Raw genomic sequence first — 72,089 nt, 5'->3', positions numbered from 1 at the left:
AGAACACTACCTGACTGCTTTTGGTCACTTCTATATCATCTATCCAGGCAGAGGCGTCTACCGTAAAACCACAAACATGTGTGAGGATAAGGACAGCATAGAATATCCTCTGCACCCCAACTGTAGGGGCGGTCTTTACTATTTTGGTGTTGCTGATTTCTATTACTTTGTGAAGCCTCATGACAAGTGGGGGATCCAATATGTAAAAAGCACTGACTTCTCAATTAATGAGAATTCACACACCTTCTCCTTCCATCCCAGTGTCATCCCCTTTCTTCCAGGAGGTCTAGGCCTTAGTAAGGGGTCAGTGTACGGTGAATGGGCATGCATCAAGACCATCAGCAATGTTTCCCAGACCCCTATGGAGTGGAAGAAGAGCATCCGCAAGAAGATCGGATATGAGAAGGAGAAGATGTCTAGCATAACACACAACTGGAAGGTGTCCACTACTGGCTCACTAGAAACTGGTGGTTTGACTAAATTAATTGTCAAGAGTCAGTTTTCCCTGACGGCTGAATATGGTGGATCCAGTGTCAACACTGAGAAAGAAACATGGAGTGAAGCCACTGAAATTGAGGAGACCATCTCTGCAACTCTGAAACCTGATCAGAAAATCTACGTCTGGTCCTACCAGCTTGGCCTGGGTAAAGAGCCTGTGCTGTACTGCCGGGATATGAGAATTTTGGCTACATCAGACCCTCCAACTGATGTTCCATTACCCCCTGCTAAGAACTAGTTAAATGGGCAACGGCTCTGAGCATTTACAGATAAAGGAAATTGTCAACCATTGGTGAATGCTTAAGTGCAACCTGCATAGTAAGGGTCTTGTGAATAACCGGTTTTGTTAACTCGTAATTTAATAAAGCAATGTTTGGATCAACATTTGTTGCTTTACTGTAGTCATACAGGACAGCTCAACCCTACTAAAACCAGGGACATTGGCACAAGGGTAACTTTCCTCTTGGGTACTGGTGGCTGGGACAAAGCACTAGTGTGTCGCTCTGGGCAAGCCAGGGGTCACAGGTCACAACACCACCACACCCCACACTCCAGGTAGGCACATCAATGCTAACCAGAAATCCTTGTTGCCTTCCTCCAGGAGTCTGATGATGCACACCAGGGGGTGGGCCAGGCGGTTGGCTCCGCCCACCGAGGAGCTCACAACTCTGGAGGCGGGAGAAACCAGGCAGTCTAGTCAGGGAGGAGGAAGTAGGAGTGGAGGAGAAGCCTAGACAGGGCAAAAGTAAACAGCTAAGTGAAAGTGAAAAAGGAGAAAAGCAAGGGAGGTGACAAGAAGGAAGGAAAGCCTGAAGGGTCCAGCTTTGTGTAGGGCCAGATAAGCAAGGTCAGCGACGGCGGTGACTGTCTGGAGGGGGACCGTTTGGAAGTTCCTGGAAGGACCCCGTTGGCTGTGTGCCCGGTGGTCTGGAGCAGTGTTCCGAAGGACAGTCAGCACCAGGGCAGGGGCCTCTCGGACCCCGGCAAGGCTAGGAGTCGCCAAATTTGCCGAATCCATCAGTGAAGGGGACGTAGATCCCCCCCCCCCCCCCCCCCCCCCCCCCCCAACAACCAAGTCCCGATTGAAGGCAACAGCCCAACCTGAAGCAGAGAGACACCGCCACGGCACCAGTTTCTCAGGGCCAGCGCCTGCGGGCAAAGTGTAGAGCTCCTCCGGCCCAGATTGCAGTCGGGGAGCGGGTAACCGGAGGGAATCCACCGCTACCACCAGTCAAACATAGGTGCAAGGAAGAGGGACATCACCGTCACCTACCGGGAGTGCAGGTGCAGCCGTCTGTGGGACCGTCCTACCAGCCGTTTGGTTTACCGTACAAACTGTGTCCATGTCTCAGGCTGAGTGAGTACCACAGTGCCGCAAGGCACAGCGCTGCCCCCGCGTCCCTGCGCCCACCAGGCCCCGCACTTCCTTCTCCACCACCGGGCCCCGGGATCACCAACCCCTACCCACGGAGGGACAACACAACACCTGGCTGCTCCGCATCGCCATCCCCGGGACCCCCGACTTGAGCAGCGGTGGTGAAATCACCACAACCGTGGGTGGCGTCACGAACTATAACAATCCCCCACACCCAACCACAAACCCCTTTCACTCACGGGCGAGGAGTGTCGCTCGAGAAACCCCGGGATCCGGCCCACAGCTCGAGCCACCACTGAGCAGCTGCCGGACCCGAGCAGAAGAGGTGAGCGTAGTGTGCCGACACCCTCCTCCCCCGCCCGCGACACTAGTGCTGCAGATAGCGCCTGCTTCATACACAAACTGCCAGATGAGTTGTATACCCACATCTACTTCAGTCTGCTTGTTCGGATTCCTCCAATATAAAAGCCTTAGGGAGGCTAAATTATTTAGTAGGGCCTCCTATTGTCATTTCACACTGCACCAAAAATGTACCTGGGATGTCATTCCAGGTGGAGGCAGGGCTTCATAGGAGATTGCTGTGTAGCTACAAGGGGCACAGGGTGTGATGGGACTGTGCTCAGAGGAGCTCACCTGGAGCTACTGACACCATATATTGGTTTATGCAGTATGTTGATAGTTAAAGCGCACCAATCACTGGGATTTTCGTATAGAAGCTAAAGCCAGTGCTTGGTTTCTCTTTGTCTTATGGCCAGTGTGAACATGGTCTCACAAGTACCATGTATACCATCTCATACTCCGGCTCACTTTTTTGTTTTTATGTAGTTTTTTTGTATTCAGTACAAACAGGGAGTGGCCCCCTTCTCAGCGAGCTGGACATTTCATTCTGTGAATCCCCCTGACTGTGTGTGTCCTTTTGGGACCCGGTCGCTCTCAGCCCTTAGCCACATTGAGGCCTATTTTAGACCCATGGTAAGGTTTTAATATTAGAGTGTAGGTACTATCCCAACTGGGTACACCTTGGCGTTGGTGGGATAGCTTTATGCTTTTTTTGATCAAAAACAGTGTTTACTAAGTACCCTATGTTTATATGCACTATGCTTTTATTTAGTTACAGCAGGGTATTTTTTTCACAATTTTTTTCCTTGGTTTCTCTTTGTCTTATGGCCAGTGTGAACATGGTCTCACAAGTACCATGTATACCATCTCATACTCCGGCTCACTTTTTTGTTTTTAGTATGTTGATAGTTAAAGCGCACCAATCACTGGGATTTTCGTATAGAAGCTAAAGCCAGTGCTATACTGACACGATCAGGCTGATTCTCTACATACCATTAGTTGTCAGCTTGGATCTTTAGGCTTTCAAATACAACAAAGTAAAGGTTAAATTGTCAGCTTCTTGGGTGGCAGGTGCAATGGAGCAGATAATATTTGGGTGGGTATTCATATGGATTCCTGCCCCCCACCCCACCTGTTCCTCCCTCTGTTCTCCATGCTAATTTTACTATTCACTAATTTCTTTACGAAGGGCCGTTTCACATTTGCGCTGTTTTGACGGAAACGGGATCCGTCACATATGCCGTACAGTTCATTTATTTACAGTTGAAGCGCAAAACCATGCGGGTTGTCTTTCATGCAGTACCCGCATGTGTCCACATGTCACGCTTCCACTGTAAGTAAATGAACTGTACTGTATGTGTAACGGAGCCTGTTTCCGTCAAAACAGCGCAAATGTGAAACGGCCCTAAGATGGCATCGACCAAGGTTGTACTGGTATGTCCTTGGTCTCCCTCCTCCAGTCTCTGTAGGCTCCAGCAGCGAGGCCGCGTTATTCCCTGCACATCTCTGCTGATCAGAGCATCAGATGTACATACCTAGACAGGCGCAGGTGGATCTGAGACTGAAGATCTACCTGTGCCTGTTAACCCCTTAGATTGTCAGTGTTTGAAAGCGCAATGTATGTTTTTTGTTTTTGTTTTTTTCAGTTCAAATCTGACTGAGAAAATCGCAGCATGCTGCTTCTTTGCAAGTTTCTACTGCAAGTTTCTCCAATGCAAGTCTATGGGAGCGTGTAAAAAATTGGATGTCACGGGACGGCAGTCACACCATCCTAGTGACATGTGATTTTCTAAATACATTTCTCGCATGTTTCCTGACTGCTGAGACCCACAACCAACCAACCCCCCCCATGCCCGAACAAAACACACGTTTGTAATAAAACAGGTAAACTTTATTGGAGAGATAATCAAGTGCAAACATATAAAAACTCTCATCTTTTGCTGGGTTGGGGTCGGTCACAGCTTTTACATTAATTTGTGCAAATATCAAAAACCAACTTATACTGCTGTCAAGACGAGGCGTAATGCCAGGCCGGTCACCCGGCGCAATCAGCCTTCGCTTGACACCACCATTCCAGAACTGACCGCCACGGAGGAGCAAAGTCCCTAGACAGCGCTCCGACCCCCACCCATTAAAAGAAGTGCCTGCTCAATGCCATCTTGAAGGCCTGATAAAAAAATATCGATGCCAATGTCCGACAAATGGACACCATCCGGCAACATGAGGCTGGAGTTGTCCCCTTCCAGCTGCCTATGTCTGACGACTACACCACCCTTAAAGCGGATGAAACTGGACATTCTCGCATTCAAAGTACGGCGTGACCGCTCCACTGCTGCTGCGTCGCGAGCCCCCTGCCATGCAACGCGGGGAATTACTTCTGACCAAATGAGGACCAGCTCGGGAAAGAAACCGTGGAATTTATCCACGTCAGACCTCATAGTGGTCAAGAGCTCTGCAAGCCGGGAGGAACAAAGATCATTGCCCCCGGCGTGTATAAGAAGAATCACCGGGGACACTGCAACTTGAGCGATGCCGACTACCTCCGGGAGAACCTGCGGCCACATCAGGCCTCTGATGCCCCTCCAATGCACGTCGAGGCCACGAAAGCCGAGATGCCTTCCACCCGGGCGATACGCCGCTCTCTGGCCAGCCCAAAAAATATATGAGTGGCCCAACAGCCACACCGCCGGCCGTGCACCGCCTATGGAAAGAAACAGAATTAGTAAAGCAATAAATCAGGTCGAACGTAGCGCGCAAAGCAAGAAGAACGCCATCTACCAATGCGTTGAATCTCGGAATTGGACAAACCAGCTCTCGCGGCCTCGGTAGCCGCACCTATCCGAAAGGAGTGTGTGCCAAAATCAGTAGGCTTCAAGCCAAACGATCGCAGGCATTTACGAAAGAGGGCCAAAAACTGGAACTTTGTGAGTGGTGAACCATCTTCGTGAGATAAGAAGGACACACCAGAGCGACGCACAGCTAGATAGTTGTTTACCAAAACAATGGGGCAGACAGGGCCAGGGATAGCGAATAAGGGGATCCAAGAGCCCCTACCAGATGGGTCCGTTTTTGACTTACGAATGCGGATACGCAAGCCCCCATTGCAAACTGTAACATCATTGTGCCGGAGGCCACCGGGACGGTGCTTCGACAAGGACAAAAGCTCACCAATTCGCAAAGCACCAAAAAAGGCCAATCCAAAGGAAACCGCAAAAAGGGCGGATTCAAAGGGGGATGTGCAAAAATTATGAACGGCCCCAATGAGGCGAGCCAACAGTGCAAAAGAGATGGGCCGTCTGTGCTCATGGCGGGGAGTCAACCGACACCAACTACGAACAGCCCGACTGATAATAAAAGATTTTGTGACGTCCGACCAACCGCGAAGCTTGAAATGGAAGGCGATACCAGTTAAACGATTCCGGGCCACGGACCCAGAAAAACCAGAATCACGCAAATGCATCAAGTACCGAACTGTAGCTGCCAAACAGGCAGATTCTGAACTGTCAATCGGGGGGTGCCCCGCAAAATTCAGCCATTCCGACCATGCCTTACCATAAGCTTGCCACGTCGCAGGAGCCACGGAAGCCCTCACCAAGGGAATCAGTTGCTGAGAAGGAGGTTCCACATACTGACAGGGCAGGGCAAGCTGTCCGGCTGAGCGCGGGGGCAAAGCTCTCGGAATTTCTGTAATTGAAAACGAGAAAGGGCATCAGCAGCGGAATTGCGAAAACCAGGGACATGACGGGCACGAAACCAGATGTTAAGTTCCAAACATCTAAGGACTAATGACCTGAGTAATTTTATGACCGGGGGGGACGAGGAAGACAAATGATTAATTGCATGAACTACACTCATATTGTCGGTCCAAAACAAAATGCGCTTATTCCGTAGAACAGTTCCCCAAATAGCGACAGCCGCTACTATGGGAAATAGCTCAAGCAAGGTTAAGTTGGAAACCCAGCCTAAAGCGTGCCAGGAATCTGGCCATCGTTCAGCACACCACTGGTCATCGAAAATCACTCCAAAACCAAGTGACCCAGAGGCATCCGAGAAAAGGGATAGCTCCTCATTTGTTATTTCCTCCTCCTGAAAACATGTATGACCGTTGTACTGAGAGATAAACTCAGTCCAAACAATCAAATCAGCGCGCAGCGGTGCAGAGATCCGAATCCGGTGGTGGGGGAGCCTGACACCCCTGGTGGCCAGGGCCAGGCGACGAGAAAAAATACGTCCCATAGGCATGACACGGCATGCAAACACCAGAAGGCCCAGCAAAGATTGCATTTGGCGTAAAGTAACGCTACGAATTGAACGAAAACCCATGAGCAATGAAAGTAATGCAGAAACTTTGTCAGATGGGAGGCGAAAAATCATGGCCTCAGAATCGATTTCAATCCCCAAAAAGGATAGAGTTGAAACCGGACCAACTGTTTTTCCTTGTGATAAGGGGACGCCAAATTTTTCCATGAGTCGGCAGAATTTGTCCAACAAAAATTGACATTGTGGGGAATCACCTGGTCCTACAAAAAGAAAATCGTCCAAGTAGTGAGTGATGGAATGGGAGCCCGACTCCCATCTCACCACCCACTCCAAAAATGAACTGAAAAGTTCAAAATAATAGCAGGAAATCGAACAGCCCATGGGCAGGCACGTGTCGTAGTAATAGGAGCCATCAACAAACCAGCCCAGTAAATGGTGACAGTCGGGGTGAACGGGAAGAAGGCGAAAGGCCGACTCAATGTCAGACTTTGCCATCAACGCGCCCCTTCCGGCCTGTCAAACTAGCGAAACCGCTCTATCAAAAGACACGTAAGTCACGGTGGCATCTGCTTCAGATATGCCATCATTTACTGATGATCCTTTGGGGTAGGACAAATGCTGAATCAGGCGAAATTTGCCCGGTTCCTTTTTGGGAACAACACCCAAAGGAGAAACCCGTAAGTTGAAAAATGGAGGTAAAGGAAATGGGCCTCGAATCCTGCCTGCTGACAATTCGCTTTCCAATTTCTGTAGCAACACATGATGAAACTCAGTAGCCGAGCGAACGAGGGGTCCCTACAAAAATTAAAAGGGATGAAAAAACCGAAAGTAAAACCAAAACGTAGCTGGGCCGCCGCCTCTTTATTGGGGTACTGGTCGAGCCACGGCCCCATCGCGAGAACGCTCACTGGCGTCCTTATCCGGCATGCTGGATGTTTTTGCAGGCAATTTTGCGGATGGACGGGTACACTTGGCTGCGGTATGAGGTCCACCGCAGGCTGAGCACTCGTGCTTGAATTTACAGAGGCCAAAGAAACGGCAGTGGCCTTCATTAAATGACCAGCACGTGCCGGGTCTACGAACGGCCACTGAGCCGGAGCCGGCGGTGTTGCTAGGGGCCGCTGAATGAAAGGGCTGATAAGCCTTCTGGGCCAGCATCAGGCGCAGCCATGTGTCCGTGGCTTTGACCCCCCAGCCTAGCTGGGGTTGGAGGGCTAAATGACGACGAAAATCTTCGTCGTAACGCCACCAGGCAGATCCCCCGTGCGATTTGTAAGAATTGTATATGGTGTCCAGATAAATGAACATCTCGGAACAGCGCTCGGGGTGCTTCTGACCCGTTACGCATCCCAAGACACAAAATGCTTGCAGCCAGTTGTTCATAGATCTGGCTACTTTTGGCCTCCTTTCAAAAGGACGATCCGCCAATCGCCGCTCTTTATCAACTGTATGTTGATCGGTGGAAACCAAGGACCATATATCAATATAGTCATTGGCCCATATTTTTTGAACAGTCTCCTCGCTCAAGTGGGATCCCAAAGGGGTAACGCCACAGAAAAAAGCGTCTCTGTGAATATCCGCGCGTGGAGGGGGGGAAGGAGGGAGGGGGGTGGGTCAGGTTGATTTGAAATTTTAGCACTAAATGAAGGGTTAACTAGTATTTTTCCCCCCGCCGCAGGCTGCAAATTTGCCAAAAGTGCTTTAAGAGCTGCTGGCATACCCGCACTATTCCCCCATGCCCCCGAGTAGTGGTACTCACCAGCATCCTGAATAGGGGCGACATAAGGCTCCAGTGGTGGATCAACGAATTCCACGGGCTGCGAACGCGCTGTGGGAGGAACCGACTCCCTCTGCGGGTGATGGTGACGTCGGCGATGATGATGAGGCACGATGGAGGCGTCTGAAGAAACTGATGAGGCGGAAGGAGAGCGCCACCTCGATGAGCGAGAGTGGCGGCTCCTCCGAGAGGACCTGGAACGGCGGGAATGGCTATGTGTTCCATGCGACCTAGCAGGGCGCTCGTATCGCTCGGGGGTGTGCGATGACGCAGATGAATGTGTTGCTGAGCGGCCGCGGCGGCTACGACCGCGGGCCAGAGCCTCAGCATTCATCTGTTCCAAAGCACTCATGGGGGCCTGTGAAGTGTGGACTAGTGGGAACAGATCAGATGGGGGGTGGGCAGACGCAGCTGGCTGCGCACCCGCAGATCCCTGCATAATGGGTGGCAAGACCAGCATCTGGGGGTTAATGTGTGCTGAAGGGCTTATTACTGCCCCAGCACATAAAGCAGGTTGGCTGTGAACAATGTTTGCCTGTGCTGTTTGTGAAGGCTGGGTGGGAGGGGGCAGTGGAGGCACAGCGTCTGCAGTCTCCTCTATGGATGAGGAGCTGCAGCTGTGATGTCCTCCCATAGTTGGTGGCAAGTGGAATAGTGGTGGTTCAGGGCGGCAGGGGTTAACAGCTGCCGACCGCGGGTCCGCGTTACCGGAGGGGCAGAGTCGGCGTGCGGCAGCCGCGGTCGGGAGCTGGGAGGAAGTGGGCGGAGCTTGCCGCGAGGCGCGCGCACGAGTGCGCATGCCCCGTGACGTCATTGTGGAAGGGCTCAGGCACTCCGGCGGGCGTGTACGCCGAGCGGATCGCCTGCCGCCGGAGATTACCGCCCGAGCCTCAGGAGGGAGAGGACGCATCTCGGCTAGGATGAAGGTAAGCCATGCGTCCCCCCTCCCTCCCGATCCTGTCCCTGATCGCTGCGCGATCGGCCATCTCTCACCAGAGGCTGCTGTGTCCGGGGTACCAGCAGCACAGCAGCTTCCAGGTCTCACGGATGAGGAGAGACCGAACCCGGGAACAAGGGGGATTTTATATGGGAAAATGGAAGAGAAAACACTGGGATTGGACACGGACAAGGGGGCGGACGGTTCGGGCATGGGAAGGAAGAATTAACCCCTTCAGACCGGGCTCAGCAGTCAGGGTGCATCCAGCTAATATTACTGATATGCCCCGCAATGTGGACACTTCCCTATTATCAAGATATGCCATTTCTATGACGTCTAACAAACCTATTATTTATCTCTATAATTTGGAACCAAAAGTTATGTTCATTCCTTTTCTTCATTCGTTTTAGAATGTTCCCATCGTGGGCTGCATTTTGAACATGCCCCCCCCCCCCCCCCCCCATCACATGACAAATTACATCATACCTGGAATGAGCCCATACTTTCTAGCATTCTCATTTACTTTTAGTGCACGATCCAGTCTAAGGCTATGTGCGCACTTTGCATTTTGGCTGCGTTTACAACTGCACTGTGTCATTGACAAAATGCATGCGTTCTGATTCCCCAGCAAAATCTATGAGAATCATGCAAAATCTGTGCGCACAATGCTTTTTGAAACGCAGCATTTTGTCAAAAACCCATGCGTTTGAAGAAGCAACATGTCAATTGTTTTTGCCATTTTGGCTGCATTCACCCATTAAAATCAATGAGTAAAAAAAAAAAAAATAAATAAAGCTGCCAAAATGTTAATGTGCTTGCATGTTTTTTTTAACATAACAAAGGCAGGTCTTTCGTCTGTCGGTCGGTCTCTATCTCTATGTCTATCTCTCTTTCTGTCCATGTCGGTCTCTCCCTCCCACCCCCTCTCTCATACTCACCGATCCACAATCGCCAGCGCTGCGCGGCATGGTGTTCACGGTGGCGGCTTCTTTTTTGAAAATGCTGGCCGCTGCTTAATCCATTACGTAACCCCTGCTTCCCCCGCCTATGATTGGGGGGGAGTGTCTGACTGCAACTACGCTGAGTGACAGCTGTCTCACTGTAACCAATCACAGCCACAGGGGGGGACATGTCTATAGAGCAGTATAAAAAAAAAGTGCAGTCCCCCCAATTTTGATACCAGCCAGGGTAAAGCAACACTGCTGAAGGCTGGTATTCTCAGGATGGGGAGCTCCACGTTATGGAGAGCCCCCCCAGCCTAACAATATCAGCCAGCAAACGCCCATAATTGCCGCATCCATTAGATGCGACAGTCCCAGGACTTTACCCGGCTCATCCTGAATTGCCCTGGTGTGGTGGCAAACAGTGTAATAAGGAGTTAATGGCAGAAGCCCATAGCTTCCACTATTAATCCCTCAAACACACCTCCAGGTCCGACGTAATCCACGCAAAGTCCCACGACGCTTTCAGCTCTGCTACATCAGAAGCAGCAGTAGAACACCGCCACTCCTTTCAGCTCCATGCATCAACTGAAGTGAATAACGCGATCAGCTCTGCTGTCACTGGTTACTCACGGCCACCACTCTCGTGGAGAACTGCAGCTGTGGCCGCGAGTAACCTGAGTGTAAGCACAGCTGATCGCCCGGCTCACTGCAGTCACTCAGGGGATTTGCGATTACAGGTGAGTCCTTCACATGTGACCACAAATCAAGACACTGCACACTATGCGTGTGTCGTGGCTTGATTTTTGGTCACACGTGAAGGACTCACCTATAATCGCAAATCCCGGGGTCGTGCAGCCACTCAAATAAAAAAAAGTGGGTATTTACAGGGGGAGTGTGTAAAGTTCGTAACGCCACCTGTGGTGTTGGGTAATATGGAGTACCACTGCTGCAGTTAGGAGTACCCGGGTGCAATGGAATGGGGCAGCCATGAAGGGGAGCTTAGTTTAGGCCCCGTCCCCATTGGTGCTGCCTGGTGATCCGTGACCTTCCTCCTGGCACTAAAGGGGGGGGCTTTACACGCTACGATATCGTTAATGTTTGGTCGCCGGGGTCAAGTTGTTAGTGACGCACATCCGGCGTCATTAACGATATCGCAGCGTGTAATACTTACCAGCGACCTTAAAAATGGTGAAAATCGTTCACCATGGAGAGGTCATCCCAAAGTCAAAAATCGGTAAGGGTTGTTTAGCGTTGTGGTTCATCGCTCATGCGGCAGCACACATCGCTATGTGTGACACCGCATGAGCGAGAAACGTCTCCTTACCTGCCGCCGGCGGCAGGCAGGAAGGAAGGAAGGAAGGATGTTATGTCCTGCTCATCTCCGCCCCTCTGCTTTGATTGGCCGGCCGCTTAGTGACGTTGCGGTGACGTCGCTGTGATGCCGAACGTCCCTCCCCCTTGAAGCAGGGATTGTTCGGCAGTCACAGCGACGCCGCCGACCAGGTAAGTTTGTGTGACGCTGCGTAGCGATAATGTTCGCTACGGCAGCGATCAAAAACAATCGCATGCGCGACGGGGCGGGTACTTACACGGTCGCTATCGCTAGAAATTGATAGCGATATCGCTACCGTGTAAAGCCCCCTTAAGTGTACTTCTGTTGGTCCCAGTAGTATGGAACTAGTCAGGTCCCGCTCCCCACTATGGCTAAAACTGTGGGAGCTTGCCCTCAGGGTTAATGCTTTGAATTTTCTAGACCATTTGAGTGGAAAGTCTTATCCCCCTTGTTGCGCTAGTACCCAGATTTTGGAGCGGGTGGAGAGCGGATCTTGAAGGCTGTTCTTGTCGGGTAAATTGTCAGGTTGCCTAAAGCTACTCCCTGACCTAGGGTCCATGTACCCCGTCAAGCCCTAGTCCCAGCCCGGTGATTGTACAAGGCTGCTGGCGGTCCTCAACAGTTCCGTGCCGCCTGTTACAATCCCCTGTGATTGGGGATCCAGCTCCTCTAGGCCCAGACCACTGTCTGTTCCTAGGAGCCCTGCTCCTGACCTACACTTCCAGTCTACTTCCCTCGACTGACTGACACTCCTGACTTCCCCTAACCCCACCCCCCAAGTGGGCAACCCTATTCCACTCAGGCCATCCACTGGTGTGTCTGGTGCAGAGTATACCTAGGATTTTATTAGCTGTTGTAGACAACACCATGTAGTTGGGGACCCATAACCAAGAAGGAGGTGGATATTGCACGAGAGGGCAGATTGTCCGGGGCGTCACATATGGAGTACGTCCAGTGTCAAGAACAGGGTTGAAGAGAACACAACTAGTTTTTATTGATTACAGATTCGCAAAATGGAGAATTGACAGCAACTATTCTGGCAAAAGAATAAGCAAGATTTGCCCATTCTCATGCACATTACTGATTTATGAACAAAAAACAGTTACTCTTTAATCTCAGAGCCAATGTCCACTGATGTCATTACATTGAGGGGGGTAGGGGTGAGCAGCATCTGTGTAATGTAATGTCCCAGGGGAATGTTACCTCTGTTCCCCCTGTAGTCATCTCCCTGGGTTTAGCCATATTGACCTCATTACAATGAATTCACAACTGTTGATGGAAACATTATTTCTTTATTGATTTACCAATTAACAAATCTTGTGACAGAGGCAGAGCCCCTTAGTGCCGGTCCCACCCAATGGAGGACAATTTTCATGCTCTACAGGATCTCAGGAAGCAGTCACCTGTGCCTAGTTCTCAGCAGGGGGTAAAGGAACATCAGTTGGGGGGTTGGAGGTATCTAATATTTTCATATCCCGGCAGTACAGCACGGGCTCTTTACCCAGGCCAAGCTGGTACGACCAGACGTAGATTTTCTGATGAGGTTGCAGAGTCACGGCAATTGTCTCCTCAATTTCAGTGGCTTCACTCCAGGTTTCCTTCTCAGTATTTACACTGGATCCACCATATTCAGCCGTCAGGGAAAACTGACTCTTGCAAATTAATTTAGTCAAAGCACCGGTTTCTAGTGAGGCAGTAGTGGACACCTTCCAGTTGTGTGTTATGCTAGACATTTTCTCCTTCTCATACCCAATCTTCTTGCGGATGCTCTTCTTCCACTCAATAGGGGTCTCCGAATCATTGCTGATGGTCTTGATGCATGCCCATTCACCATATGCAGACCCCTTACTAAGGCCTAATCCTCCTGGAAGAAAGTTGATGACACTGGGATGGAAGGAGAAGGTCTGCGAATTCTCATTCTGGCTGAAGTCAGTACATCTTAGATATTGGACCCCCCACTCATCATGAGGCTTCACAAAGTAATAGTCAGAGATACCAAAATAGTACAGTCCATTCCTACAGTTGGGGTGCAGAGGATGGTCTATACTGTCGTTATCCTCACACATGTTTGTGGTTTTATGGTAGACGCCTCGGGTCTGATAAATGATATAGAAGTGACCAAAAGCTGACAGGTAGTGGTCTCCTCCTTGGCAGTTCTTGTGTAGGGGGTAGACTATTGATTCTTCATCTGTATTCATGTTTTTCACACGGCGATATTGATTTCCCTTGATTATGTAGAACAGGTCATCTTCATGAGCCAAGTAATGATCTCCTCCACTACATGCAGGATGCAGGCTGAAGACATTCAGATCCTCTCCTTTGTTGAAGTTGGTTGATCTCATGTAGCAACCAAGATCGGAGCGGACAATGTAATAATATTCAGCCACACCACAGAAGTCCACTCCCTTGGCCAAATTCTTGGGGACAATTTTTCCACTCATGATTGTGATCCTGAAAGAAGTAAAAGACAAAGTTAATGCAAATTTTGAAGAATGAATTACATGAAATACTAATTGAAAAAGCCCCAGATACAAATGCACAAAAAGTGCATAATTCTTTGGGGTTGTGTTTGCATGGTGTTAGGAACAACCCTTAAGGCCATGTGCCCACGCTGCGGAAAATGCGTGGATTTCTCGCGGAAAAGCCGCGGATTTTCTGAAAATCTGCAGCAGCGGCACTTCCCAGCCATTTCTATGGCATTTTGGAAATGCTGTGCCCATGCTGCGGATTTTTCCACGGCGGATTTGCCGCGGATTTTGATCCGGAAAAATCTGCAACATGTCAATTATTGTTGCGGATTTTGATCCAGATTTTGGCTTCAGAATTGGGGAAAAAGAAAAAAAAAATCCGCACCAAAATCCGCATCTTTGAAAAGGTGCGGATTTTGCAGGAAAGCCACGGATTTTCATGCAGAAAAATCCGCAGCAACATTCTACCGTGGACACAGCCTAAAGCTTCAATCAAGAGCAGAAATCATGTTTTATATTCCATTTCTATCTTCATAGATGACATTGTTGGACAGGCTTACAGACATTCATAACCAACAAATTGTAAAGGGTTTATTTATATCACTTCTTGAGATAAGACTTGTTTAAAACCCATGATGCCCCCCACAGACTGACCACCGCTGCCCCCTGGAGCCTTTGTGCTCTGAAAGCTTGCAAATCTAGCACTACTGGAACACTTTTTCCAGACTAACAGTACCCAGTTTTGTACTGATCAGCTGTAAATGAAACATTTACAAGCACAGTCCAATGCTCTCGATACAATATCGTTTCTATCGGTCAGATCTGCAGTTACAGAGAAGATCCCATCCAAGGTTTCCAGGGACGGACCAGGCCCAGACTCTTGGAAAGATTGTCATCTTCCTACTGGTCAGGAGCTTTTATAGACTAATATAAAGCTTTGCATCTGGGCATCAATAACCTGAAGGCACCAAATGCAATAGGGGAGAGCAGCTAGGAGAGTCACTTGAGGACCTGGGAGTATTTTTGAATCACAGACTAGACACCATACAATGTCAGGCAGCGGCTTTACAACTTACTGAACAGTCTCAGTGAAACGCCCACACCGGGGCTTGCACGGTCACCGGGCCGGTGGTATTCGGGGTCAGGCCCGACCCGGCTTCCGTGACCCCCGGCGGGTTTCAATAAAAAGGAAAGTCCGACTGTCGGTCCAGTGTTACAAGGGGGTCGGAAGGAGGGTAACGGGGTCCCTGGAGGGGGGGTGCTTGCCATCGCTCTCCCCCAGGAAACGGTACGGGACGGGGGATGCTTGCAGCGCAACCCGTGGTTTACGGCCAGATGTTCAGCCGCTGCTGCGCGGTCTCTCTCCGGGGCAGATGTTATGGGCAGCCGGATGGAATCGCTCCCCACGGGTGGAGCGGGGGAGCCCCGGGAGGTTAATGAGACCCAGGGCAACAGTCCTCAGGGACACCGGGGGCACAGTGCGGCGGCATTACTCACAGCAGTCACGGTGTGCGGTTCCAGTTCTTTATTTAAAGTCAGTTTCACATCGCACCCGGGTGCTGGTCCTCGCCGCCCGTAGCCTTTGGTCGGTCCCGGGCAGGTAGGAGGAAGGGGTGTCCGGTGAGGTGTTCAGGGGGGGGGGGGGGGGGGGGGTAACATTTAATACCCTATAATGACCCATTTACAGGGGCGTTACAGCAGTACCCAAATTCAATTATATTGTGTAGTAACAGCCATCTCTGGACAGAAACCCTACCTGATTCATAGATACGGTCTCAGAATCACTGACTTTTGGGCACAGTAGCTGGGCAGCATATCCTATACCTGGGTGCAGCAGCACAGTATCACAAATATGCTTAGAGGCACTGGCAAAGCAGCAGTACTGTACACTGAGACATTGCATCTAATCCCATGGTGATACCTTTGCACTTCATACAGTATCATTTTATGTAAAAGTGTTTGCATTTGGCTACATGCACACACTGCAGTTTTTTCTGCAGCCAAAACTGTACCTTGTCAGGTTGGGGAAAATAAATAAACACACACACACACAGCTAAGGCTGCTTTCACACATCCGTTTTTTTTTTTCACCGTGCAGCACATTCCAGCAAAAGAAACTGATGCAACTGAGCATGCGCAGTTCAGAAATACAGAACCGGTGTCCATAGACTTCCATTATAAAACACGGCGGATCTGGCGCAATGCAGTTTTTCACCAGAGACAACGTTCCCCTCAATGTTCCATCCAGCCACTGCACAATCAAATGTTGCCGGATCCGGCAAAAGCCAGATGCAACGCAACGCCAGGCGGCACAATCCAGCGCTAGTACAACTCTATGGGGGAAAGAACGGATCTGGCAGCAATAAACGCCAGATCCATTCTTTACCGGATTGTGCCGCACGGCAAAAAACGGTTGTGTGAAAGCAGCCTAAGATGCAGATAAAAATAAATAATCAAAATAAAATAAGTTTTTGGATAATTTCCAACCTTAGGAGGACTTGAAGTTGCAGATTAATTTATCCTATACACAGAGCAGGAGACTCTGCACAAGCAATGGATTTATAGCAGCAACAATCCAAGCTCAGATGGGGCTCTGCAGTTACAGGAAAATTCCACAGAAAGTTTAATTGTATAAAAAGCAGGTTGTTAAAACCTACAAATAAACACTAATAAATGCTGCCATCAATCTCTGACAGCCATATGTAACCGCTCACCAGCAGGGGGCGCAGCATGTCACACACCCAGGACATGATCAGTAGCCCCCAATGAGTAGCTATAACAGGGAAGGGTCTGCTGCCCCCCCCCCCCCCCCCCCATGCTTGTCATTACAGGGGTTATGTCACAGTTAGCATAGGAGATGATGATTGTCACTATACTTAGCAGTGCATCAGCAATAGTAAAGCCTCCATGGTGTCTACTCACCGGCTGCAGCTCCCGATGTCCCAGATCATAAAACACTCCTTCAAGCTCCACCAGTCACATAACCAAGTCCACTGCTCCACCCTTCTTATACCGCTGCTCCTCATTGGCTGATATGTGGAGCCATCTGATTGGCTGATGTAAAGATCATTTACAGATCATTACTGACCTCTGCAGCTGATTGGACGATTGCTGGGTGTAGTCTCGGTGCAGACGTCTCTTCCAATGAGATGTGGAGGGAAATCACGGCCGGAGCCTCCTGTGCAGACATTGGTCATATACAAACAGCGGCATCTGCTGCAAACGATAACGGTCTGCGAGGTGACGCCATTAACCTCTTCCAGACCAGGCAATTTTTCCATTTTGCACTTTTGTTTTTTTCCTCAGCTTCTTCCAAGAATCATAACTTTTTTTTTCCATTTTGTTTGTCCAAGTAGACGTCTGAGGCCCCACTCACACTTGCGCTATTTTGACGCAAACGGAATCCGTCAGTAATGTAGTACAGTTCATTTATTTACAGTGGAAGCGCGTTAATATGCCGCGTGAGTGTGTCATGCAGTACCCGCTTGTGTCCACATGGTGTCGCGCTTCCACTGTAAATAAATGAACTGTACTACATTAGTGACGGATTCCGTTTGCGTCAAAATAGCGCAAGTGTGAGTGGGGCCTGAGGACTTGTCTTTTGCAGGACGAGGCGTAGGTGTGAATGTCGCCTTTCATTTTACCAATGTACAAGAAAATGTGAAGCTAAATTGTGAAAAACGCTGCACTTGTACATTGTTGTCTTTGGTTTTGTTTTTACATTGTGCATTGTGCGGGCAGTATGATGATGGCGAGACCAAATTTGTAGTTTTTTTTTAAAGTTAATCATGTAGTAAAAAAAATTATAAAAAAAATGTTGTGTGGCTATTTCCAGAGACCCCTCCAGTTTTCACCTTTATTCCGGGGTCGGCGCGATGATGGCGACACCAAATTCATGTGGTTTTGTTTCTATTTTGCAAAAAATACTCTGAAAAAAACAAAACCTGTTTTGTGTCACCGGATTCTGAGCCAAAAGTGAAAGGTTTTTCCCTGTAATGGATTTGTATCAGGGTCAGTTTTTCAGTTACCGGATGGAGCATTCATTGGTCTCATATTCAGATACATATTAGGCTGTGATCACATTCAGTCTTTTATTCAGTGTTTTTATGCAAAAACTCCAAAATCCTCCTCAAAAACCAGGAGATTTCACTAAAAAAACTCAACAAAAAAACGCAGTCTAGACTTTTCCACTAGTTTTTTTTTTTCTAATCAGAAATGCTCTAAAATCCTCTTCAAAATTTGCTTCATAAACTCCTGTGAATCTATTTCAAGTCTATCCACTTTGCTTTTTAAGTAATGTTTTATTTTCTGAAGAGGATTTTTTTTAAAAAAAGCTCCTCCGGGTAAAATAAAAAAAAAATAAAAATAAAGTGCATTTCAATTCTTTGAAATGGATTTTGAAGGAAAACTCTTCAAACCTCGCAATGTCCAATCAAAACGCTGCAAAAAAAAAAAAACTTTCAGGAAAAAAATTCTTTAAATTCGCTTCTCAGGGGACAAAAAGAAACTGCTCCAAAACGTCTCCAAAAAGTAGTTTCTGCTTCTAAACTCATGGTTTTTAAATTAATGAAATAAACTGTGTGAACATCGCCTTAATTTTTTGATGACTTTTTATTGTAATTTTTCAGTGGTGGAACAAATGAACAAAAAAAAATAAATTCAGTAATTAAAAAAAAAAAATACAAGAGCTCACCGTTCAGCATAATTAGCATGACATTTTTTTTCTACATGACGATATGATTATACCACATTTATTTATTTTGTTTTACTAATTTTGCTAACAAAAAAAAAGTATTAACAAGCCCTAGTGCAGCTCCATCAATGTAAAAAAAACCCTGTGATAATGGGGACACTGTGTGTGTGTGTGTGTGTGTGTGTCTGTGTGTGTGTGTCTGTGTGTGTGTGTATAAAAAATATTCACCTCTTAAATAAAAAAAAAATGCACCCTGTAACGACAAAACCTTAAAAAAAATTGCAAAATGTAATGTTTTTCTTGCAATTTTCCCACAAGTGAAATGGTTTTCTAATTTTTCAGTAAATGGTAAAAAAAAAATTATGGCTCATTCAAAAAGGAAAGGAGAAACCAAAAGGGCAAAAATGGAAAATTGCCCATTTGTGAAGGGGTTAATGGCGTCACTTCACAGACTGATGTCATCTCTGTAGATGCATACGACCAATGTCTGCACATGAGTAGAGTTGAGCGCGGTTCGCGGTTCGTGGTTCTCCAGTTCTAGGCTCGAGTGATTTTGGGGCATGTTCTAGATCGAACTAGAACTCGAGCTTTTTGCAAAAGCTCGATAGTTCTAGAAACGTTCGAGAACGGTTCTAGCAGCAAAAAAACAGCTAATTCCTAGCTTGGTTTCTGCTGTAATAGTGTAAGTCACTCTGTGAATCACACTATTATGACATTTCAGTGTATAGTGTGCGTGAACAGCGCCTTCAGATCACTGCTGTTTCTATAATGGCGATCGCCATTTTTTTTTGTTTTTTTTCTTGTCTTCCTTCCCTAAGCGCGCGCGTCTTGTGGGGCGGGCCAGCATGTCAGCCAATCCCAGACACACACACAGCTAAGTGGACTTTGAGCCAGAGAAGCAACGGCATGTGTGATAGGATGTCCATGTCACATGTCCCTGCATTATAAAACCGGACATTTTCCTCCAGGACGCCATTAGCTGCCTTCTGCGTCTTTGGTGTCAGACATCACTGGCGCAGCTCCGTCCTCCTCCTGAGTCCTATCACCGATACAGCTGTATGCGCTGCATACACAGCGTTAGACAGCTTAGGGAGAGCACTTTATAGCAGTCCTTTTAAGGGCTCAAACCGGCAGGGTCAGAGCCATAGGTGACAGGTCCTGAAAACAGCGACAGCGTCTGTGTAGCAAAGGTCAGGGATTTCCTCCCTGCATTTCACCATTAGGAGGGAATAGAAAGGCAGGCTTCCTTTCCTCTACCCAGAGCACCACAATCCTGCCACTGTACCCTCCTGCCCTCTGCACACTCCAACTCATAACTAAGCCATTATACTAGCAAACACTCAGTGTACCTAGTGGCATCCTAAACGTGGCTATTGGACTTTGCTATAGTCCCACTAGTGCAAAGACATTTGCAGAGCGCGTCTGCCTGCATTGCACACTCCAACTGTTTTTAAACTAAGCAATTTTACTAGCAAACACTCAGTGTACCTAGTGGCATCCTATACGTGGCTATTGGACTTTGCTATAGTCCCACTAGTGCAAAGACATTTGGAGAGCACGACTGCCTGCATTGCACACTCCAACTTTTTTAAACTAAGCAATTTTACTAGCAAACACTCAGTGTACCTAGTGGCATCCTAAACGTGGCTATTGGACTTTTGTCTATTCACAGTATTGTAACGATATTTGCAGCATGTCTGCCTGCATTGCACACTCAAACTTTTTTAAACTCAGCCATTATACTAGCAAAAACTCAGTGTACCTAGTGGCATCCTAAACGTGGCTATTGTACTTTTGTCTATTCACACTATTGTAACGATATTTGCAGCATGTCTGCCTGCATTGCACACTCAAACTTTTTTAAACTCAGCCATTATACTAGCAAACACTCAGTGTACCTAGTGGCATCCTAAACGTGGCTATTGTACTTTTGTCTATTCACACTATTGTAAACATATTTGCAGCATGTCTGCCTGCATTGCACACTCAAACTTTTTTAAACTCAGCCATTATACTAGCAAACACTCAGTGTACCTAGTGGCATCCTAAACGTGGCTATTGTACTTTTGTCTATTCACACTATTGTAACGATATTTGCAGCATGTCTGCCTGCATTGCACACTCAAACTTTTTTAAACTCAGCCATTATACTAGCAAACACTCAGTGTACCTAGTGGCATCCTAAACGTGGCTATTGTACTTTTGTCTATTCACAGTATTGTAACGATATTTGCAGCATGTCTGTCTGCATTGCACACTCAAACTTTTTTAAACTCAGCCATTATACTAGCAAACACTCAGTGTACCTAGTGGCATCCTAAACGTGGCTATTGTACTTTTGTCTATTCACACTATTGTAAACATATTTGCAGCATGTCTGTCTGCATTGCACACTCAAACTTTTTTAAACTCAGCCATTATACTAGCAAACACTCAGTGTACCTATTGGCATCCTAAACGTGGCTATTGTACTTTTGTCTATTCACACTATTGTAACGATATTTGCAGCACGTCTGCCTGCATTGCACACTCAAACTTTTTTAAACTCAGCCATTATACTAGCAAACACTCAGTGTACCTAGTGGCATCCTAAACGTGGCTATTGTACTTTTGTCTATTCACAGTATTGTAACGATATTTGCAGCATGTCTGCCTGCATTGCACACTCAAACTTTTTTAAACTCAGCCATTATACTAGCAAACACTCAGTGTACCTAGTGGCATCCTAAACGTGGCTATTGTACTTTTGTCTATTCACAGTATTGTAACGATATTTGCAGCATGTCTGCCTGCATTGCACACTCAAACTTTTTTAAACTCAGCCATTATACTAGCAAACACTCAGTGTACCTAGTGGCATCCTAAACGTGGCTATTGTACTTTTGTCTATTCACACTATTGTAACGATATTTGCAGCACGTCTGCCTGCATTGCACACTCAAACTTTTTTAAACTCAGCCATTATACTAGCAAACTCTCAGTGTACCTATTGGCATCCTAAACGTGGCTATTGTACTTTTGTCTATTCACACTATTGTAAACATATTTGCAGCATGTCTGCCTGCATTGCACACTCAAACTTTTTTAAACTCAGCCATTATACTAGCAAACACTCAGTGTACCTAGTGGCATCCTAAACGTGGCTATTGTACTTTTGTCTATTCACACTATTGTAAACATATTTGCAGCACGTCTGCCTGCATTGCACACTCAAACTTTTTTAAACTCAGCCATTATACTAGCAAACACTCAGTGTACCTAGTGGCATCCTAAACGTGGCTATTGTACTTTTGTCTATTCACACTATTGTAAACATATTTGCAGCATGTCTGCCTGCACTGCACACTCAAACTTTTTTAAACTCAGCCATTATACTAGCAAACACTCAGTGTACCTAGTGGCATCCTAAACGTGGCTATTGTACTTTTGTCTATTCACAGTATTGTAATGATATTTGCAGCATGTCTGCCTGCATTGCACACTCAAACTTTTTTAAACTCAGCCATTATACTAGCAAAAACTCAGTGTACCTAGTGGAATCCTAAACGTGGCTATTGTACTTTTGTCTATTCACACTATTGTAAACATATTTGCAGCATGTCTGCCTGCATTGCACACTCAAACTTTTTTAAACTCAGCCATTATACTAGAAAACACTCAGTGTACCTAGTGGCATCCTAAACGTGGCTATTGTACTTTTGTCTATTCACACTATTGTAAACATATTTGCAGCATGTCTGCCTGCATTGCACACTCAAACTTTTTCAAACTCAGCCATTATACTAGCAAACACTCAGTGTACCTATTGGCATCCTAAACGTGGCTATTGTACTTTTGTCTATTCACACTATTGTTAACATATTTGCAGCATGTCTGCCTGCACTGCACACTCAAACTTTTTTAAACTCAGCCATTATACTAGCAAACACTCAGTGTACCTAGTGGCATCCTAAACGTGGCTATTGTACTTTTGTCTATTCACAGTATTGTAATGATATTTGCAGCATGTCTGCCTGCATTGCACACTCAAACTTTTTTAAACTCAGCCATTATACTAGCAAAAACTCAGTGTACCTAGTGGAATCCTAAACGTGGCTATTGTACTTTTGTCTATTCACACTATTGTAAACATATTTGCAGCATGTCTGCCTGCATTGCACACTCAAACTTTTTTAAACTCAGCCATTATACTAGCAAACACTCAGTGTACCTAGTGGCATCCTAAACGTGGCTATTGTACTTTTGTCTATTCACACTATTGTAAACATATTTGCAGCATGTCTGCCTGCATTGCACACTCAAACTTTTTCAAACTCAGCCATTATACTAGCAAACACTCAGTGTACCTATTGGCATCCTAAACGTGGCTATTGTACTTTTGTCTATTCACACTATTGTTAACATATTTGCAGCATGTCTGCCTGCATTGCACACTCAAACTTTTTTAAACTCAGCCATTATACTAGCAAACACTCAGTGTACCTAGTGGCATCCTAAACGTGGCTATTGTACTTTTGTCTATTCACAGTATTGTAACGATATTTGCAGCATGTCTGCCTGCATTGCACACTCAAACTTTTTTAAACTCAGCCATTATACTAGCAAACACTCAGTGTACCTAGTGGCATCCTAAACGTGGCTATTGTACTTTTGTCTATTCACACTATTGTAAACATATTTGCAGCATGTCTGCCTGCATTGCACACTCAAACTTTTTTAAACTCAGCCATTATACTAGCAAACACTCAGTGTACCTAGTGGCATCCTAAACGTGGCTATTGTACTTTTGTCTATTCACACTATTGTAACGATATTTGCAGCATGTCTGCCTGCATTGCACACTCAAACTTTTTTAAACTCAGCCATTATACTAGCAAACACTCAGTGTACCTATTGGCATCCTAAACGTGGCTATTGTACTTTTGTCTATTCACACTATTGTAAACATATTTGCAGCATGTCTGCCTGCATTGCACACTCAAACTTTTTTAAACTCAGCCATTATACTAGCAAACACTCAGTGTACCTAGTGGCATCCTAAACGTGGCTATTGTACTTTTGTCTATTCACAGTATTGTAACGATATTTGCAGCATGTCTGCCTGCATTGCACACTCAAACTTTTTTAAACTCAGCCATTATACTAGCAAACACTCAGTATACCTAGTGGCATCCTAAACGTGGCTATTGTACTTTTGTCTATTCACACTATTGTAACGATATTTGCAGCATGTCTGTCTGCATTGCACACTCAAACTTTTTTAAACTCAGCCATTATACTAGCAAACACTCAGTGTACCTAGTGGCATCCTAAACGTGGCTTTTGTACTTTTGTCTATTCACACTATTGTAAACATATTTGCAGCATGTCTGCCTGCATTGCACACTCAAACTTTTTTAAACTCAGCCATTATACTAGCAAACACTCAGTGTACCTAGTGGCATCCTAAACGTGGCTATTGGACTTTTGTCTATTCACACTATTGTAAACATATTTGCAGCATGTCTGCCTGCATTGCACACTCAAACTTTTTTAAACTCAGCCATTATACTAGCAAACACTCAGTGTACCTAGTGGCATCCTAAACGTGGCTATTGTACTTTTGTCTATTCACACTATTGTAAACATATTTGCAGCATGTCTGCCTGCATTGCACACTCAAACTTTTTTAAACTCAGCCATTATACTAGCAAACACTCAGTGTACCTAGTGGCATCCTAAACGTGGCTATTGTACTTTTGTCTATTCACAGTATTGTAACGATATTTGCAGCATGTCTGCCTGCATTGCACACTCAAACTTTTTTAAACTCAGCCATTATACTAGCAAACACTCAGTGTACCTAGTGGCATCCTAAACGTGGCTATTGTACTTTTGTCTATTCACACTACTGCAAATCTATGTGCAGCACCTCTGCATGACAACCTCCTGCTCTGTTTTTAATAAGCTATAATGATAGCACAAAATACTGCCATTTAGTGGCATCATAGAACTGGCTGTTGTATTCCATTAGTGCCCCACTGGTGACAAGCTATTTCTAGCACCTCTACATCACACCCTCATGCACATTTTGCTACGCTAATGTTATAGCAAACTCATGGAATTCATTGCTGCATTTGATAATTCGGAGGGATAGAAAGTCAGGCTTCCTTTAGCTTTTCCTTCTGTTCATAGACAGCATCTCCAAGAGCAATTTCCCCTCCACGTCTAAGTGTGGAGAGGCAGCTAGTGCGCATGCGTGTGCCGATTTACCCCAGCTGCAGCATAATTACAGTGTTTCGCCTAGTGAGTATGCTCAGCCTGACTGTGCCATTCCTGACGCTAAGTCTTCATTTCGGGATACAGCGCATGCTCCCACACTAAGTGTGAAAAGCCTCTTTGCACAGGTGCTTGCATTCCGTGCCGGGTCTAAGTCCTGTTTTGTGCCTAGACACCATGCTAAAGCTGATAGTCTTTTTTCAGAGACTGTATTTCATGCTACTGAGCATGCTCAGGCACTTCCTGCATCAGAGACTAGGTCCGGTAATGAACTCTTTGGCCCTGGCCCTGATGTGGGGGTCCCATATAGACCACAGGGCATCAGGTGTCCTCCCAAATGGCTTGCAGAGGCCCACACCTATGACTTGTCACCGCATTATTGATGGTCAGACGATGACTGGTGAGGTGTTTGGGTCATGGCAGCCATGAGGTCATCATTGAAGTTGCGTTTCCAAATACGACGCTAGTTATGCCACTCATGACGTGTCACTCTACTTTTGTCTCCAGGAGGTGCATTGTGGTTCACCCTGGTTTGGGGCGGACCCAGGTTATAAAAGGGGCTGGAGCCAACAAGGAGGTGCGCAGTCTTCTAATATGCTCCGAAAGAGCACACCTCCATGTGTTGAACCCATTGCGGCTTTAGGCCAGAGGTAGGCAGGGATAGGGTGGTGGATGCAGGCCACCACCACAGTTGGTAACGCAGAACGGTTAAGACCAGCTCCTGTCCTAACAGTCCTGCTTGTGCAGCCCAGTGGCATTAACAGGCCTGCTGCTGCTGATGCGCCTGCTGTCCACAGGTGTGGCCCCTACGCACACGGTCAGCGTACTCAATGGCCCCTGTGTTGTTAACAGGGAGTTCCTGGGCTGGGTGGGCATGTGGACCCTGTGACGCTAACAGGGCTCACAGTCTCCAGATCCGAATGGCGTCTAACTCGGTTCAGGCTACTATTAGTTTCATAGCCACACAGCTCTGTATCCTCCACCAAACCTTCCAGTTGCCAACCTCTCCTTTTCCAACTGGGAGCACGGTGGACACTGACTGCTGATGGGGATATATACCTTTCTCTTTCTTTTCTTATTAATTTTCGTTATATAGCGGTCACAGATTATATACCACTTTATCCAAATCTGCCAGTCCCACTGTAACAGATGTTGTTTCTTCAGCAAATGTTACAGTTGCTTAACCACCAAATCCACGGACAAAAACTTTTTTCCCCTTTCCAACACACCTGTTCCCCTTTCCAACAGCATCTGTCCTTTTTCAACTCATTTTGGGATATGACCAAAAGTGCAACTCTGCAGGGACACCGTACTCAACGCCATCTCAGCACAGCAGCTAGCCCTCGGTCCCTCAGATGTGGACAAGTAAAAGACCATTTCCTCCTATCCATGACAAAGCGTTGAGATTCACTCTGTGCAGCACTGGTGTTTAGTGGACAAGTAGATCTAAGATTGCGTACCACATTCTGCAGATACTCCTGTATACGTGCGTCTATTTCTATGGCAGGAATTAGTTCGCCAAATTTTGTCTTGTACCGGGGATCTAACAGTGTGGCAACCCAGTAGTTAGCATTACTTCGAATTCGTACAATCCGAGGGTTATGTAGGTAGTGCAGCAAGAAGGCGCTCATGTGTCTTGTGCATCCAGGAGGACCAAGTCCTTGGTGTGTTGGTGGCAGAGAGGTGAGAATCGTGCATCCTTCCTCTGCCCTCTCCCCACAACCTCGCACAACCGAAATGTGAGCAAGCTCTCACTCATCTGCTGAGTCTTCCATGCCCATCGCCAGTTCGTCCTCCATTTCTTCATGGGCTCCTGCACTTTCATCAACACTTTTTGCTGATACTATGCGCCCTTGTTAATCCCTCTCCCTCACCATGACTGCCGCATAGGTGCCGCTGACCGTATGGACCTCGTAGATCTTGTTATCCCTTCCGCATATGACTCCTCCTGTACTTCCTCCCCTTCCTCTTGTCCCAACACCTGACTCCGAATAATGCATACAGTGTGCTCCATCATGTAGATGACCAGAATTGTCACGCTGAGAATGACATTGCCAGTGCTAAACATCTTCGTCGACATTTGTAAACTGTGTAGCAGGGTGCATAGGTCCTTGATCTGACACCACTCGAGCAGCGTGATCTGCACCACCTCTTGATCAAGTTATCCCAGGCTATATGTCATACCGTATTTCAGCAGGGCTCTGCGGTGCTGCCACACACGCTGCAACATGTGCAGATTCCAATTCCTGCGTGTCGGAACATCGCATTTCCGGCGTTTAACTGCCAGACCCTAAGACTTCCGGAGTGATGAAAGTTGTTGAGCTGCTGTGTGCGCACGATGGAAGTGAGCACATAGCGAGCGTGCCCGCTGCACAAGGCCATGTAGGCCGTGATGGTGTTTTAAAAATTGCTGGAGAATTCGGTTCAACACGTGAGCCATAAAAGGCACGTGTGTCACATTGCCCTGAGGATGGCCCGCAGCCAGGTTTGCATCATTGCCGCACACGGCTGTTAAGTCACCAACGGAGTCCGCTCCGTCAATTTGTACTCCGGTCGCCAGGTGACAACGTGTTCCTTTCATGAATAGTGCTGATGATGGGAGAGGAGTCCATGCCAGCGGCGCAGGTGGACGCAGGTTATGCTCACCCACTGGGCTGCATTACCTTGACAGATGCAGAATCTCTGGCTGAATGTAGCTGGTGGGTATCTCACAGATGAAATACCATCATTCAGCTACAACCAATGGGAAGACACCACACCCTTTTTTATGCCCATCCTGTCTGCAGACCACTGCCAGACATTGCTATGAACCTCTGGTTACTTTTACCCCCAGTTCAGTTTTATGATTTTGTGTGCTTGTTACCTGACTACTTTTCCTGCTTGCTGTTTATGTACCTTGTTGGCCGATACGCATTTCACCTCTGCTTGTTTTCTGATTCTTTCCTGGCCGTCCCATTCTGTTCTTGTTCCTCAATTAATGTTTTGACCCTGCCTGACTACTATTCTCTGTAATAGCGGTGTGACTCACATTTCCCATACATTTCAAAGTAAAACTTTGACCGCCTGATGGCATTGAGCTCTGCTGCCAGCATAGTAAGGAGGTGTGTGGTAGTCCTTGTGCGCAGTTGCAAGGAAGGGTGGCCTGACCACACAGGGTTTGCGCCAAGGTGGAGGACCCACACGAGGTTGAAGAGGCAGAAGCAGTGTATTAACTTCTACATACAGAACAAGGATTGAAACAACTCGTGGGGACGGCAAGACTTGTACAGCAGACCCTTCTCCATCTCTCACCATAGTTTGCCAGTGCCCAGTCAGTGACATGTAATGACCCTGTCTATGCTTACTGGTCCAAGTATCTGTGTTGAAATGCACCCTGTCGCACACAGATTTTCTCAAGGAAGTGGTGATGTTGTGTGCGACATGCTGGTGTAGCGCGGGCATGCTTTTCTTGGAGAAGCAGTGGTGATTGGGCATCTAGTACTGGGGCACAGCGACAGACATAAGGTCTGTAAAATCCTGTGTGTCCACTACGCGTAAAGGCAGCATTTCGGTAGCCAACAGCTTACAGAGGGATAGAGTCAACCACTTAGCTTTGTCATGGGTCGCAGTAAGTGGCCTTTTATTTGACCACATCTGAGGGACAGAGATCTGGCTGCTGTCTGTAGACGGTGTTGAGTAGGGTGTCCCTGGAAAAATGCAGGTTTGTGAGAAAAGTGCAGGCGGAGACATGATGTTGCCTTCATCTTGCCTTCAGATCTGTTCATCTTGTATCATTTTTAAAAAACACAGCAAGCAAGGGTTACTCCAAGCGGAGTCTACCTTTTTTCCAAAAATTGGGCACACAGACACCCCATCAGTGGCAGCACTTGTGCCCTAGTTGCAAACAGGATGTTTTGATTTGCATCAAGCACATTCCAAATCCACAATCATTTACTCTCCCCAGGATGACACAGGGGTAGTAAATTCCTTCTGGATCCATGACTTGTTCATTTTGATGAACGTCAGTCTGTCCACATTGTCACTGGACAGACGCGTGCGCTTATCTGTCAGCACACACCCAGCAGCACTGAAGACACGTTCAGAGACAACGCTGGCAGCTGGACACGACAAAATCTTCAAGGCGTAACTGGAGAGCTCTTGACATTTTTCTAGATTTGAAGCACAAAAGGAGCAAGGCTCCATTTGCAAATTCATGGCATCGATGTTCATTTGGAGATACTCCTGTATCATCCTCTCCATCCGTTGACTATGTGTCAGACTTGTTGTCTCTGGTGGACTTGCAAAGGAGGGTCTAAAAATATTATGAAAAGATTCCATAAAATTGCTGTTACCAGCACCAGATACGGTCCTACTGGTACGGGTAGACTGTTGAAGATGATGAGGCCGTCCCATGTTTGTCAAGTTACAACTGGGAGAATCACTCCCTTCACCTGCACGGTTGTTTGGTGGAAAAGCCGAGCTAAGATCGAGTAACAGCTTCTGCTGATACTCCTGCATACGTGCGTCCCTTTCTATGGGTGGAATTATGTCACAAAATTTGGACTTGTACCGGGGATCTAATAGTGTGGCAAGCCAGTAGTCATCATCACTTCGAATTTTGACAATACGAGGGTCATGTTGGAGGTAGTGCAACAAGAAGGCACTCATGTGTCTTGCGCAGTCATGCGGACCAAGTCCACGCTGTGTTTGTGGCATAGAGGTGCTAACCGTTCTTTCTTCCTCTGACATCTCCCCCCAACCTCTTTCAACTGAAATTTGACCAAGGTCCCCCTCATCTGCTGAGTCTTCCATGTCCATGGACAGTTCGTCCTCCATATCTTCATGTCCTCCTGCACCTTCCTCAACATCTCGCCTGCTACCATGCGCCCTTGTTGATCCCTGTCCCCCATGGTCCCATGCCTGCCGCGTTGGTGATGATGAACGTCTGGACCTTGGTGATGTTGTTGTGTCTTGCGCATATGAATCCTCCTGTAGTTCCTCCCCTTCCTGTTGTCCCACCCCCTGACTCCGAATAGTGTTTAGCGTGTGCTCCAGCATGTAAATGACTGGAATCGTCATGCTGATAATGGCATTGTCAGCGCTAAACATATTCGTCGCCATGTCGAAACTGTGCAGAAGGGTGCATAGGTCCTTGATCTGAGACCACTCCATCAGGGTGATCTGCCCCACCTCTGCATCTCGTTGGCCCAGGCTATACGTCATGACGTATTGCACCAGGGCTCTGCGGTGCTGCCACAGTCGCTGTAACATGTGGAGAGTTGAATTCCAGCGTGTCGCCACATCGCATTTCAGGCGATGAACCGGCAGGCCGAAAGACTTCTGGAGCGATGCAAGTCGCTCAGCTGCGGCGCTTGAACGGCGGAAGTGAGCAGACAGTTTTCGTGCCCTGTTCAGAAGGCCATCTAGGCCGGGATAGTGTGTTAAAAATTGCTGGACGACAAGGTTCAACACGTGAGCCATACAAGGTACGTGTGTCACCTTGCCCAGGCGAAGGGCCGCACCCAGGTTTGCAGCATTGTCGCACACGGCCTTACCAGGCTGCAGGTTGAGTGGAGACAACCATTTATTAAACTCGGACCGCAGAGCTGACCACAACTCCTCAGCTGTGTGACTCTTATTTCCAAGACATGTCAAGCTAAAGACCGCCTGATGCCGTTGCGCTCTGCTGCCAGCATAGTAATGAGGGGTGCGTGATTCCTTCTGCGCAGTGAGAACGCTGGTGGCCTGACCAGGCAGGCTTGGGGCGGAGGTGGAGGACCCAGATGAGGTGGAGGATGCAGAAGCAGTGGCGGAACTTGGACAGACAGAGGATTGACACACAAGTCGTGGGGACGGCAAGACTTGTGCAGCAGACCCTTCACCATCTATCACCATAGTTACCCAGTGGCCAGTCAGCGACATGTAACGTCCCTGTCCATGCTTACTGGTCCAAGTATCAGTGGTGAAATGCACCCGTTCACACACAGAGTTTCTCAAGGAAGCGGTGATGTTGTGTGCGACATGCTGGTGTAGCGCGGGCACACCTTTCTTAGAGAAGTAGTGGCGACTAGGCATCTGGTACTGGGGCACAGCGACAGACATAAGGTCTCTAAAATCCTGTGTGTCCACTAGGCGGAAAGGCAGCATTTCTGTAGCCAACAGCTTACAGAGGGATAGAGTCAACCTCTTCGCTTTGTCATGGGTCGCAGGAAGTGGCCTTTTATTTGACCACATCTGAGGGACAGAGATCTGGCTGCTGTCTGTAGACGGTGTTGAGTAGGGTGTCCCTGGAAAAATGCAGCTTTGTGAGGAAAGTGCAGGCGGAGACATGATGTTGCCTTCATCCAAAGTTGGTGCTATCGATGTCTGAGAGAGCTGTACACACTCACTTGTTTCCCCTTCCAAACCAACTGACGACCTACCAAGCAAACTGCCTGTTGCGGTTACAGTGGTGGAAGTTGTGGGTGGAAAAACAGGTGTGACAGCTGTCCCCACAGTCCTAGAAGATGACGAGCGCGCGGATGCCCTGGAAGGGGCAGGCGGTGGATGGTTGGCTCCGCTAGGCCGCATTGCAGCACGGTGAGCTTCCCACCAGGCCATATGATATTTATTCATGTGACGATTCATGGAAGAAGTTGTCAAACTGCTGAGGTTTTGACCTCTACTAAGATAACCATGCCAAATGTTACAGATCACATAATTTGGGCGATCTTTTTTTATGTCAAAAAAGGACCAGGCTAGGCAAGGCTTAGAGGCCATGCGACCTGTTGATCCACCCCGAATAATGCTCAGAGGCAGAGTGGTGGCTGAGGATGCAGTTGTAGACGTGCTACCAGTGCTCCGACTGTGTCCAGGAAGGCGCAAGGTTACTTTGACGTCGGTTGCATCCTCCTCCACCGCCTCTGTTGACCTCCTCGAGTGTCTGACTGTGGGTTGACAGTAGGTGGGATCTAGAACTTCATCATCAATTGTTGTGTTTGCACTCCCCTCCCCCTCAGACCGAGCCTCTTCTTGCCCTGACCGAATATTTAAGTTGTCATCCCAATCGGGTATCTGCGTCTCATCTTCATCAGTATGTTCCTCATTGCCTATAACCACAGTTGTTGGAAAGGCAGCATTTTGGTAGCCAACAGTTTGCATATGATGAAAGTCAACCTCCAAACCATGTCATGCCCTTCTAAAAGCATGTAAAACACAGCGAGGGGACTCCAACCACAGTCTCCCTCGTTTCCACTAACTGGGCCACACACACCCCACTTGACTGGCATCGGTTGAGCCCCCTTTTGAAAAAGAAAAAGATGCTTTGCATGAAGCACTCTCAAAAATACGCTTGCCTTTCCCGTCCCCTGGCTGACCCAGGGGAAGAAAAGTCCTCTGAGAGCCATGACTTGTTCATCTTGGTTCTTTTAGAGACACAGCGAGGGGACTCCAACCACAGTCTCCCTCGTTGCCACTAATTGGGCCACACACACCCCACTTGACTGACATCAGTTGATGCCCCTTTTCAAAATGAAAAAGATGCTTTTCATGAAGCACTCTCAAAAATACGCTTGCCTTTCCCGTCCCCTGGCTGACCCAGGGGAAGAAAAGTCATCTGAGAGCCATGACTTGTTCATCTTGGTTCTTTTAGAGACACAGCGAGGGGACTCCAACCACAGTCTCCCTCGTTGCCACTAACTGGGCCACACACACCCCACTTGACTGGCATCGGTTGAGCCCCCTTTTGAAAAAGAAAAAGATGCTTTGCATGAAGCACTCTCAAAAATACGCTTGCCTTTCCCGTCCCCTAGCTGACCCAGGGGAAGAAAAGTCCTCAGAGCCATGACTTGTTCATCTTGGTTCTTTTAGAGACACAGCGAGGGGACTCCAACCACAGTCTCCCTCGTTGCCACTAACTGGGCCACACACACCCCACTTGACTGGCATCGGTTGAGCCCCCTTTTGAAAAAGAAAAAGATGCTTTGCATGAAGCACTCTCAAAAATACGCGTGCCTTTCCCGTCCCCTGGCTGACCCAGGGGAAGAAAAGTCATCTGAGAGCCATGATTTGTTCATTTTGGTTCTTTTAGAAACACAGCGAGGGGACTCCAACCACAGTCTCCCTCGTTGCCACTAATTGGGCCACACACACCCCACTTGACTGACATCAGTTGATGCCCCTTTTCAAAATGAAAAAGATGCTTTGCATGAAGCACTCTCAAAAATACGCGTGCCTTTCCCGTCCCCTGGCTGACCCAGGGGAAGAAAAGTCCTCTGAGAGCCATGATTTGTTCATTTTGGGTCTTTTAGAAACACAGCGAGGGGACTCCAACCACAGTCTCCCTCGTTGCCACTAACTGGGCCACACACACCCCACTTGACTGGCATCGGTTGAGCCCCCTTTTGAAAAAGAAAAAGATGCTTTGCATGAAGCACTCTCAAAAATACGCGTGCCTTTCCCGTCCCCTGGCTGACCCAGGGGAAGAAAAGTCCTCAGAGCCATGACTTGTTCATCTTGGTTCTTTTAGAGACACAGCGAGGGGACTCCAACCACAGTCTCCCTCGTTGCCACTAACTGGGCCACACACACCCCACTTGACTGGCATCGATTGAGCCCCCTTTTGAAAAAGAAAAAGATGCTTTGCATGAAGCACTCTCAAAAATACGCTTGCCTTTCCCGTCCCCTGGCTGACCCAGGGGAAGAAAAGTCCTCTGAGAGCCATGACTTGTTCATCTTGGTTCTTTTAGAGACACAGCGAGGGGACTCCAACCACAGTCTCCCTCGTTGCCACTAACTGGGCCACACACACCCCACTTGACTGGCATCGGTTGAGCCCCCTTTTGAAAAAGAAAAAGATGATTTGCATGAAGCACTCTCAAAAATACGCGTGCCTTTCCCGTCCCCTGGCTGACCCAGGGGAAGAAAAGTCCTCAGAGCCATGACTTGTTCATCTTGGTTCTTTTAGAGACACAGCGAGGGGACTCCAACCACAGTCTCCCTCGTTTCCACTAACTGGGCCACACACACCCCACTTGACTGGCATCGGTTGAGCCCCCTTTTGAAAAAGAAAAAGATGCTTTGCATGAAGCACTCTCAAAAATACGCTTGCCTTTCCCGTCCCCTGGCTGACCCAGGGGAAGAAAAGTCATCTGAGAGCCATGACTTGTTCATCTTGGTTCTTTTAGAGACACAGCGAGGGGACTCCAACCACAGTCTCCCTCGTTGCCACTAACTGGGCCACACACACCACACTTGACTGGCATCGGTTGAGCCCCCTTTTGAAAAAGAAAAAGATGCTTTGCATGAAGCACTCTCAAAAATACGCTTGCCTTTCCCGTCCCCTGGCTGACCCAGGGGAAGAAAAGTCATCTGAGAGCCATGACTTGTTCATCTTGGTTCTTTTAGAGACACAGCGAGGGGACTCCAACCACAGTCTCCCTCGTTGCCACTAACTGGGCCACACACACCCCACTTGACTGGCATCGGTTGAGCCCCCTTTTGAAAAAGAAAAAGATGCTTTGCATGAAGCACTCTCAAAAATACGCGTGCCTTTCCCGTCCCCTGGCTGACCCAGGGGAAGAAAAGTCCTCTGAGAGCCATGTCCACATTGTCAGTGGACAGACATGTGTGCTTATCTGCCAGCAGACCCCCAGCAGCACTGAAGACAGGTTCCGAGAGAACGCTGGCTGCAGGACACGACAAGATCCCCAAGGCGTACGTGGCGAGCTCAGGCAATTTATCAAGATTGGAAGCCTAAAATGAGCAGGGCTCAAGTTGCACAATAATGGAATCGATGTTTCCTTGCATATACTCATATATCTGTGTGTCCTCCTCTTTTTCCTTGTCCAGCTCTTTTGTTTTCACATGAGTATATGTCCTTGTCACTTTCCCATGTGTTGTGAGTTGTTTGTGACCTTTTGGACACCTTTGAGGGTGTTTTCTAGGTGTTTTTATGTGTTTGTGATTGCCTGCCATTGTTTCCTATGCAGTTCGAGTTCGGTTCGTCGAACGTTCGACGAGCCGAACTCGAACGGGACCCCCGTTCGGCGAGCCGACCTCGAGCCGAACCGGGACCGGTTCGCTCATCTCTACACATGAGGCTCCGGCTGTGATTTCCCTCCACACCTCAGGCCTCTTTCACACTTCCATGCAGTTAACGCATGTGTGTGACGGTCCATGGGGCAGGTCAGTTTGTCCTTCTGTATGTTTTCCGTGTGCTGTCTCTGTGCTAGCCGTGTGACATCCGGGTAGCAGAGAGACAGCATGAGCTGGTATACTTACCTGTCTCCAGCGCTGCTGTCCCTTCCGGGTCTGCGGTGAGTGCAGCGAATATGCATGAGCACAATGAGCAGACCAGGAAGCAACAGCAGCGCCGGAGACAGGTAAGTATAAAAAAAATATTATTTTTTAAGGGACAGGTGTTTTCTCTGGTACATGTGTGTGTGTGTGTGTGTGTGTGTGTGTGCCCCATGTGATGCCCGCGCTTCTGGATAAAAACAGACATGTCACTGTGTGGAGCACAGGGACACATGTATGCTCCACATGGACACGTGGTGAAAACATGCACTTGTGCACAAACCCTTTGATTTTAATTTTAATGGGTCTACGTGTGTCCATCTCTCTTGTATGTGTGGAAACGGACACCACACGTGCTGGAAACACGGCTGTGTGAATGCGGCAATAGGAAGAGCCGTCTCCAACATGACCGCACCCACCAATCAGCTGCAGTTTAAGGCCTCTTTCACACATCCATGTCTCCGGTACCTGTTTGGTCTTTTTCCTCACGTATCGGAGACACGGGCACACGTAGACTCATTAAAAGCAATGGGTCTGCGCTCACGTGCGTGCTCTGCCATGGACCGTGTCTACGTGTGGAGCATACGTGTGTCTGTGTGCTCCACACGTCAACATGTCCGTTTTTCTCCGGCATCACGGGTGTCACATGGAACGCAAACGGACCACACGGAGGTGTTCCGTGTGGCACGCGCTGGAGAAAACACACGTGTTTGAGAGAAAAAAAAAAACACTTTACTCACCTTCTCCAGCCCTCCTGTCTCTGCCGCTGCTGTCACTTGCTTCCGACCGCCGCTCATTATGCTCATTGCATATTCACTTCACTGCGGCCGGAAGCAGCAGCAGCGGGGAGTCGTCAGGACCGGAGACTGAAGATCAGCACCACGGACAGCAACGCCAGGGACAGGTGAGCAGAAAGTTCCCGTTCTCCGTGTGTTATCACAGATAACACACAGAGAACACACGGGTGCCATAAACACGGCTCATGGAGGGCAAAACGCACCTTTGACACGTCCATGAAAAACATGCATGATTTTCACGAACGTGTGAAAGAGGCCTAAGGCTGCTTTTACACATCAGATTTTTTTATGGCATCAGGCACAATCCGGCAAAAAAACTGATGCGACGGATCCATCGAAAAAACGGATCCATCGCACCAGTTTTTTTTATATCCCTTTCTTCCGTTTTTCGACGGATCCATTGTAAAACTGAGCATGCTCAGTTTAAAAAAACACAATCCGTCTCTGCACTGCATTTTTTGCCGTATTATGATGGATACGGCGCCCATAGGCTTCCATTATACAGCACGCCGGACTTGTTGGCGTCCGTTTTTTTTTTGTTTTTCAACAAAAAAACTTTACTTTTTCACATTTTTCTTTTCCTCAGGCACAAACCGGATTATGCCTGATGCGACGGATCTGTCGCACATTGTGACAAATCAGGCAAAAAACGGATCAGTCTCATTTTTCCCCTTCCGGCAAGAGAGTTGTTTTTTTTTTCTTTCCAGAAGTGAATTTACATATGTTGTGGTGCTGATCTTCGGTCTCCGGTCCTGCCGACTCCCCGCTGCTGCTGCTTCCGGCCCGCAGTGGAGTGAATATGCAATGAGCATAATGAGCGGTGATTGGAAGCAAGTGACAGCAGCGGCAGAGACTGCAGCGCTGGAGAAGGCGAGTATAGAAATTCTTTTTTTTTTTCACAGACACATGTGTTTTCTCCGGTGCGTGTCACACGGATCACATCCGTGCGGTCCGTGTGCGGTCCGTGTGACACCCGTGATGCCGGAGAAAAACGAACATGTCTACGTGTGGAGCACATGTACACACGGTCCATGGCAAAACACGCATGTGTGCGCAGACCCTTTGATTTTAATGGGTCTACGTGTGCCCGTGTCTCCGGCACGTCAGGAAATGGACCAAACACGGAGACACGGACGTGTGAAGGGGGCCTAAGGGCTCACTCACACTTGCGCTATTTTGACGCAATTGGAATCCGTCACTAATGTAGTACAGTTCATTTATTTACAGTGGAAGTGCGACATCGTGTGGACACAAGCGGGTACTGCATGACACACACACGCCATAGTAACGCGCTTCTACTGTGAATAAATGAACTGTACTACATTAGTGACGGATTCCGTTTGCGTCAAAATAGTGCAAGTGTGAAACTAGCCTAATATTGACCTATAGATAATCTTTAGAGCAGCCAATCAGATGGCTGCACATGTCAAGCCAATGAGGAGTAGTGATATAAGAAGGGTGGAGCGGTGGAGGTGGTCATGTGACTGGTGTGTTCCTTGCAGGGAGGTTTGGGGCTGAGGCAGCTGGACCTGTAGGCTGGTGAGTAGACACCTTGATTGCTTTACTATTGCTGTTTGTAGTAGGGAAAGTGGAGGGGCTTCTGATCGCTTGAGACTTGGGGGTAAAGGCTGGGGGTAGATGTTATTTATCTTTAACTTTTGCCTCTTATAACAAACCTTATACATTTTCTAGTGTGTATCTGCCATCTGTCCAGGCCAGTAGTGGTTGGAGTGAGCTGATTCCTGCTGTTAACCATTTAGATACTGCTTTTAATCACTTTATCTCTACTGGCTAACACGGTACAAAGATATATTTTACTTTAATCACTGTAGTAATTATAGAGAATCATATATATATTTTTTTTTTTTTTCTTTGTCACAAGGTCTGAAAGAAAGCCATGGAACCCATAAGGTGGAGGGGCGACATGACTAGAGGGAAGGGAAGGAGTGATGGGGTTAATGGAAACAGGAATGGTTTGTTTATAAGGCAGAGTAAAGGGATTGGTGGGTAGGAGGAGTTCCCTGGAGGAAGAGGTGGGACAGTTGAGGGGTGTAAGTAAAGGACCTTGACTTACCTCCCTCTCTCTTGACTTCCGGATATGGAACGATCTGACTGGAGAGGTTCCTATAAGGTGTCAGGACGTCACCTTCTATTTCTCCATGGAGGAGTGGGAGTATTTAGAAGGACACAAAGATCTGTACAAGGACGTCATGATGGAGGTTCCCCAGCCCCTCACATCACCAGACTTCCGGATATGGAACGATCCGGACGTGCGACAGGATGGCTGCTACCCGGGAGCAGCGGATTCATCATGGCAGTGCACGGGCCCCTGGCAGCGCGGTCCCACGTCTTGGCTGCTGGGGGTTAACCCGTTGGCACTTTCCCCTCGCTCCCCTGTCAGCTGCGGGCGGCATCCCCCCTCCCTCATATCTCAGGTACTTGCCGTGTGCGGGGGGAGCGAGGAGGAGATGCGAGAGCCCCTTCGGGGACCCTCCGCGGTAGGACGTGGGCAGGGCAGTACTCAGCTGCTGCTCCGGCCGCGGGAGGAATCTCCGTCCGGGCCGCGGCAGCTGTGAGGGGGGCGTGGCTTGGCTGCGGCCTACTTCCGGTCCGAGCCGCGGCCTGGATTGCTGGATGCGACGGCTCCCGGACGGGGAGAGCGCCCGGCGGTGACAGAGGCCAGCTTTACCCCTCGCGGAAGGCGGGGGGGGCCGCGGAGCTGCAGCCAGTGGTGGGTCCGGCACCAGGGCAGGCGGGCCTGGGGCGACGGGTGCCCAGGAAGCGTCGGTGAGTGGGGGTGACGGCAGGGGCCCTGCAGTTCCTGCTTGGTCACCCAGATCAGGTTGCAGCTCCCGGCCGCGGCGGTCTCCCCCAGGAGGTGGAGGGCCCAGCGGACAGAGGCTTTCATGGGGCCCAGGAGGGCTGGAGCGCCCGGCGAGGACGGAGGCCAGCGTTACCCCCCCCCCCCCCCCCCCCCTCCGCGGGTGGAGGGGGGGGGGCGGGGGGCTGCAGCCAGCAAGGGGTCCGGCACCAGGGCAGGCGAGCATGGTGCGACGGATGCCCGGGAGGCGTCGGTACGTGGGGGTGACGGCGGGGGCCCTGCGGTCCCCGCCTGGTCACCCAGAGCAGGCGTGCAGCTCCCGGCAGCGGCGGTCTCCCCCAAGGGGGGGAGGGCCCGGCGGACGGATGCCTTCTGGGCCCAGGAGGCTGGCGGCTCTGGATGGGAGTCTGCTGGCAGCGGGTTGGGCCACAGGTACCCCCTGTCCTTGCAGGTAGCAAGGGGGGGTCAGGCCAGAAGATAAGGCCCGCGGTGGCAGCCCGTAGGACGGGACGGTTTCCGGGGTTGTCGCCGCGGGACAGAAGATGGAACTTGGAGGATGGTGCCCACGCGGCGTACCAGGAGGACGGCCGTGGTGGTGGCAGCGCTTCGGCGGCGTCTGCATTACATGAGCCAGAGGCGGTCGGCTCCAGCGAGGAGGAGGAGGAGGAAGCAGCGACGGATGAATCAGACGTCCGGATGGCGTGATTTTTATTCCAGGATATGCCGGGTCGCGGTCGGGTGAGACGGCCGTGGATTTGGCAGGGCTGGGGGGGGGCGGCTGCGGACACGGCAGCGCCGAGTGGGTTGGTGTTTTGACCAGGTATGGGGTTTACTGAAGTGATGTATACGGTTGTGGAGAGTGCGCATGCACCGCCGGCGGCATGGACGGGATCGGTGGTTAGTAGGCGCAGGTGCGGCAGGCAGACTGAGGGCGCATGAGGCGGCAGGGGAGCATTTTCGGGCAGAGGCGGCAAGGGCTGTGACAGAGTGAGTGGTGAGGAACGAAGAGGGGGATGAGGTGGTGCGTCTGGCTGACAGTGGCCAAGTGTGAGAGGTATGGGTGCTTCAAAGGCCCGCTGGGGGGGCTCACTTGCTGGAGGATGTGAGGGATAAGATTTGAATTGGGAACGTGTAGCAATAGTTTCGCTGCTCCCCCGGGAACAGTTTCACCTGGATTAGGTTAAGCCAAGTGATTCCAGGAAGGATAAGTAGAGGGAGGGGAGCGCCGGTGGAGGCTCACCCTCGTACATTTGCAACGTGGCTGCGGGCATTTGCGTTTTTTGGCAAGGGTATCGGGGGAAGGAATTGGGTAATTGGTTCGGCATGGTTCGGTTATATGGATCCATTTGGGGTGGCTTGTTAGGTCATATGGCGGTTTAGTCTGGCTTCAGTACGCGGAGTAATTTCAGCAAGGGAAGGTGTTGCGTGCCAGTATGCGGTAGGATCATACGGGCACATCCTTATGGCTGCAGTGGATGGCGGCTCCTAGTCAGCCCCCCCCCCCTTTTTGGGGGGTAGTTGGCTGTTCGGGGTTTGGAACCCCGGCGACACGAACGATGAGGGTTTTTTGGGGGGAATAGAAGGATGGGTGGTGCAGATTTGGCGCGGACGGTTGTCTTAAGCATAAGTGTTGGGTTGTGGTAAGGAACATAGTAATTCTGCGTCATTCTATTTATATTGGTGGATCTTTGCCTCCTTATTGGAAGTTTGCGCTGGGCTAGGGGACACCTGGTGGTTGTCAGTGGAAAGAGGGGTCAGGAAGTGGTGTTGGGCAGGATGGGTGGGCCATTCGGGGCCCTCCTTGTCACGATTGGGTTTCTCTGTTGGGGGGTAGTGCCGGAAATGAGCCGTATATAGATGTATATATTTCGGCTTGTTCAAAACGTATCTTATCTGGAGGAGTCATCGGTGTATGCCTGCTTGGCTCCAGAATTGTCGGCGGTTTATTATGTGTCGTTTGACAGAGGGTGGGATTTGGTAAAGGCGGTGAGCCGGGGAGCATTGATGGCAAAGGCGAATTTGGAGGTGGCATTTAGGTTGTTACTGGTCCACCCTGCTAGCTAGCAGTTCTGGTGCTGCGGTGGGGAGGGGAGTTATTATTATGTTGATCGGTGGGTGCTAATGGGTTGTTGTCCCATTTTATGTTCCTTTGGAGGCGGTTATTTCTTGGTGGAGTGGTTTGTGCGTGGTGTGTCCCAGCTTACACCTCTTATTCATTATAGGTTGATTCTCTTTACATCGGGTTGGCGGGTTGATGATTCGTTGGGGTTGATTGTTTTATTACAGATGGTGGTGGATACTCTTTTGGGCCTGTTGGCGCAGGCGAAGACTGAGGGTCGAACGCCAGTGATACGGTTTGTGGGGATAAAGTTTGATGTTATGGTCAGAGGGGTAGGATTCGTGGGTAATGGTGTGGTCCTATGGGCTGCGATAGAGGCAGTTAGGTCAGCTAAGACGGTGCGGTTTCAGGCGGTGCAGTCTTTGCAGGGGCGGTCGAACCACGGGTGCAGAGTTACGCCACTGGGGTGCGTGTCTGCTGGACGGCTGGCGATGGCTGCGCCAAGGGTGCAGCCATCGGATCCTTTGTGTGTGGTCACGAGGGAGATCAATGATGATCTGATGGTGTAGGAGGTTTTTTCTTACGGCGATTTAGTGGCCGCAGATTGTGGCTGGGTAAGGTGCTACCTGATGGAACGTAGCTGCGGTACTCGGAGGCAGCGGGTCCAGTTGTTTTCTGGTTGGGCATTGTGGGGTAGCGCTTCCAATCGGTGGTAGTGGTCGGGTGGTGGAGGTTGGCAGTTTTTTCCAAGAGGAAGGTGTGCTGTCATTCTGGCTATCAGTTGGTGGAGAATTCGATTAATAGTTGGTTTGCTAATCCTGGGGCCAAGGGTGGCGTACTTGCGACAGTTGGTTTCTCAATTGGATGTGTTTTAAAAAAAAAAAAAAAAAAAAAAATGTTATGCGTGGCGCAACCAGTACTGGGGTTCGCCAAGGGAATAGCAGCTGCTGTGTTTCCTTCCAGTTCTGCAGGTCTCGGGAGTTGAGGCCGGGTAGCAGACGAGGTGGGCACGGTGTGTCCGGAGGGCTTGTGGAGTCTGGTGTGGCTGTGTTGGGGAGCGGCTCGGTGCCCAGTGACTGAGGTTATTTGGGGCTGATATTCAGAAGTATGGGTGGCGCGGATAACGTTTGGGACAATGTGTGAGGAAGGCCCGGGGGAGTATTTGATGGTGGCATTGGCAGTGGTGAGTAACGGTTTTCAGGCTGCTAGGCCGGCGTCCGCAGTGGAGCAGAGGGTGGCGGCTGTGGCTGTCTTGTTAAGGATTAGATGTGGAGAGATGTTTTCGCAGGATCTTAGGGCGCGGCAGGCCTTGAAGGGTTTGGTCGTAAGGGTGTGAGGGAGCGGGATACAAGGGTCCGTCTCCGTTGTTTTGTGGCAGCGTTTGGTGAGTGGTTTGTGGCGGCTATGTTCATCTGAGCACGAGCGGGTTTTTGTTTCCCTTGTCCAAAACGGTTTGTGTTAGCCTTTTTGGGGGGCTTTGAGATTGTGGGGTTGGTCAGCCCATCTACGGTCAAGAGCGGAGGTTGGATGTTGGAGGATGTGTCCGAGGTGGTGCAGTGGGTTGAGCGCCGGCTTTGTCGCTCACCGAATTAGATTAGGCGGGTGGTGAAGGTTGGTGTTGTTATACGCGGTCCCGGGTGCGGAATTATGTTGTGAGGGCGCCCAGGCTCATTATTGTGTCGCGTTTGTTAAGGTACCATTTTGTGGCAGTGCTGCAGACTTGATTGCAGGTGGCGGGGGTGGGCGCCCGGAATACTATGGGTCGTATTCCTTCTGGATTGGGCTGCCACGGAGGCCCCTCGGTGGGCTCAGAAACGGGGTTGTGAGAAGTATTGGGAGGTGGGAGTCCTCTTGTTTCGGTGTTACGTTTGGCCTCAGTTGTTATCGGGTTAAGGCAATGGGGGCATTTGAGTCTTTTGGGAGTGGAATGGGTTGGCGTAACAGGTTGGTGTTATCTGTGGGTTTATAACCCCTGGGTTTTTGTGGTGAGGGTGTGCCTCATTTGGATATTTGGGCATTCGTTGGTTCTCGGGGCCTCGACGGTCTGAGGCTCGCCTGAATGTTGCCAGTTGGGTCTGGACGGGTCGATGGTACTGGTCCAGTAAATTGGAGGCAGCGATTTGGTATCTCGAAGTTATTTATGAATGTTTTAAAAAAAAAAAAAAAAAAAAAAAAAAAAAAATTGTTGGTTGTTGCATTGTGTAAGACATACCTGAGCTTAATCGTGGGGTAGTTTTGATAGTGTGACCAGGTTGGAATGGCGTGTGGCTCGTGCGATAGGCAGTATCAATCGAGCCTTATTGGGGGGGCGGCGCCAAAAGTTGGTGGCGCTGAACTGGTGGTTTTGGGGATGCGATGGGGGTGCATCTTCACGTGCTTGGTGCTGTTTTGTGGACGCTGGGATTGCGTGGAGGTGTGGTACAAGCTTTTGGTGTGTGGCGGGTCCAGGCCACGTAAGGAGTCACGTGCCCTGTCCTGTGGCGGGGGGTAGGTCTGGTCCAGAGGCGGTTGAAGGCAATGGTAACTGGACAGAGAGACACCATCTTGGTATGGTGGCTCCAGGTTCCGGGATGTTGCAGGCACGGGGTTCTGCAAAGTTGGGGGGTTAATCCGTAGGTGATTAATACCTCATCTCTGGGTCGGTGTGTTGCGGCCAGGGATACTGGGGTGAGAAGTGGTTCCTGGACTGGGCCTACTCAGGGTTGTATATTTACTGTATTGGTTACTGTGTTACCTATTGTTATTTGTTGGGGTCGCCCGTTGGACGGCGCCCCCTTGTGTTAGTATGTAAATAATAGGTAATAAAGGCTGCTGTGGCCAATTTTAAACCAAGTCACATGCAGTTCGTGTATTATTTACAGATGGTATTGGTGGGTAACACACATACAGCACGACTGGAGAATCCTTCCTCAATGGTCATGCCAGTTTATAAAGCCAGTGAGGTTCCCATAGACTTGTATTAAGTTGTGGCCTCTGGCATGTTCCATGACACTCTGGAGCTGCCGGCAGATCACAACTCACCAGACTGACTGGAGCGATGCTAGAACACTATGGAGATGGCAGCGGGGGAATGCATTTAAAGCACCACTCCAGTACTGAGGGGATCTAGATACTGTGTGAAGGCTCTACAGCAGCACAGTCATTCTTCAGCTGCCATGGCTAACCACAATTGTGTTTTGAAGGTTCACATCAGTACATGGGATGGTTCTACCCAGACCTTGCATCTTCTGCTGTGGTTTCAGGGGTTAAAACCAGCAGTCAGAGCTCAGACCTTGTCCCAGCTCCTAGAGGCAGATACGGGCTGTGTAACACGGCTCCATATAGATGTGGCCCCAACACTGAACATGCACAATGTTAGGAAAGGGGGTAAATAATACTGGTGATATGCAATTACAGCGTCAGGAGATGGGAGGTCCTTGTAGGAGACCTCTGGGCCGGTATCTATAGGTTTCAGGTGGTCTGTGACCTACAGATGGGAAACTGACAATGTGAATGATGAGGTAAAGGATAGAGCAGTGGTCGGCAGCACAGAGCTTTCTGGTGAAATGGTTGCAGCAGCCCCATACACCGTCCAAAAAATGTCTCCTCTTGTAAAATCACAGATGAAGCCAGAGCCTGCTCATGGTCTGTGACTGGATGGTGCAGACACTGGTGACCCAGGATCTGGCCTGGTGGCTAATTCTTGTGAACTTTAGGAAATGTCATTGTTGCCCAGGGTTATGGGGTACTCTGTCCCAGGCGGTGTATAACTGGGGAATGTCACTTTGGTGGTCGTTGCCCGATCCTGTGCCCTGGGTGCTTTTTTTAAAAAAGGGTAATATTCACAGGGGATGAATAATGTTCACACATGACGCCACTTGCGGCTATGTGGATGGAGCCGCCGCTGCAGTTTTCACTACTGGGGCTGGTGTTAGTGGCAGCCTGGATGTTAGGCCCTCCACAAGCAGGGCCAGGTCCCAGGGGATAGGTGATGCAGATGGGTGTTGAAAGAAGGTAGACCACACAAGGGGTTTCAGTGTAACTGGTTCTCTTACTCACAGTAAGCTGGTAACTGGTCACCCGAGGAAGGCTGGTCTTAACCGCAGGTCCCTGTAGTCCCAGTGCTGGTTTACTGACCTGGTGGCTTCTTTCCCCTGCACCTGTCTTTGGTTGGTGTGGGCCCCGTGGCTTGGAGCGGCTGGGGGTGTCCCCTCCTGGTCGTCTTCTACAGCAGTCCATATGACATTAGCGTGAACCCTGTGGGGTTGGAGTCTCTGGTCCTGTCCCCGGTTCTCCTGTTGCTACTATATACCAAACTTCAAGCTCAGTGAGGTCCTTGATGGTCCCCTCACTGTGCAGATTTTATCAGGTCTGCCTGGAGTGTTTGCCTGACCTAGGATTCTGTACCCCGTTGGTGCGTAGTTCTGGGAGTACTCCACCGACAACTAACCACCTGGGTCACTGTTCCACTCTCGACAGTCCTTCCCTTCACCTTCACTGTCATCTCTCGACGACTACACTCTCACACTGTCTCCCCCTCCCACCTGGTGGTGGTACTGGACTGGATTGGCTCCACCTCCTAGGTGACCATCCATTGGTCCGACCCTAGCCTTGTACCAGTCTATGGGAGGGGGGTTCAGGGATTATCTGGATTGTTTGTGTTACTGGCACTGGTCTTCTGGGTCCCTAGGGGGCAGGCCCTGCATCCTGGTGGGGATGCAGTACCTTGTAGCTCCCTGATGGCTGCAGGGGCGCTACATCAGGAGCTTTCTTGGTACACTAAATTATCAACTGCTGTACCTTCAAAAATAGATGTATGCTACATGCTTGATTGGGGGAGGGAGGGTTGTACAGAAACTTAAGGTACCGTCACACTAAGCAACATCGCTGCTGAGGCACAACTTGCTAGCGATGTTGCTTAGTGTGACATCCAGCAACAACCTGGCCCCTGCTGTGAGGTTGTTGCTGAATGTCCTGGACCATTTTTTTTTAGTTGTTGCACTCCCGCTGTGAAGCGCACATCGCTGTGTGTGACAGCGACAGAGCAACAACTAAATGTGCAGGCAGCAGGAGCCGGCTTCTGCGGACGCTGGTAACCACGTAAACAGCAGGTAACCAAGAAGCCCTTACCTTGGTTTCCCGATATTTACCTTCTTTACCAGCGTCCGCCGCTCTCGGCTGTCAGTGCCGCCTCCCTGCACACATAGCCAGACTACACATCGGGTAATTAACCCTATGTGTGCAGGGAACAGGGAGCCGGCACTGGCAGTGTGAGAGCGGTGGACGCTGGTAACTAAGGTAAACATTGGGTAACCAAGGTAAGGGCTTCTTGGATACCCGATATTTACCTTAGTTACCAAGCGCAGCATCGCTTCCATGCATCGCTGGGGGCTCGTCACTGGTGAGATCTGCCTGTGTGACAGCTCACCAGCAACCCGAGTAGCGACGCTCCAGCTATCCCTGCCAGGTCAGGTTGCTGGTGGGATCGCTGAAGCGTCGCTTAGTGTGACGGTAACTTTAGTGTGGTCATTCTTCTTCAAAATCTAAATGTTTAACTTTGCCTTTTCATTTCTTTCAGGATCACAATCATGAGTGGAAAAATTGTCCCCAAGAACCTGGCCAAGGGAGTGGACTTCTGTGGCGTGGACAAATATTATTACATTGTCCGCTCTGAGCTTGGTTGCTACATGAGATCAACCAACTTCAACAGTGGAGATAATCTGGAGATCTTCAGCCTGCATCCTTCATGTACAGGAGGAGATCATTACTTGGCTACTGAAGACAACCTGTTCTACATAATCAAGGGAAAAGATTATCGCCGTGTGAAGGACATGACCACTGATGAAGATGCCATCGTCTACCCCTTACACAAGAACTGCCAAGGAGGAGAACACTACCTGACGGCTTTTGGTCACTTCTATATCATCTATCCAGGGAGAGGTGTCTACCGTAAAACTACAAACATGTGTGAGGATAAGGACAGTATAGAATATCCCCTGCACCCCAACTGTAGGGGTGGTCTTTACTATTTTGGTGTTGCTGATTTCTATTACTTTGTAAAGCCTCATGACAAGTGGGGGATCCAATATGTAAAAAGCACTGACTTCTCAATTAATGAGAATTCGCACATCTTCTCCTTCCATCCCAGTGTCATCCCCTTTCTTCCAGGAGGTCTAGGCATTACTAAGGGGTCAGCGTACGGTGAATGGTCATGCATCAAGACCATCAGCAATGTTTCCCAGACCCCTATTGAGTGGAAGAAGAGCATCCGCAAGAAGATTGGGTATGAGAAGGAGAAGATGTCTAGCATAACACACAACTGGAAGGTGTCCACTACTGGCTCACTAGAAACCGGTGCTTTGACTAAATTAATTGTCAAGAGTCAGTTTTCCCTGACGGCTGAATATGGTGGCTCCAGTCTCAACACTGAGAAAGAAACATGGAGTGAAGCCACTGAAATTGAGGAGACCATCTCTGCAACTCTGAAACCGGATCAGAAAATCTACGTCTGGTCCTACCAGCTTGGCCTGGGTAAAGAGCCTGTGCTGTACTGCCGGGATATGAGAATTTTGGCTACATCAGACCCTCCAAATGACGTTCCATTACCCCCTGCTAAGAACTAGTAAAACGGGCAACAGCTTCGAGCATTTACAGATAAAGGAAATTGCCAACCATTGGTGCATGCTTAAGTGCACCCTGTATAGCAAGGGTCTAAGTGAATAACCGGTTTTGTTTACTCGTAAATTAATAAAGCAATGTTTGGATCAACATTTCTTGCTTTACTGTAGTCATACAGGACAATTCGACCCTACTAAAACCAGGGACATGGGCACAGGGGTAACTTTCCTCTTGGGTACTGGTGGCTGGGACAAAGCACTAGTGCTGCAGATGGAGACTGCTTCATAAACAAACTGCCAGATGAGTTGTATACCCACATCAGTCTGCTTGTTCAGATTCCTCCAATATCAAAGCCTTAAGGTGGTATCACGCGATATATCGTAGCGTGTGACATGTTGTCGGGGGTCACGGATTCCAAGACGCACATCTGGCATCGTTAAACATATCGTAGCGTGTGACAGCTATGAACGACTGATCGAGCAAAAATACTCACCTTATCGTTGCTCGTTGACACGTCGTTCTGGGGGGGGTTAACGACTTTGTGCATTACGGGCAGATTGTTGCCTGTGCCGCACAAACTATGGGAGCGGGTGCGATCGCACGATATATTGTCCCGTGTAACGCTGGCTTTAGGAGACTAAATGGTTTAGTAGGGCCTCCTATTATCCTAATTTCACACTGCACCAAAAGTGTACCTGGGATGTCACTCCAGGTGGAGGCAGGGCTTCATAGGAAATTGCTGTGTAGCTACAAGGGACACAGGATGTTATGGCACTGTGCTCAGATGAGCTTACCTGGAGCTACTGACACCATATATTGGTTTATGCAACATTTTTGATATAGTTAAAGCGCACCAATCACTGGGATTTTCATATAAAAGCTACACTGGCATGATCAGGCTGACTCTCTACATACCATTAGTGGTCAACTTGGATGTTTTAAGCTTTCAAATCTAACAAAGTAAAGATTAAAAAATTGTCAGGCTCTTGAGTGGCAGTTGCAATGGAGCAGATAATAGCTGGGTAAATATTTCATATGGACTCATACACACTCTTTACAAAGAGGGTGTCGAATAAGGTCCAAACTGGTATATCCTTGGTCTCCTTCTGCTTTCTGTAGGCTCCAGCAGCGAAGCCACACTATTCCCTGCACATCTCTTTTGATTAGAGCAGAAAATGTTCATGCCTAGACAGGTGCAGGTGGATCAGAGACAGAAGATCCACCTGTGCCTGTTAACGCCTTAGATTGCGCAGTTGGCGTGGAGGACGCTGCTGGTCGCTCGCCAACGCTCGGCTCCGGCATTGCTGCGGCTGCTCAGTGGGCCGGGAACTCGAGCGGCGCTCCTCGCCCGTGAGTGAAAGGGGTGGTTGGTTTGGGGGATTTAGTCCGTGACGCTACACACGGGTCGTGGTGAAGATGGGCACCACCGCTGCTGGTGACTGCGAGCGATGGTAGGGAGCAGCCGGGATGTTGTTTTCCCCTCTCCGTGGGTAGGGTTTGGTGGTCCCGGGGCCCGGTGGTGTGACGGGGAGGCAGGGTTGGTGAGGTGCAGAGTTGCAGGGACAGCGCGGCGCCATATATTCATGGCAGTAATGCAGGTTCCATTTTTCACATTTCATTCTTACAAATAGCTATTGAATTTTTCATGTCAGTATTCACACAGCAGGTTCTGCTATTCCATGTATTCCCCTTCCATAGTCACTGGTGTGCATACCTTATCTCCCCATAGTGATGTTTTTTAGGTTTTTTGCACCCAGTTCAGACATAGAATGGAGTTCCAAACGTTATTCCTTAATGGTTTGGGGGATTTAGTCCGTGACGCTACACACGGGTCGTGGTGAAGATGGGCACCACCGCTGCTGGTGACTGGGATCCCGGGAGCAATGGTAGGGAGCAGCTGGGATGTTGTTTTCCCCTCTCCGTGGGTAGGGTTTGGTGGTCCCGGGACCCGGTGGTGTGATGGGGAGGCAGGGTTGGTGAGTTGCAGGGACAGCACGGCGCTGGATGGCACAGGTGTAATCACTCAGTAAGAGATGCACAAAGTCCTCGGTAAACCAAACGGCTGGATGGACTGGTCCCGCAGCCAGCTGCAGTGTCTCTCTCCCCAGACAGGTGATGGCAGCTGTCTTTCCCTGCACCTTGATGTACTTGTTTGACTACTATGGATCCCCAACGGTAGTCCGCTCCCTGGTGTATGGATGCCGGAGGAGCCCGTTTGCCCGCAGGCGCTGGCCCTTGGGTCTCTAGCCTTAGGCAGTAGCTGTATACTCACGCCTGGTTGGGGTCCGCTGGCCCTGCCTGTGTGTGCTGGCTTTACTTCGTTCCCCGGTCGGTACTAGCGGGCCAACGCCTGACCCCCCCCGGTCCTACGGTTCCGCGTTGCTTCACCACTCCTGCAGATGGCCACCACCGTCTGCCAACCTTGCTGTCAGTGTCTGGGCCACAAACCCAGACACCCAAGTGTTTACTCCTTACTCTCTTCAAACTCCTAAACTGACACTGTTCTGGCCTCCAGGCCTGTGAATTCAGTGGGTGGGGCCAACTGCTTGGCTCCGCCCCATCTGGTGTGGACATCAGCCCCTGGAGGAAGGCAACAAGGATTTTGTGTTTTGCTTCGGTGTGCCTAACTGGGGTGTGGGGTGTGTTGGTGTTCTGTGACGACCTGGCTTGTCCGAAGGGGAATCCGAGCGGATCAGCGGTTGCAGCCGAGCCCGCGAGGCGGTACACTGCGGTGAACAATGAATGTATGTAGATTACAGTGGAATAAACGTTTATCCATAACATCTATTCCATGTTCTTTCCCAACTTATGTAACACAGGAAATAAAATTACACCTGTTTATATGGAATTTGTGGACATTTCCCTATTTACATTTATTCCATATTCATTCCCCACCTGAGCAGCTCAGGGAATAAAATATACACCTGTTTATGGGATATGTGGACACTTCCCTATTATCTAGATATATGCCATTTCTATGATGTCTAATAAACCTATTATTTATCTCTATAATTTGGAACCAAAAGTTATGTTCATTCCTTTCCTTCATTCGTTTTAGAATGTTCCCATCGTGGGCTGCATTTTGAACATAGCCCCCCCCCCCCCAATCACATGACAAATTACATCATACCTGGAAGGAGCCAATACATTCTAGCATTCTCATTTACTTTTAGTGCACGATCCAGTCTAAGGCTATGTGCGCAATTTGCGTTTTGGCTGCACTTACAACTGCACTGTGTCATTGACAAAATGCATGCGTTCTGATTCCCCAGCAAAATCTATGAGACTCATGCAAAATCTGTGAACACAATGCTTTTTGAAACGCAGCATTTTGTCAAAAACCCATTATTATTATTTATTATTATTATTTATTTATAGAGCACCATTAATTCCATGGTGCTGTACATGAGAAGGGGGTTACATACAAAATACGTATACAAGTTACAGTAGACAGACTAGTACAGAGGGAAGAGGGCCCTACCCTTGCGGGCTTACATTCTATAGGATTATGGGGAGGAGACAATAGGTGGGGTGTAGGTCAGGTGGCGGCTCCGCACGGTGGTCGGGCGGCAGCGAGTTCATTGTAGATTGTAGGCATTTCTGAACAGGTGCGTTTTCAGGTTCCGTTTGAAGTTTGCAAGGGTAGGGGATAGTCTGACGTGTTGAGGCAGCGAGTTCCAGGAGACTGGGGATGCTCGGGAGAAGTCTTGGAGTCGGTTGCGTGAGGAGCGAATGAGAGAGGAGGAGATCTTGGGAGGACCGGAGGTGACGTGTTGGAGTGTAGTGGGAGAGTAGTTCGGAGATGTACGGAGGGGAAAGATTATGCACAGCTTTGTAGGTCAGTGTTAGAAGTTTGAATTGGATACGGTGGAAGATTGGAAGCCAGTGGAGGGACATGCAGAGGGGAGAAGCAGGGTGGTATTGAGGAGAGGTGTGGATAAGTTGGGCAGCAGAGTTAAGGATGGACTGGAGAGGGGCGAGCGTGTTGGCAGGGAGGCCACAGAGGAGGATGTTACAGTAGTCGAGGCGGGAGATTATGAGGGCATGCACTAGCATTTTAGTAGATTGCAAATTGAGGAAAGGGCGGATTCTGGAAATATTTTTGAGTTGAAGACGGCAGGAGGTGGTGAGGGACTGGATGTGTGGTATGAAGGATAAGGCAGAGTCAAAGGTCACTCCGAGGCAGCGAACTTTGGGTACTGGCGAGAGCGTGGTGTTATTTATTGTAATAGATAGATCAGGTGGAGAGTGTAGGTGAGACTGAGGAAAGATGATTAGTTCAGTTTTGGCCACATTGAGCTTTAGGAAGCGAGAGGAGAAGAAGGAGGATATAGCAGATACATTTCGGGATTTTGGACAGCAGAGATGTGGCATCTGGGCCAGAGAGGTAGATCTGGGTGTCGTCGGCATATAGGTGGTATTGGAAGCCATGGGACTTTGAGTTGTCCCAGGCCAAATGTGTAGATAGAGAAAAGTAGGGGTCCTAGGACAGAGCCTTGAGGGACGCCAACAGAGAGATGGTGGGATGAAGAGGTTGTGTGAGAGTGGGAGACACTGAAAGTGCGATTTGAGAGGTATGAAGAGATCCAAGAGAGGGCAAGATCTCTGACACCAAGGGAAGAGAGGGTCTGTAATAGGAGGGAGTGGTCAACGGTATCGAAGGCTGAGGACAGGTCTAGGAGTAGGAGTATAGAGAAGTGCTTGTTCGCTTTGGCAGTAAGCAAGTCATTTGTGATTTTAGTCAGGGCAGTTTCGGTAGAGTGATGTGGACGGAAGCCGGACTGTAGGTTGTCAAAGAGAGCGTTAGAGGAGAGGTGGGAGGAAAGTTCAGCATGGACATGCTGTTCCAGGAGTTTTGAGGCAAGTGGGAGTAGTGATATGGGGCGATAGCTGGTAGTAGAGGTTGGATCGAGGGAAGGTTTCTTTAGGATAGGTGCGACTGTTGCATGTTTAAAGGCAGAGGGGAAGGTTCCAGTCGTTAAAGATAGGTTGAAGAGGTGGGTTAAGGCTGGAGTAAGGATGGTGGTGAGGTTGGGAAGGAGGTGGGATGGCATGGGGTCAAGTGCGCAGGTGGTGAGGTGCGCTTTTGAGAGAAGACGTGCAAGCTCTCCTTCGGTGATGGTGGGGAGGAAGTTTATGGGAGAGGGGCAGTGGTCAGCTACATGAAGGGGTTGTGGTGGCTGAGCAGAGAAGACTTGCCTTATTAGGTCGATTTTTTCTTGGAAATAGGTGGCAAAGTCTTCTGCAGAAATGAGGGAGGTTGGAGGGGGCAGTGGTGGGCGAAGGAGGGAGTTGAAAGTGTTGAATAACTGTTTGGGGTTGTGTGTTAGAGAGGATATGAGGTTTCTGAAGTAATCGTGTTTAGCGGAGGTGAGGACTGAGCGAAATGTGTGAATTGCATTTTTGAATGTGGTGAAGTCTTCCTGGGAGTGCGTTTTCTTCCACCGCCGCTATGCAGCCCTAGACCTTTGCCGAAGTTTTTTAGTGAGGCTGTTGTGCCAGAGCTGTCTATTGATTCGTCTCACTCTGCCATGCACAAGGGGAGCGACTGAATCAATAGCTGATGTGAGGGTGGTGTTGTAGAAAGTGGTGGCGCTGTCTGTGTCGTGGAGGGACGATATGGAGGACAGTGGGAGGATAGAGTCGGCGAGGGTGTGCATGTTGAGGTGTGCAAGGTTTCTGCGGGGATGTGCTAGGTGCTGGACAGGGGGGGTAGGTGAGGAGGACAGGGCTGAAAAGGTCAGAAGATGGTGGTCAGATAGGGGGAGGGGGGAAGTTGTGAAGTCAGAAAGGGGACAGAGGCGGGTGAAGATAAGGTCTAGTGTGTCCATCTTTGTGGGTGGCAGAGGTGGACCACTGAGTTAGGCCAAACGACGAAGCAAGGGAGAGGAGTTTGGAAGCAGCTTGTTGGCGAGTGTCAGTGGGGATGTTGAAGTCACCCATGATGATGGTGGGAATGTCAGCAGAGAGAAAGTGTAGAAGCCAGGCAGAAAAGTGGTCGAGGAAGGCAGTGGTGGCGCCCGGGGGTCTGTATATGACAGCCACTTGGAGGTTGGAGGGAGAATAGATTCGGACAGAGTGCACTTCAAAGGAAGGCAGGTCGAGGGAGGGTAGAGGTGGGATTGGATTAAAGCTGCAGTTGTTAGAAAGAAGGAGGCCCACTCCTCCACCTTGTCTATTGCCAGGGCGAGGAGTGTGGGAGAAGTGCAGGCCACCGTAGCATAGTGCAGCTGGGGAGGCAGAGTTGGATGGTGTCAGCCATGTTTCGGTGATGCCCAGAAAGGATAGATTGCTGGAGGTAAAGAGATCATGAATGATGTGCAGTTTATTACACACTGAACGGGCATTCCAGAGCGCTCCTGAGAGAGGGGGCGGCGGAGTCGGTGAGAGGGGAATAGTTTTTATGTTGGATAGATTGCGGTAGTTACTATTATGTGGAGAGTGGTGGGTGGGTGATAAAGAGGGGTGTACCATCCATGGGGGGCCAGGATTGGGGGCTATGTCACCAGCAGTGAGAATGAGTAGAGAAAGGGAGAGCAGGTGGGAGAAGGAGAGTGGACGGCATGGTCTGCGCGATATTAGGAGCGATCTGAGGTTCAGGAATAGGTCAGCAGATGAGGACAGATGAGAAGGCAGGAGGGACGGGGAGATGAATATTTGCTTAGAGGGTGCTGGGGTGTGGGGATAGCGAAGGAGAGTGAGGAGGAGAGGGGCAAAGACTGTGAGGGCATAGGTGAACATGGTGGGAGTAGTGTGGTAAGTATATGATTTAACAAGTAAGTTGTGTCAGTGGGAAACTTGGTTAGAAAGAGCTGAAGTTTACCTTCTGGTCATGTCTGGTTCATTTCTGGTATATTTCTGACACTTATGAGGCACGCACACAGACCACGGTCATATACCTAGTGCAGTACTTATATACATGTCTCATTGACCCAGATGAACATCAGCTGACCAGCAGGGGTGAGGCACATGAAAGAATTACAAACAGGTAGGAAGCACTCAAAGAAGAGAAAAAAAAAAAATAAACAGACAGGATTTAACTAATTATACAACGACCCATGCGTTTGAAGAAGCAACATGTCAATTGTTTGTGCCATTTTGGCTGCATTCACCCATTAAAATCAATGAGTAAAAAAAAAAAAAAAAAATAAAGCTGCCAAAATGTTAATGTGCTTGCATGTTTTTTTTAACATAACAAAGGCAGGTCTTTCGTCTGTCGGTCTCTATCTCAATGTCTATCTCTCTTTCTGTCCATGTCGGTCTCTCCCTCCCACCCCTTCTCTCATACTCACCGATCCACAATCACCAGCGCTGCGCTGCATGGCGTTCACTGTGGCGGCTTCTCTTTTGAAAATGCTGGCCGCTCCTTAATCCATTACGTAACCCCTGCTTCCCCCGCCTATGATTGGGGGGAGTGTCTGACTGCAACTACGCTGAGTGACAGCTGTCTCACTGCAACCAATCACAGGTGGACATGTCTATAGAGCAGTATAAAAAAAAAGTGCAGTCCCCCCCCAATTTTGATACCAGCCAGGGTAAAGCAACACTGCTGAAGGCTGGTATTCTCAGGATGGGGAGCTCCACGTTATGGAGAGCCCCCCCAGCCTAACAATATCAGCCAGCAAACGCCCATAATTGCCGCATCCATTAGATGCGACAGTCCCAGGACTTTACCCGGCTCATCCTGAATTGCCCTGGTGTGGTGGCAAACAGTGTAATAAGGAGTTAATGGCAGAAGCCCATAGCTTCCACTATTAATCCCTCAAACACACCTCCAGGTCTGACGTAATCCACGCAAAGTCCCACGACGCTTTCAGCTCTGCTACATCAGAAGCAGCAGAACACCGCCACTCCTTTCAGCTCCATGCATCAACTGAAGTGAATAACGCGATCAGCTCTGCTGTCACTGGTTACTCACGGCCACCACTCTCGTGGAGAACTGCAGCTGTGGCCGCGAGTAACCTGAGTGTAAGCACAGCTGATCGCCCGGCTCACTGCAGTCACTCAGGGGGATTTGCGATTACAGGTGAGTCCTTCACATGTGACCACAAATCACAACACGGCACACTATGCGTGTGTTGTGGCTTGATTTGTGGTCACACGTGAAGGACTCCCCTATAAATCGCAAATCCTGGGGTCATGCAGCCACTAAAATAAAAAAAGTGGGTATTTACAGGGGGAGTGTGTCTTTAAAGTAGGTGGGCGGGATGTTATGTCCTGCTCATCTCCGCCCTCTGCTTTGATTGGCCGGCCGCTTAGTGACGTTGCGGTGACGTTGCGGTGACGTCGCTGTGATGCCGAACGTCCCTCCCCCTTGAAGGAGGGATTGTTCGGCATTCACAGTGACGACACCGACCAGGTAAGTATGTGTGACGCTGCGTAGCGATAATGTTCGCTACGTCAGCGATCAAAAACAATCGCATGTGCGACGGGGGCGGGTACTTACACGGTCGCTATCGCTAGAAATTGATAGCGATATCACTACCATGTAAAGCCCCCTTAAGTTTACTTCTGTTGGTCCCAGTAGTATGGAACTAGTCAGGTCCCACTCCCTACTATGGCTAAAACTGTGGGAGCTTGCTCTCAGGGTTAATGCTTTGAATTTTCTAGACCATTTGAGTGGAAAGTCCTATCCCCCTTGTTGCGCTAGTACCCCGATTTTGGAGCGGGTGGAGAGCGGATCTTGAAGGCTGTTCGTCGGGTAAATTTTCAGGTTGCCTGAAGCTACTCCCTGACCTAGGGTCCATGTACCCCGTCAAGCCCTAGTCCCAGCCCGGTGATTGCACAAGGCTGCCGGCTGTCCTCAACAGTTCCGTGCTGCCTGTCACAATCCCCTGTGATTGGGGATCCAGCTCCTCTAGGCCCAGACCACTGTCTGTTCCTAGGAGCCCTGCTCCTGACCTACACTTCCAGTCTACTTCCCTCGACTGACTGACACTCCTGACTTCCCCTAACCCCACCCCCCAAGTGGGCAACCCTATTCCACTCAGGCCATCCACTGGTGTGTCTGGTGCAGAGTATACCTAGGATTTTATTAGCTGTTGTAGGCAACACCATGTAGTTGGGGACCCATAACCAAGAAGGAGGTGGATATTGCACGGGAGGGCAGATTGTCCGGGGGCGTCACATATGGAGTACGTCCAGTGTCAAGAACAGGGTTGAAGAGAACACAACGTTTTTATTGATTACAGATTCTCAAAATGGAGAATTGACAGCAACTATTCTGGCAAAAGAATAAGCAAGATTTGCCCATTCTCATGCACATTACTGATTTATGAACAAAAAACAGTTACTCTTTAATCTCAGAGCCAATGTCCACTGATGTCATTACATTGAGGGGGGGGGGGGGGGAAGCAGCTTAGTCACCCACAGACTGGAGCAGGATCTGTGTAATGTAATGTAATGCCCCAGGGGAATGTTACCTTTGTACCCCCTGTAGTCATCTCCCTGGTTTTAGACATATTGACCTCATTACAATAAATTAACAACTGTTGATCCAAACATTATTTCTTTATTAATTTACCAATTAACAAATCTTGTGACAGAGGCAGAGCCCCTTAGTGCCGGTCCCACCCAGTGGAGGACAATTTTCATGCTCTGCAAGATCTCAGGAAGCCATCACCTGTGCCTAGTTCTCAGCAGGGGGTAAAGGAACATCAGTTGGGGGGTTGGAGGTATCTAATATTTTCATATCCCGGCAGTACAGCACAGGCTCTTTACCCAGGCCAAGCTGGTAGGACCAGACGTAGATTTTCTGATGAGGTTGCAGAGTCACAGCAATTGTCTCCTCAATTTCAGTGGCTTCACTCCATGTTTCTTTCTCAGTATTGACACTGGATCCACCATATTCAGCCGTCAGGGAAAACTGACTCTTGCAAATTAATTTAGTCAAACCACCGGTTTCTAGTGAGGCAGTAGTGGACACCTTCCAGTTGTGTGTTATGCTAGACATCTTCTCCTTCTCATACCCGATCTTCTTGCGGATGCTCTTCTTCCACTCAATAGGGGTCTCTGAATCATTGCTGATGGTCTTGATGCATGCCCATTCACCATATGCCGACCCCTTACTAATGCCTAAACCCCCTGGGAGAAAGTTGACCACACTGGGATGGAAGGAGAAGGTCTGCGAATTCTCATTCTGGCTGAAGTCAGTACATCTTAGATATTGGACCCCCCACTCATCATGAGGCTTCACAAAGTAATAGTCATCAGAAATACCAAAATAGTACAGTCCATTCCTACAGTCGGGGTGCAGAGGATGGTCTATACTGTCGTTATCCTCACACATGTTTGTGGTTTTATGGTAGACGCCTCGGCTCTGATAGATGATATAGAAGTGACCAAAAGCGGACAGGTAGTGGTCTCCTCCTTGGCAGTTCTTGTGTAGGGGGTAGACTATTGATTCTTCATCTGTATTCATGTTTTTCACACGGCGATATTGATTTCCCTTGATTATGTAGAACAGGTCATCTTCATGAGCCAAGTAATGATCTCCTCCACTACATGCAGGATGCAGGCTGAAGACATTCAGATCCTCTCCTTTGTTGAAGTTGGTTGATCTCATGTAGCAACCAAGATCGGAGCGGACAATGTAATAATATTCAGCCACACCACAGAAGTCCACTCCCTTGGCCAGCTTCTTGGGGACAATTTTTCCACTCATGATTGTGATCCTGAAAGAAGTAAAAGACAAAGTTAATGTAAATTTTGTAGAATGAATTACATGAAATACTAATTGAAAAAGCCCCAGATACAAATGCACAAAGAGTGCATAATTCTTTGGGGTTGTGTTTGCATGGTGTTAGGAACAACCCTTAAGGCCATGTGCCCACGCTGCGGAAAATGCGTGGATTTCTCGCGGAAAAGCCGTGGATTTTCCGAAAATCTGCAGCAGCGGCACTTCCCAGCCATTCCTATGGCATTTTGGAAATGCTGTACCCATGCTGCGGATTTTTCCACGGCGGATTTGCCGCGGATTTTGATCCGGAAAAATCTGCAATATGTCAATTATTGTTGCGGATTTTGGCTTCAGAATTGGGGGGAAAAAAAAAAAATAAATAATCCGCACCTTTGAAAAGGTGTGGATTTTGCGGGAAAGCCGCGGATTTTCATGCAGAAAAATCCACAGCAACATTCTACCGTGGACACAGCCTAAAGCTTCAATCAAGAGCAGAAATCATGTTTTATATTCCATTTCTATCTTCATAGATGACATTGTTGGACAGGCTTACACATTCATAACCAACAAATTGTAAAGGGTTTATTTATATCACTTCTTGAGATAAGACTTGTTTAAAACCCATGATGCCCCCACAGACTGACCACCGCTGCCCTCTGGAGCCTTTGTGCTCTGAATGCTTGCAAATCTAGCACTACTGGAACACTTTTTCCAGACTAACAGTACCCAGTTTTGTACTGATCAGCTGTAAATGAAACATTTACAAGCACTGTCCAATGCTCTCGATACAATATCGTTTCTATCGGTCAGATCTGCAGTTACAGACAAGATCCCATCCAAGGTTTCCAGGGACGGACCAGGCCCAGACTCTTGGAAAGATTGTCATCTTCCTACTGGTCAGGAGCTTTTATAGACTAATATAAAGCTTTGCATCAATAACCTGAAGGCACCAAATACAACAAGGGAGAGCAGCTAGGAGAGTCACTTGAGGACCTGGGAGTATTTTTGGATCACAGACTAGACACCATACAATGTCAGGCAGCGGCTTTACAACTTACTGAACAGTCGCAGTGAAACGCCCATGCCGGGGCTTGCACGGTCACCGGGCCGGTGGTATTCGGGGTCAGGCTGTGAGTGGCCCGACCCGGCTTCCGTGACCCCCGGCGGGTTTCAATAAAAAGGAAAGTCCGACCGTCGGTCCAGTGTTACAAGGGGGTCGGAAGGAGGGTAACGGGGTCCCTGGAGGGGGCGGGGCGCTTGCCACCGCTCTCCCCCAGGAAACGGTACGGGACAGGAACGGGGGATGCTTGCAGCGCCACCCGTGGTTTACGGCCAGATGTTCAGCCGCTGCTGCGCGGTCTCTCCGGGGCAGATGTTACGGGCAGCCGGATGGAATCGCTCCCCACGGGTGGAGCCCCGGGAGGTTAATGATACCCAGGGCAACAGTCCTCAGGGACACCGGGGGCACAGTGCGGCGGCATTACTCACAGCAGTCACAGTGTGCGGTTCCAGTTCTTTTTTTAAAGTCAGTTTCACATCGCACCCGGGTGCTGGTCCTCGCCGCCTGTAGCATTTGGTCGGTCCTGGGCAGGTAGGAGGAAGGGGTGTCCAGTGAGGTGTTCTGGGGGTCTCTCCCTTTCGGTGCGTTAGTGACGTCCCCGTGGCATGGAGCATCTTGGGAACTCGCCGCCTCTGTCTCATCCCCGGTAGCGGACCCACACAACCGCCACCGGGTACAACTTTCTCCAGGGATCCCCAGTCCTCAGCTCCATTCCCCTCCTCTAGGTGTTATCAGCCCTGGTCTCGTGGCATCTCCTCAACAGGAGCTGTTCTCTGGACGTCTGCACTCCCTTGCAGCCTCTGACGTTCTGACAAACTGTGTTCTGCACTAAACTCACTCCTATTCAGGCCCCCCTCCCCTCGGTTGTCATGGGGACCTGCCTGTGTCCAGCCACCTGCTCATTAAGGAGACAGGATGAGTCATGGACTCAGAACAAACTTCATGCTGCAAAATCTATTAACTCCTTCCTGCCAGTGGGATATTAGGGTGTGTTGTGGGGACTCTTCCTCCTGCCCGGGAAAAATGGGGTAACATTTAATACCCTATAATGACCCATTTACAGGGGCGTTACAGCAGTACCCAAATTCAATTATATTGTGTAGTAACAGCCATCTCTGGACAGAGACCCTACCTGATTCATAGATACGGTCTCAGAATCACTGACTTTTGGGCACAGTAGCTGGGCAGCAGTGGCGTAACTAGAGTTGGATGGGCCCCGGTGCAAAGTTTAGACCTGGGCCCCCCCTCCACATACACAGACACTTGGGGTAAGGCATACCTCCCAACTTTTAAAGAAGGACAAAGTTTGCGGCGCGCGTAGCGCGGCAAATTTTTAGGCCACGCCCCCTAACCACACCCATTTCACAGTCACGCCCATATCCACTCCCCATCCACACCCATTCAGCATGGACACGCAGGCAGCCGGCGGGCCTCCAGCATGGACACGCAGGCAGCCACAGTGAGGCGGCCGGTCGCCCGCACAGACAGGCAGCCGGGGGGGGGGGGCGCCCGCACAGACAGGCAGCCGGGGGGGGGGGCGCCCGCACAGACAGGCAGCCGGGGGGGGGGGCGCCCGCACAGACAGACAGGCGGCCGGCCGCCCGCACAGACAGGCGGCCGGCCGCACAGACAGGCGGCCGGCCGGCCGGCCGCACAGACAGGCGGCCGGCCGGCCGGCCGCACAGACAGGCGGCCGGCCGGCCGGCCGCCCGCACAGACAGGCGGCCGGCCGGCCGGCCGCCCGCACAGACAGGCGGCCGGCCGGCCGGCCGCCCGCACAGACAGGCGGCCGGCCGGCCGGCCGCCCGCACAGACAGGCGGCCGGCCGGCCGGCCGCCCGCACAGACAGGCGGCCGGCCGGCCGCCCGCACAGACAGGCGGCCGGCCGGCCGCCCGCACAGACAGGCGGCCGGCCGGCCGCCCGCACAGACAGGCGGCCGGCCGGCCGCCCGCACAGACAGGCGGCCGGCCGGCCGCCCGCACAGACAGGCGGCCGGCCGGCCGCCCGCACAGACAGGCGGCCGGCCGGCCGCCCGCACAGACAGGCGGCCGGCCGGCCGCCCGCACAGACAGGCGGCCGGCCGGCCGCCCGCACAGACAGGCGGCCGGCCGGCCGCCCGCACAGACAGGCGGCCGGCCGGCCGCCCGCACAGACAGGCGGCCGGCCGGCCGCCCGCACAGACAGGCGGCCGGCCGGCCGCCCGCACAGACAGGCGGCCGGCCGGCCGCCCGCACAGACAGGCGGCCGGCCGGCCGCCCGCACAGACAGGCGGCCGGCCGGCCGCCCGCACAGACAGGCGGCCGGCCGGCCGCCCGCACAGACAGGCGGCCGGCCGGCCGCCCGCACAGACAGGCGGCCGGCCGGCCGCCCGCACAGAGAGGCTCCGGCCGGGGGGGAGGGAGGGAAATCAGCGCTGGGGAGATTTTATTGTACCAGCAGCAGCACAGGCAGCGCTCCTCTCTGTTATGCCACGTCTACTGGGATGGTAGGAGGGAAAAGCAGGGAGGCGGAGAGAGAGTGGGTGGGCGGAGCCCGGGAGCCGGCCGTCCCGATCGTGGCAACGGGACAAACAACGTAAAGCGTGAAAGTCCCGCTGTATCCGGGACGGTTGGGAGGTATGGGGTAAGGGATAATGACACTGACACTCGGGGTACAGGATAATGACGCTGACACTTGGCTCTCACCCACAGCACCCTGAAATCCCTCTATCAGCACCCAGCTTTCCTATGTTCTGATATTTATCTTGTCCTCAGCACCCAGCTTTCCCATATCAGAGCATGAGAAAGCTGGGTGCTGAGAGATGTATATCAGAACATGGGAAAGCTGGGTGCTGAGAGATGTATATCAGAACATGGGAAAGCTGGGTGCTGAGGGAAAGAGCCTTTTTCCCTCAGCACAAAACATTTCCATCCCATACTTGTATCTTTGTCCCTCCTGTATAAAGTTCTCAAAATACTATAACAGCCCCCACATAGCCTTCCAAATAATTGTATAAAGGGTCTCACATAACCCTTCATATATTAGAATGCAGATACATAGCCCTCCATATATTATAATGCACCCCCATAATCCTCCATGTATAAAGTAGCCCTTCAATTATAATGCATTTCCCATAGTTCTCCATGTATTAAAATTCACCCCATAGTTCTCCATATATTATACTGCACCACATAGTCCTCCATGTTTTATAATGCACTTCCATAGTCCATGTATAAGGTAGCCTCCATAGTCCTCCATATATTATAATGCAGCCCCCATAGTCCTATATGTATTATAACACAACCCCATAAAACTTCAGATGGTATTATGCAGCCCCATACTCCTCCATGTATAATTCACCCCTATATTCCATGTATAAGGTGTCCCTTCATTTTGTATTATACAGCCCCCCCCCGACCTCCATTTTAATGCAGCCCTATAGACCTCCAGTATAATTCAGCCTCATAGACCTCTATGTATATTACACCTCTATATTCAATGTATAAGGTGTCCTTCATGTTTATTATGCAGCCTCACCAGGCCTCCATATATAATAATGCAGCCAACCTCTCCAGGCCTCCATGTATAATATAGCAGCCAGCCTCCCCAGGCCTCCATGTATAATAATGCTGCCAGCCTCCCCAGGCCTCCATGTACAGTATAATGGAGTCTCCCCAGGCCTCCATGTACAGTATCATGCAGCCTCCCCACCCCAGGCCTCCATGTACAGTATCATGCAGCCTCCCCACCCCAGGCCTCCATGTACAGTATCATGCAGCCTCTCCACCCCAGGCCTCCATGTACAGTATCATGCAGCCTCCCCACCCCAGGCCTCCATGTACAGTATCATGCAGCCTCCACAACCCAGGCCTCCATCATGGAGGCCTGGGTTGGGGAGGCTGCATGATACTGTACATGGAGGCCTGGGGTGGGGAGGCTGCATGATACTGTACATGGAGCCTCCATGTACAGTATCATGCAGCCTCCCCACCCCAGGCCTCTGACCACCGTGTACTCACTTTATATATATATATAAAAAAAAAAAAAAAAAAAAAAACAAGTACTCACCGATCTTCTCCTTCCACTGCTGCTCTGTCCTGACGTCTCCTTGTTCCACTGCTGCTGTACTCCCTGGAGTCCCTGCTATCCTCCTTCCACTGCTGCTCGTCCTCCTCTCTCTCCCGGTGCTCCGGTCGGCGTCCTCCCTCCCTGTGCTCTGTGCACTCAGCACAGCAGTCGCACAGGAGTGACGTCACCGCGCAGGCACAGGGGGAGTATGATGATGCAGAGCGGCGCTGGTTGCTCTATGCTTCATTATTACTGTGCGCGGTGACGGGGGAGGGGGGCCCCGGTGCCGCCGCTGACATCGGGCAGGAGGGCCCGGTGTCGGGGGCGGCAGCGGGTCATATAGTGGGCGCGTGCACTGTGACAGATCAGCGCAGCTTCTCTCTCACTGAGAGGAGCTGGCTGCTGATCTGCCGGGTCCCCGCGGGCCCCAAACTGCCCGGGCCCGGTCGCGATGGCGACCGCGGTAGTTACGCCACTGCTGGGCAGCATATCCTATACCTGGGTGCAGCAGCACAGTATCACAAATATGCTTAGATGCACTGGCAAAGCAGCAGTACTGTACACTGAGACATTGCATCTAATCCCATGGTGATACCTTTGCACTTCATACAGTATCATTTTATGTAAAAGTGTTTGCATTTGGCTACATGCACACGCTGCAGTTTTTTCTGCAGCCAAAACTGTACCTTGTCAGGTTGGGGAAAAAAAAAATAAAAAAAACACACACACACCACACACAGCTAAGGCTGCTTTCACACATCTGGTTTTTTTTTTCACCGTGCAGCACATTCCAGCAAAAGAAACTGATGCAACTGAGCATGCGCAGTTCAGAAATACGGAACCGGTGTCCATAGACTTCCATTATAAAACACGGCGGATCTGGCGCAATGCAGTTTTTCACCAGAGACAACGTTCCCCTCAATGTTCCATCCAGCCACTGCACAATCAAATGTTACCGGATCCGGCAAAAGCCAGATGCAACGCAACGCCAGGCGGCACAATCCAGCGCTAGTACAACTCTATGGGGGAAAGAACGGATCTGGCAGCAATTAACGCCAGATCCATTCTTTACCGGATTGTGCCGCACGGCAAAACGGTGTGAAAGCAGCCTAAGATGCAGATAAAATAAATAATCAAAATAAAATAAGTTTTTGGATAATTTCCAACCTTAGGAGGACTTGAAGTTGCAGATTAATTTATCCTATACACAGAGCAGGAGACTCTGCACAAGCAATGTGGATTTATAGCAGCAACAATCCAAGCTCAGATGGGGCTCTGCAGTTACAGGCAGATTCCACAGAAAGTTTAATTGTATAAAAAGCAGGTTGTTAAAACCTACAAATAAACACTAATAAATGCAGCCATCAATCTCTGACAGCCATATGTAACCGCTCACCAGCAGGGGGCGCAGCATGTCACACACCCAGGACATGATCAGTAGCCCCCAATGAGTAGCTATAACAGGGAAGGGTCTGCTGCCCCCCCCCCCCATGCTTGTCATTACAGGGGTTATGTCACAGTTAGCATAGGAGATGATGATTGTCACTATACTTAGCAGTGCATCAGCAATAGTAAAGCCTCCATGGCGTCTACTCACCGGCTGCAGCTCCCGATGTCCCAGATCATAAAACCCTCCTTCAAGCTCCACCAGTCACATGACCAAATCCACTGCTCCACCCTTCTTATACCGCTGCTCCTCATTGGCTGATATGTGGAGCCATCTGATTGGCTGATATGTGGAGCCATCTGACTGGCTGATGTAAAGATCATTTACAGATCATTACTGAACTCTGCAGCTGATTGGACGATTGCTGGGTGCGGTCTCGGTGCAGACGTCTCTTCCAATGAGATGTGGAGGGAAATCACGGCCGGAGCCTCCTGTGCAGACATTGGTCATATACAAACAGCGGCATCTGCTGCAAACGATAACGGTCTGCGAGGTGACGCCATTAACCTCTTCCTGACCGGGCGATTTTTCCATTTTGCACTTTTGTTTTTTTCCTCAGCTTCTTCCAAGAATCATAACTTTTTTTTCCATTTTGTTTGTCCAAGTAGACGTCTGAGGCCCCACTCACACTTGCGCTATTTTGACGCAAACGGAATCCGTCAGTAATGTAGTACAGTTCATTTATTTACAGTGGAAGCGCGTTAATATGCCGCGTGAGTGTGTCATGCAGTACCCGCTTGTGTCCACATGGTGTCACGCTTCAACTGTAAATAAATGAACTGTACTACATTAGTGACGGATTCCGTTTGCGTCAAAATAGCGCAAGTGTGAGTGGGGCCTGAGGACTTGTCTTTTGCAGGACGAGGCGTAGGTGTGAATGTCGCCTTTCATTTTACCAATGTGCAAGAAAATGTGAAGCTAAATTGTGAAAAACGCTGCACTTGTACATTGTTTTCTTTGGTTTAGTTTTTACATTGTTCATTGTGCGGGCAGTATGATGATGGCGAGACCAAATTTGTAGGTTTTTTTTTAAAGTTAATCATGTAGTAAAAAAATTATAAAAAAAATGTTGTGTTGCTATTTCCTGAGACCCCTCCAGTTTTCACCTTTATTCCGGGTCGGCGCGATGATGGCGACACCAAATTCATGTGGTTTTGTTTCTATTTTGCAAAAATACTCTGAAAAAAACAAAACCTGTTTTGTGTCACCGGATTCTGAGCCAAAAGTGAAATTGATTATACCACATTTATTTATTTTGTTTTACTAATTTTGCTAACAAAAAAAAAGTATTAACAAGCCCTAGTGCAGCTCCATCAATGTAAAAAAAAACCCTGTGATAATGGGGACACTGTGTGTGTGTGTGTGTGTGTGTGTCTGTGTGTGTGTGTGTCTGTGTGTGTGTGTGTGTGTGTGTGTATATGTGTGTGTGTCTGTGTGTGTCTGTGTGTGTCTGTGTGTGTGTGTCTGTGTGCGTGTGTGTGTATAAAAAAATATTCACCTCTTAAATAAAAAAAAAAAATGCACCCTGTAACGACAAAACCTTAAAAAAAATTGCAAAATGTAATGTTTTTCTTGCAATTTTCCCACAAGTGAAATGGTTTTCTAATTTTTCAGTAAATGGTAAAAAAAAAAATTATGGCTCATTCAAAAAGGAAAGGAGAAACCAAAAGGGCAAAAATGGAAAATTGCCCATTTGTGAAGGGGTTAATGGCGTCACTTCAGCAACTGATGTCATCTCTGTAGATGCATACGACCGATGTCTGCACATGAGGCTCCGGCTGTGATTTCCCTCCACACCTCAGGCCTCTTTCACACTTCCATGCAGTTAACGCATGTGTGTGACGGTCCATGGGGCAGGTCAGTTTGTCCTTGTGTATGTTTTCCGTGTGCTGTCCCTGTGCTAGCCGTGTGACATCCGGGTAGCAGAGAGACAGCATGAGCTGGTATACTTACCTGTCTCCAGCGCTGCTGTCACTTCCGGGTCTGCGGTGAGTGCAGCGAATATGCATGAGCACAATGAGCAGACCAGGAAGCAACAGCAGCGCCGGAGACAGGTAAGTATAAAAAAATTATTATTTTTTAAGGGACAGATGTTTTCTCTGGTACATGTGTGTGTGTGTGTGTGTGCCCCGTGTGATGCCCGCGCTTCCGGAGAAAAACAGACATGTCACTGTGTGGAGCACAGGGACACATGTATGCTCCACATGGACATGTGGTGAAAACATGCACTTGTGCACAAACACTTTGATTTTAATTTTAATGGGTCTACGTGTGTCCATCTCTCTGGTATGTGTGGAAACGGACACCACACGTGCTGGAAACACGGCTGTGTGAATGCGGCAATAGGAAGAGCCGTCTCCAACATGACCGCACCCACCAATCAGCTGCAGTTTAACGCCTCTTTCACACATCCATGTCTCCGGTACCTGTTTGGTCCTTTTCCTCACGTATCGGAGACACGGGCACACGTAGACTCATTAAAAGCAATGGGTCTGCGCTCACGTGCGTGCTCTGCCATGGACCATGTCTACGTGTGGAGCATACGTGTGTCTGTGTGCTCCACACGTCAACATGTCCGTTTTTCTCCGGCATCACGGGTGTCACATGGAACGCAAACGGACCACATGGAGGTGTTCCGTGTGGCACGCGCTGGAGAAAACACACATGTTTGAGAGAAAAAAAAAAACACTTTACTCACCTTCTCCAGCCCTCCTGTCTCTGCCGCTGCTGTCACTTGCTTCCGACCGCCGCTCATTATGCTCATTGCATATTCACTTCACTGCGGCTGGAAGCAGCAGCAGCGGGGAGTCGGCAGGACCGGAGACCGAAGACCAGCACCACGGACAGCAACGCCAGGGACAGGTGAGCAGAAAATTCCTGTTCTCCGTGTGTTATCACGGATAACACACAGAGAACACACGGGTGCCATAAACACGGCTCATGGAGGGCAAAACGCACCTTTGACACGTCCATGAAAAACATGCATGATTTTCACGAACGTGTGAAAGAGGCCTAAGGCTGCTTTTTTTTTTTTCCAAAACGTTTTTTATTGATTTTTCAAATTTGTAAAAACATGACAAGTATCATTGCAAAAGAAGAACATTCGTCTGACAAAATGTGACATAGAGGTGGGTGATACCCCAATTTGGAGTTCCATGTTGCTGTTCGATTTAAGATAGTATACAGTAACATTAAACCAAAACATAGGTAATGAAATATAATATAACATATGCAATACAATTCGTTAAATCTCTGTGTCGTCCCTGAATGATTTCAATTTTGCTAGCGTGTCTTGGTATTCCCAACCGTCTCGTCTCCCCCTCCCGCCAGAGCCCCCTCCTAGGTGATTCTCAGTTTACCCAGGCTGTCCTGAATATCGCTCAGGATATACCACTCTGAGTGAACAAAAGGTGCCATCAGGTTAATTATTTCTCCCTGTGTGAATTGGCTTTCAATAAAATGTCTCCATCTCACAAAAAACTTGGCTGTCAACCCATCTTTATCCCTCTCCGCTTCTAGTTTTTCCCACCTCAGAAGGTTGTGTAGTTCGCCCACAACCTCCTTTATGGATGGGCCCTCCCTTTGAATCCAGTGTTTTAAGATGCAACGCTTAGCTATCATGGCTATGTCATGCATTATTGCGTATTTCCTCTTTTCCGGCGTGTTCGGTCCTCCTCCTACTCCTCCCTCAAAGGAGTGGAAAATCCACACCATTAAGTCTAGTTTGCTGAAAATTCCCCATGTTGACTGGGCAAATAGTCTGACTTGGTTCCAGAACCTAGCGATTGTCTCACATTCCCATAGCCCATGCAGCATATCCGTTTTTTCTTTTTGACACTTAGGACACCACCTATCCCTACCTGGTATGTTGAAACCTATAATGGCCCTATGTAGAATTCTGAATTGAGTGTCTCTCCATCTCTCATTGGTAATATGTTTCCGCACTTGTACCCATCCTCTCAGTATATCATCCACCACTTCTTCCCTTCCCAATTGTTTCCCCCACGCTTTTAAAGTCCGACTATCCTCCCGTGAGATAAGCACCCCCCTTAGCGATCGATAAATTTTAGAGACATTTATACTTGTTACATCACATTCCAGTAACTCATCAATCGAACTTCTGTTCAGCTCTCTTCCAACCACACCCAGGTCTCCTATTATTCCATGTTTCAATTGTTCATACTGGATGACATGTGAGCTATTAAGGTTGTACTTATCCAACACTTCCCGACCTGTCATCCACCTCCTGTCCTCCACATTCATAACATCTATCATTCTCCTGACTCCCCTCTCTTTCCATCTAGTAAATAGCTTGTTTTCTCGTCCCAGGGGAAAATTTGGGAATGCCCAGGGGTTCAAGTACTTGGACACTTTCCATGAGAGCCCCAGTTTTTTCCTTACCGACTTCCATGTTAGCATGGTGTCTCGGAATATAATTGAGTTCCTTATGTGCCCTTCAACCCTGGATAGTGGGGAGTGTAGAATGGACGTCAGATCCCACGGTGACGCATATTTAGTTTCCATCGCATGATCTGAGTGCCTACTCGTTCCTCTCACCCAATCAATTACATGCCTCATGATACATACAAGATTATACCCTTGGACATCTGGAAAGTTTAGACCTCCCTCCTCTGCTGACTTCATCAGCGTACGCAGCTTTATTCTGGGTTTCCTTCCCCTCCACAGAAATTCTGTATACGCGGAGTTGAGCTTATTCACATCCTTTAGTTTTAGCAATAGCGGGATTGTCTGGAAGGGATACAGCAGCCTAGGAAAGCTCATCATTTTTATCAGGTGGCATCTTGCCAGTAATGGAAGTGGCAGACCTTTCCATCCCTTTAATTGAACTGTAATTTTCCTGATTAGCGGTCCATAATTCAAGTTATAGATTGTTTCCACCGATCTTCCTATATGCACTCCCAGGTATTTAATTGAAGATTGTGCTATAGGAATTCCACATAGACAGCCATCCCTTATTTGTCCCCCCATTGTCCCATGATGCCCCTTTAGGAACATGATCTCGCATTTTTTTTTGTTCAGTTTGAAACCGGAGAATGAGCCAAATTTTTCAATCAAGGCAAGAGTCTGTGGCAAATCCGCACCGGGGTCCCCCATATAAAGTATGATGTCATCAGCAAAAAGCGCTGTCTTTACTTCTGAACCCCTTATCTTGATTCCTTTAAAGCTATTTTGTCCCTGTAGTATTCTTGACAACGGCTCGATTGCCAGGTTGAATAAAAGAGGAGATAATGGGCAGCCCTGTCTTGTTCCCTTCATCAAAGGGAACACGTCTGATAGAAAGCCCGGAGTGTGAACCCTAGCTCCCGAGTTGGCATAAAGGTTTCTAATGTAAAGTCTCATCTTGCCTACAATCCCTATGGCCTCCATTACCCTGTCTAACCACCCCCAATTTACATTATCAAACGCTTTTTCTGCGTCAAGTGTAACTAGGGCAGGTCTAGCCCCTCCCTCAGTGAGACCCAGTCTAACCGCGTCTACCACTAGAATTGTCTTTCGGATATTGGTAACGGCATTTCTCCCCTTAATAAACCCCACCTGGTGATTCGTAATGATCCTAGGTAAGATCTCGGCCAGTCTATTAGCCATGATCTTGGACATAATTTTTAAATCCTGATTTATGAGCGATATAGGTCTATAACTAGAGGGATCATCCAGGTCCTTGGTTCCCTTGGGGAGTAATTTAATATATGCTATGTTGGAATTTTTGGGTATTTCCGCCCCTCCCAGGAAAGCATTAAAGACTGAGGTTAGATCCGGCGAGATCAGATCCTTCAGAGCCTTATAGAATTCACTATTGAAACCGTCAGGTCCCGGTGCCTTGTTGGTGTTAAGCTCCCCAATTGTTCTCGTCACCTCCTCTACTGTGATATCTGCGTTTAAGGCACTCAAATCTTCCTCCGTCAAGCTAGGCATTTGGGCTTGTCTTAGCCACTCTGCCTCATCAGTCATGTCGTTATTCCCTGACCCATATAGTTTTCTATAGTAATCTCCCAACAGTTTATTAATGTCCTTAGGATCCGTAGTCACCTCTCCCCCCTTTGTTTTCAGTTTAGAGATCACTGTCATCTTTCTGCTGCCCCTTGCCAGATTGGCCAACATCCTTCCCGCCTTGTTGCCAAACCTATGTAAGTCAACCTCCTTGTGCGACCAGAATAGTTGTTCCTTTTTTTTGGCCCATTCGTCAAATCCCTCTTTTGCCTCCAACCATCTGCCTTTTGTCATGGGAGATCTATTTGTCACATAATTTGTATATGCTACCCGTACTGCTTCACTATGGAAATTATAATTCTCATTGGTTTTCCGTTTGATCATGGCTGCGTACCCCACCAGACGGCCCCTTAGGACCGCTTTTGCCGTTTCCCAAAATATCACTGGGGACTCTCTATGTTCCTTATTGTCCTCTGCGAATTCTCCCCACCACTCCTGTAGCACCTTATGGAAATTATCTTGCCTGAGAAGGAACGATGGGAATCTCCATATGATATCTGTACCTCTCCTGAATTTCTCTCTAATGCCCAATCTCACCGGACTATGATCAGAGATCACCATATTCTCTATCACACAATCTTGCGTTCCACTCAGTAAGTCTTGCGAGATCCAGAACTGATCAATACGTGACCAGCTATCATGAGGGTGAGAGAAGTGTGTATACTCTCTGTCATGTGGGTGAGTTAGTCTCCAGATGTCTTTCAGTCCTACGTCTTCTAATGTTACATCCCTATTGTCTAAACTCCTGCCCACATTAGCTGTCCCCTCCTCGCCCCTCCTCCTATCTTCAGCTGAGTCTGGGACAGTGTTAAAATCGCCTCCCACTATAATGTTAGCCTCCCCATCTGCTAATATGGTGGCCTTTATGTCATCATGAAATGTGATTTGTTGTGAATTTGGGCCATAGACATTATAAATACTGAGTTTACCCGCTGGACTAACGATTGTTAAGTGCTGCCACCTTCCATGGTCGTCTGCCTCATGTGCCACTACCTCATGACTGAATTGTTTATTTATTAGAATCATAGTGCCCGCTTTTCTACCTTGTGCCGCTGCCCCGTAAACGGTGCCCACCCAATGTTTCTTCATGCGGAAAAAGTCCTCCCCCCCCAAGTGGGTTTCCTGTAATAAGGCAATGTCTGTCTTTAGTCTTTTCAGATGTCTCAATATCATTGCTCGTTTGTTAGGTGATCTCAGCCCTTTAACATTCCACGTAGTTATCTGTATCATGTTAACCTGTGTATTCTGCTTTTACTACTCCCTCCCCTATGGGCCCCTGCATCAAGGAAGACGAGATGTTCGACACTAGAATCACAGTTGGTACCACAAAATCGACACTCCCTTTCCCCACCTTGCAAATATAACAAATACAACAAAAAGCATGTAACTGTAAAACATAATTTCCCTTCCGAGAAATCCACGGCGCTTCCCGCCACG

This window comes from Anomaloglossus baeobatrachus, chromosome 7, assembly GCF_048569485.1.
Source record: "Anomaloglossus baeobatrachus isolate aAnoBae1 chromosome 7, aAnoBae1.hap1, whole genome shotgun sequence".
NCBI lineage: Eukaryota > Metazoa > Chordata > Amphibia > Anura > Aromobatidae > Anomaloglossus > Anomaloglossus baeobatrachus.
The sequence above is the reverse complement of the archived record's forward strand: the minus strand, read 5'-3'. Positions refer to the sequence as shown.